Consider the following 72089-nt stretch of genomic DNA (forward strand, 5'->3'; position numbering starts at 1 on the left):
GCCTGGATGTGATGGAAAAGGCTTTCCAGTGTTGGAGAAGTAAGGACAGGCCGGTCCCCTGGGGCTCACTGACAAACCAGCCTAGCTTCTTCAGTGGGGTTCAGGTCAGTGAGAAATCCTGTCTTGAAAAGAAAAACTAAATGTAATTGTCACCTGAGAGACGGTATCCAAGGTTGTCCTCTGTCCTGCACATGGGTGCTTGCATGCACATGCATGCACACACCAACATGCATGCGCATGTGTGCATGTGTGCGCCCCCCCCACATCTATACGCACTATGCACCCATGCAAAATAGGGACATGTACATGCCATTGTGGAAAAGCAAGACTAACCACTCAAGGTATTTTTTTTTCCTTAAAAAATCGTCACACAGTCTAAACTTCAACATTCAAACAAAACTGCCAGTGGCCCAAATCTGTTGTCTTAAAAATTCTTCTGGGACAGATGTCCTCTAACCTCTCTTGGAAAGAATGAAATTAAAGTGGATCTGGCTCCAAGATGGAGACAGCAGGTCACTGTCTGTTTATTTAAAGGGACAGTCAGTTCATCTGGTATTAACTGAGCACATATGTGGGTTGTATTGACAAAGGGGATTTGGAAGGAATCCTGCTGCCTGGACTTTGTTAATCGATTTGGCCAGTGTCATCTCTAAGGCTTAATATTTTCCAATGGTTTCTTTCCCTTTACAGTTAGGATAATGTCATGGAATAGCTCCAGTCTGGCTTCTGTTTCTTGTAGTCTCTTTCATCACCCACTTTCCCCCTTGGCCATGTGAGATTTCTCAGAGCCCACAGAACATGATATCAGGTCTGTCTGGGGGACTTGTGCCTTTTCTCTTCCCACACAGCCTGATAGCAAGATGCCTGTGTGTGCCTGGCTTTCATGTCTCAGTTCAGAAAATCTATTCTGCTTGGACGATCTCTCCCTCGGAATCTATTATGACCAGAGCTACACATCTACAGGCTTACTTTCTCCTCATCTCTCAATAGTACATCTTTGAGGAGCTCGGTTTACTGCATTATATAAAATAGAACTCGATACCTAGACACTAATACAATGAAAGAGTGTAGTTGGAGGCTGTTAGTTCATTTCCTGACTGCCCTGACTCGAAATAATCAAACAAAAACTATTATTTGCAATACTGTTTGGCCAGTAACTTAAGCATATTTTCTAGCTAGCTCTTATATTCTAAACTAACCACTCTCCATTCATCTGTTCATCACCACAAAGTTGTGACCTACCTGCAAAGTTTTGGCAGACTCTAGCAGAGGTGTCTGTCTTCAGTGGTGGTTACATGGCTTCTCCTCGACTCTGCCTTCTTTCTCCCAGCATTCAGTTTAGTTTTCCCACCTAGCACTATTCTACTAAGCCACTGGCCAAAACAGTTTTATTCATTAACCAATAAAAGCAACACAGATACAGAAGGACTTCCCATGACAAAAGAGCAATTGCAGAACTCTACAAAATATGGAGGTCAGAACGCACAAACACCAGAAGTCTTACTTAATTACTTAAGCACTCTGCCTGTGCTTTAAGCTTTCAAGATCAATTTTACTGCTCTCTAACAGATCAAGAGCTCCTTGACATTAGGGGTTTTGCCTCATCTATCACTTTGTAGCACCCATGGCTCAGGAAAAAGTAATAAATTACTATATGGAAGGAAGAAAGGAAAGAAGAGAGGGAGGGGAAGGGCAGTGAGGGAAAGGCGAGAAGGAGTGGGGGAGGAGGGAAGGAGAGAAGAGGGAGGGAAGAAGAGAGAGAGTCAAAGAATTTATCAGCAGATGGACAGCAACTTTGCCTGGACAACCACAAAACTTACACCGCTGGGCTTGTAGCAGTAAGGACTCCGCGTTAGGTATTAATTCAAGGCAGCGATGCGCTGTCAAGTGTTGGAGGGAGTATGGAAAGCGGTCCTGGAGAATTCTCCACTGGGCAGTTCCTAAACTGCAGGATGCCGGAGCTGAGCAAGTGAGAGACATGCCTTCCCAGGAGCCCAGAGCGGAGATCTTTTAAATCAAGAAGCCAGATGGCATGCCTTATTAAAGGGTGCACGGCCAGGCAGGTTTGGCTTTTTTTTATTATTATTATTCTAATACTCACCTTGGCGAAAGGTGAACTACTTTTGAGTCTCCCTAAGGACCCTCTTTGCAGCCTCAGCCTGTGTTCAGTCTGCTGCTGCCTTCCTGGGATGGGAACTGAGCATTTCCCGGGCAGCCTAAGGACAGAGTATTTTTTGCCCAGGGGAAGAAAAGACGCATCTCAGAGATGCTGTACGCGTCCCATTTCCATCAGAAGTGTGGCTGTAGGAGCCGGCACCTAAACTGCCCCATTTACCCGCTGAACATCTGCTGTTTTCCCACAATGCCACTATTCTACCAGGATGCTTCTGAAAACGCCCCCAGAATGGCTCCCTTTTGCCCATTCAGCAGACTGCGTGAGGCAGAGAAAGGAGAGAAGAATTCTGAGTGTCATCACTATGAGAAACACTGTAGCGGTCCGTTTCCCAGTGCGTCTCCAGTCGGCTTAGGTCTAGTCAGAGATGAACAGAAAACCCTGGGCCCCCGCCAGCCTCAGCTCATCTAACTTCCACCCTTCCCCACAAGCTCTCCGAGTCTTACCTGCCCCTCCAAACTGGAAATTTACTAACAGCCAAGCTTGCTTAACCACGCAAAGATGTGGCAAGGTCCTGCATCTGACCCCAGGAGCTTTAAAATAAAACAAATTAAGAAGTAGAGGGAAAGATAGTATCTAGATGGAGGTGGTAGGACTGAACCCCCCTGGTTACTCAGTCAGTGAGGAAAAGGAACAAAGGGGCTTGTGGCTGGGTCAGAGAAACCGCTCCCTGAGCTCATGCAGCATGCCAGCATACGGCAAAGTTTTACAATAAGCTGCCTCATTTTCACTCAGAGGCTCAGGTCAGGCTCGGGGCTCTTATTATGAAGCGGGGAGAGAGGGGGAATCCCACATTTCTCACAACCACAGAGTAACTCGAGAAGAACTGGTGATGGCCTTCGTGGGTCTGTTCCTACAGAAGCCTTGAGATCTTGGAGGGAAGAGGCAAACAGACCTACAGTTACAGTTATAATCCATGGTGCCCATCCTGAGCCTCACAGACGTCCCTAAATGACGGGAGAGACGGTTGTGCTGGGGTTTTTGTTGGTTTGACTTATTCTGATTCCACTGGGGTGACCCTCCAGGTGTTGTTTCTAGAGTGGCCCCATATCTTCAGGGAACCGCTGAAAATGAAAGCCAGTGGCCACTTCTGATGTCTCCTGAGCCAGCAAACTGAAAGGTGATCAGGAAAGCTGCATTCTGTCAAGCCCTGGGCTATGTGATTAGGATTCAAGGTCATGGCGGGGTGCCAGAGTTTACCTTCTGTTCCTCCTCCTGCTATTCCTCATGGTCATCTCTGATGCCACTGGTTCCAAAGTCTCCAGTGTTACCAATTACTGGGGACAGAACGGGAGACCCAGCTCAGGCAGCGGAGGTACAGATGCATTTCGGTCCTCTGGTCACAGCAGCCACTGTGTGCTGGCCACTTAGATGGGACTTTCAGGATTTTGTTCGGAAATCAGATATCCCTGATGCAAAAGTAGCTAACGCATATTTCTTTGTGGGGGTTCCATGGGAAACTGAGCTTAGGATGGGGCAGACAATAGGGAAGGAAGATGGAAAATAGACAGGAAGTAGGCGTGGTGACACTGAGCACAGGGTAAACCTTGGTGATGTCAGCTCTCCTGTGGCCTTTTCCAAAGCAGGAACCCGAGGGTCGCATTATTATCTGAGCCTGGATGGAAAAGGATCTGTCGGCTCAACTCCTCAGCCTACACTGAGTGTAAAAAGCCAGGTCTCCTCTCCGGAGTCTTCAAAGAGAGTGGAGAAAGGACTCCCCAGGAGAACAACCCAGAGTTGTTGTCTGGCTATGATTAAAAACTGTGCATAAGATATGTGGGCTGAGAGAAGCCAGGCCATGACCAGGAAGAAAGGGAACACATGGTAAGGGCTGAAAAGATAAGTTTACAGCCCAGGTTGGACATACATGGATGTAGGTGGAGAGAAGAAGGTAGCCAGTAAGAAGTGGCCCCCTTGGTGATGGCTGACCTACCCTCGGCACCAGGGAGTGTGTTCTAAGTACTCTCCACACCTTGGCTGGATTTGACCTTCACGAAAACCCTTAAGAGTCAACTGTGATGAAATGGTGAGAAGTGAACAGAGACCCAAGCCTGCCCAGGAGCCACTCAAAGGCGCTTCTGCAATTAGGTTGAAAGGCATTTATTATTTCAGACAGGGTTTTACTGTGCAGTCCTGCCTGGCCTGGAACTCACTGTGTGAACAAGGCTAGCCTCAAACTCCCAGAGCTCCCTTAGCCTCTGCCTCCTGAGTTCAGGGATTAAAGACATGGGCCACCACGGCAAGCTCAAGCTAAGATTCTTTCCTGGCCATAGAATGTTCTTCAAGCAGGCGCTCCCAATGCAACTCCATGCAGCTTAGGAACCATGGAGGAAAGGGCCAACTGAGCACAGTGTACCGATGGACATTGTGAGCCAGGCTCAGACAGAGATATAGATGGCTCTGCAAAGTAGATAAGGAGTGGTATGGGCCAAGAAACCCATTTCCTATATGGAAACAGGCTCTGCCTCAAGAGTGGAGGTGAGAACAAGAGAAAGGAACCAAGAACAAGTTTACTCATAAAGGGTTCCCTTGGGTCTACATGACAGTCACATTCTCCGTTTGACACAGAAGGGTCTCCAGACTATATGAGACAGCCAACCACTGGAGAAGACCAGAAATACTCACACGGACACTTTCCCTGCTACTTCAGAAGTCTGTGAAAATTCTAATTTGCTCTCTGCGTTCACAGACTGGGAGAGGGCAAGGAACCTGGATTCAGCTTCTCTCAAACACTGGGAAGGTCTAAGATGCAGACTGCCTCTCTAGGAGGAACAGCTACTGGGAATACTTTGGGGACATTCCCCTTTCCCAGTCTACAAATTTATCTAATCCAGGAGCTGATCTGTAGCCGTCATATTAAAAAGAAAATGTTCCCAGTTGGAACTGTTTCTAGACACTTAATAGGACAGATAAGAACACTGTGAGTCCAAACAGAATCCAAAGCTGAAATATAAACACAGATTTATATGGATGAATACAAAACAAGGTCACTAGGAGCCACCATGGGCTTCAGTGGCGTCTGTCTTTCTGACACCTGAGTCCAACAGACTCAACCTTTTCTTTCTTCTGGATGCTGCCCAGAGCCTTAGCATGCTCTTCCTGATTCTTCAGCTTCTCTCCTCCCCTCCAAAGCTCCCGGCATGTGTCTGACCTCTGTGTTGACCCAAACACCATGGCTTTTCTTTTCTCCCCTCCTGCATTTTCTTCCTCTTGGCAGTTTCTAAGATTTACAGCTTGCCTGCCGTTAGATGTTTTTCTTTTAAATTCTAATAAAATTGTACTCATAACTGTATAAAAATAATCACTTCCACAAATATAGCCGATAACATTGAAGTACATGTGTACCTAGATATAACTATATAAGTGGAAAAATCACACAAATATTAAAAAGTAGTTGCCACCTGAATGTGGCATATGGATGAATTTTATTATATATATGCATTAAGTAATGTGTTAATACATATTAATTTTAATGTCTTGCACATTGCTTATAGCTATTTCCATTTTGTTTTTAAAGCCATGAGACATTTAAAATGTGTGGCTCCTCTACAGACACAGTGCACCCAGATTTTACCTCTCAGACAGTGCCTGCCTGACCTTCATCTGAGCGGTGGATGTATTCATCCTACGTCGCTGAAATAAAAGTGAACATTGCTCATGAAACTGAACAGTCTTGTGTGGTTTTTCCGCTTTTCCATATATCTCATCTCACCCTCCAACCTCGAAACACTTCCATTTTCAGGTCAGACAGCTCCATTCATTAGTCAAGTATCTTTGCCAATTACTAAGGGTTTGTTGATAGAGCCAATCATAACCTAGAATATTTGTTATGCCCTAATCAGTTAAGTGAAATTGCAAGACGCCATGATAACAAAAGCAAATGAAGAAAGACCACGCTGGGAAACATGTAATCAGCAGGCTCTGTTATCTAAACTTTCATGAAAGACAAACAATCAAATGTTGAGAGATAAAAGGTGTAGCTTTTAATTAAAGAGTAGTTTTCCTCCAGGACCTGTGTCGCCTCTGGCAAACATTTGTTGACACGTGTCCCAAACCACCGTTCTTTCTTAGCGCAGTGAGTTGATACATTATCCCATTTTCCAAATACTTGAAATAGTGAATTAAATTAGGAATACAACAACAATAATTTTAACTTACAATAATTCTCTGAGAACAAAAAAGAATCCATCTCCCGGGATTTATTGAATATTTAACTACTCAGGTTTTGAGACATTTCTTTACTTCTAGGCTCAGCCCCTCATAGGAGCCCTTGAACATCAAGGACAGATATTCTGTAGTGCTTTTAACTATTTGATTTTAGGAACTGGAGAAGAAATGCCAGATACGGTTTTCAATAGTGTTTTATAAATAAGAAAATCAGAATAAGATAGAAAAAAGATCTCTATAAACCACCCCCGCCTTCTCCATGTGACGCTTTGTCTCCAACCCAACCAGGGAGCAGACATTGCATCTACCAACACAGACACCCCAGCTACCCATCCCTTCTCTGTTCCCTCACAGTGACAAACCATTTGTGCCCCTCATCTGGCTTCATTTCTGCCAATGCTGGCAGATCTCCAGCGAGTCCCCCATGGGTCAGGCATTAGTATTCTGCTTGCATATGGTAGGCTCTGTCTGTGTCAACCTTTATCACGTCCTCCTGCTCTCCTCCTTCCCCAAACCCTGCACTATTGTCATTCAGCCGTGCAACCAGAGAACCCAGCAGGCAACCCTACAATCTGCTGGGAGGCCAAGAGTCCAGGGTACCACTTCAAAGAATGTGAGGTCAGAAGAACAAGCTCCGATGCAGACTGTCTCTCATTAGCAGAGTGACCTTGGTGTGATGGCTGTGTTCTCTGATTTTATTTCTTTCTCGGTCATAAGGAGAGCAAAGATGCGACACTTCAGGGAACATCGTGGGGACCTGTGAGTGAGAGGGCATGAAACCTTAGTCCAGGGTCCGGCGCGCAGTGAACACTCTGGAACCGGAAGATTTCCCTACTTCCCATTCACATGTCCAGGGCGAGAGTTATCAGACACTTGCTTACCTGATATAATCTACTGTCATCATTGCACCAATATAAAAAACTCTCTCATTGGTCTTAAGACTTTACACACACACACACACACACACACACACACACACACACACACTTCTTTCATTTGTATTAGGATGTTAGACACATGCCTATAACACACACATATACATATAAAATTTTTCTAATCTGTCTTAGGACCTTAGACACATGTATACACAGACACGGACACACACATACACCCCCCACCACACACACACATACATACAGATTTCTTTAGTTGTCCAAGATCTTCTTCTTAGGAGACTCCTGAATAAATACAAACATACTAACCAGAAAGAACAGCACATTAAGCCATTTTCACTCATTAACAGCCATTAGTTTATCAAATTAGCTATCCCAGGGAACAACCAGAACCAGATTCCTGGTGCAGTTCAACAAACGCAAGCTATATACCTCAGGTCAGGGAATGGTGTTAGCTCTGAAGAGAGAGCAAAACTGAGCGAGTTGACCCCATCTTACAAGAGTGGAAAATGGACACTGTGACAGATGGACTAGAAGCTTGCAGAGACATGGCATAGACAGATGTGCACACCAAAAAAAAACTGTACAGTGTTGTCCACACATGCTTTCATAATTCAAAACTCTTTCTACCTTCAGCTCACTTACTTCTTGAGTAAGCTAACGTCTGAGTCTCAGTTTCCCTGCTAACCACGTGTCAGTAGACAGGTCATACTGGGGGGACATAGCTCACTAATTCTAAAATGCATCTTTAGAATAGGCGCGATGACTCAGTGGGTGAGGACGCTTATTGTCAAGCCCAAGAACCTGAGTTCGAACCTTAGCACCCACATAATAGGAGAGAACTAACTCTTGAGGGTTGTCTGGGCCTATTTGCTCTTGAGAATTCATACACACACATGCATATACAAACACAAGTAAGCAAATAAATAGATGATGGACAGACAGACAGATAGGTGCACACACACTTGGTCTGAAACAGGCATCTGTCGTACAATTCGTGTTTCCGAAGTCACTTGGTGCTGTGCATTACCTGGCAGTCATGCTCACAGAATATTTCTTTGGTGACTGTGAGAGGCAGCATTCTAAGAGTGACTTTCCAGGGGCACTCTCTTCTACAGTTCCTTTCTCTAGAGTAGCTGGAACAGCCACTCTTGTGAAAATGGATCTGTTACACAGTGCAAAGAAAGGAAGAGGTCCGCACGGCCTGAAATAAACGCGGGACATTTAAAAGCATGCTGTGTTCTCTAGATGTGGAGTAGGAGTCAGGAGGATTGAAGCAGATCGCAGGCTCCCAATGAGCCCAAGCCCTGGCAGAAGTATCCTTAAGAGGCAGGGATCTGATGGTTTAGACCACATGCTGGGGACTGATCCTGTCTGGACCTCTGTCTTGAACCTGAGGCAGGCTTCCCTCACTCTTAGGTCCTCTTACTCGCTATCCCTCACATCTCACTTCCTAGGCAGAGGTTAAGGGGAAAGGAAGTGACCCTTCCTAGTGAATCGACTTTTCCTTCGAGAGGGAAGACCCCAGTCTGGAACGTCCGCTCCTTGTCCTGTATCCCTTCTCCTACATGTTCACCTTAGATACAAGAGAATCAGAAGGTCTGCCCTTGGAGAGTGAGGGTGTTAGACAGACAATGGTGAGCTCTGTCTCAGGGACAGGAGGGCAGCGATCAGACCATCCAATCTCAGTCTTTTTGTTTTCTTTGTTTGTTTTTGTCTTTTGAGACACAGTTTTACTATGTAGCCTAGCTCCCCTTGGGTCATAATCCTCCTGCCTCAGCTCCTCCCCACAGGGACACAATGCCACACCCATCTTCATCCTTCCTGCTGGTCTTGCAGCATACTTTTGATGGATGTCTTTGAAATGGCCATTCTTAATGTTTACTTTAGAGCCAAGCATTCCATGGGGACTCTCCAAGAGTCCTTGGAACTTTTAAGCTGCAGTTGTTCACTGGGGACGTAGGACTTTTTCTTCTTATTTTTTTAATGACAAAAACCCATGATGATTTATCCCTCTTTGGCTATTTTCTTTCTATGGGTACCCAAAGTTCTCAGAAATAATCAAATACAAATAGCTCTTGAGATTCTCTAGTACCTCCCTTCGAAAGCCCTCAGGCAGCTCTTCTGAAGAATACTGAGAAATAAAGAGATGCCAGTTGTGTCCCCTGGGTCACAACGCCACCCAGTCTCTGCAGAGAAGCCTTTGGAATCTCTGTCAGCTTTTGCAAGTTATCCAAATGACTCTAATGACTATCTGTGGAGGGAAAGTCTTAGAGAATTATTTTCTTGTCCTTTTCAGTAAACAAAGAGACAACTCCATGTGCTTGGAAGAAAGAATATTATATTCTGTTACATTTTGTGCTCCTCTCTCAAAGGAAGGGTACGCTTCCCACCGAAACATCAGTGGGAAACTTTCAAAGAACATGCATTTCATTTAATTTTGTAAATCAAGAAAAATCACTAAGCGTTTCCAAGTTGAGGTGGGATGCCTGCTATGCTCCTTTGTTCTTTGCACCTGCTGGAATATTGCTCTAAAAAAATGACTGGGGTTTGGCTTGTTTCTGTGTTTAGTTCAAGAGAACAGAGGAGAGATCAGGTGGATGGATGAGAAAGGCTTTGCAGAAAGATGCACGGCGTGGGGCAGCATAATGAGGACTGTAAGAGACAGAGCAGGCAGGGGCTCACAACTGCAGACTGAATGTGTGTGTGTGGTGTGAGTGTGTGTGTGTGCATGTAAGAGACAGAGCAGGCAGGGGCTCACAACTGCAGACTGAATGTGTGTGTGTGGTGTGAGTGTGTGTGTGTGTGTGTGCATGTAAGAGACAGAGCAGGCAGGGGCTCACAACTGCAGACTGAATGTGTGTGTGTGTGGTGTGAGTGTGTGTGTGTGCATGTAAGAGACAGAGCAGGCAGGGGCTCACAACTGCAGACTGAATGTGTGCGTGTGGTGTGTGCGTGTGTGTGTGTGTAAGAGACAGCAGACACAGGCTCACAATTGCAGAGTGAATATGTGTGTAAGTGTGTGTGTGTGTGTGTGTGTGTAAGGGAGAGCAGCCACAGGCTCACAACTGCAGATAGAATGTGTGTGTATATGTGTGTGCATATACATTTGGGGGGATGTATACCATGCAGAGATAAGGATGGAACACTCATAAGCACAAATCAACAGTATCCTCACACTGCTATGGAAAGGAGTAATAGAATAAAAATTTCAACAACAAAAATCGTTTAGACTTGCCTTAAAAAAATTAGAGAGCGTATGGGGCTGGCACTAGGCTTACTATGTGAAGGCACGGGGGCCTGAATTTGATCCTTGACACCCACATCAGAGAAGGAGGTAATTGACCCTTGAGCTCTGTCCTCAGAGTGTACAATATGTGTGCAGTGGCACATTTACCTGCATTTGCTCATGTGCACACATGCGTACACACACACACACAATAATAATAATAATAATAATAATAATAATAATAATAATAATAAACTGCTGGAGGGAAAAACAGAAAAAATATAATTATCCATATTTATCCATTTACCAGAGACATCAAGGGATTTCTAGCCAAGGTCTGTCCCACAAATCTGGTGACTTAATCCTGTGTTTAGGGTGCTATGGCGGCAGCTGTTCATCTACACACCCTCACAGCTCACGACACCCCAGGGAGGGGCAGCAGGGGCAGGAGCCTGATGGTCACAGGGATGTCGTATAAAAGTGCTTATGTGTATCTCAGACGGTATTCACTGTCTATTTACACCAAAAAATATACGGTTCAATTTTTATCTGACATTAAGGTTTACCTAAATACTTTGTATTTTGGTTGGTTCAACCTTCTAACTCCAAACCAGAATATTGCCAAAGCAGAAATGGAAGGTTCTGGGTCCTAGCCAGCTACAAGCCAGGATCCCGCAGGAGAAAATGGGTCACCCTATAAAAAGGAAGTACAGCTCCAAAGGAGTCGACCCTCTGATGCCATGGAAGGTGAGGAGGATTTTACAGAATGTTTCATTCTGGCTGGAAAGATGGCTCAGTTAGCAAGCGCCTCCTGCACAAGCATGAGGACCTGAGTCTAGATCCCTGGCACTTATGTAAATGCCGTGTGAGTGACGCGCATTTGTAATTCCAGCCCTGGGGAGGTGGAGACAGGTTTCTCGCTGGAGTTTAGTGGCAGAATGGATGATCCCTGGTTCACCAAGAGGCCTTGTCTCAAAAAATAAAGTGAAGGTGGCTGAGGAGGACATCCTCCACAGACGGGATACACATGTGTGCACACAGTACACAGACACACATGTGAGCACACTCATGCACGTGCACATCCACATTCACATGAACGTGTGCATGCATGCACACATACACACTCACACACACACAATGTCTAGTGTATATGTAACCAGAAGCAGCTATCACAAAGTGTGTTGATCTAGTGCTCAGTTACCAAGTAGGAAGATCATACATGGAGAAACTCAGGGTTTGTCCTTTTGTAAATGTCAGGCATATGTTAACATAAGAAAGCAGACACGTATCATCAGCAAGGTCCCAGGGTTGCAGGCAACAAACCATCACTGCCCAAATTAGTAGAAAAAGAACCGGCTGAAAGGTCCCTGGGAAACTCAGTGAGCCGTCAGGATGGTTGCTGAAATCCAGATGCAGTCCATAGACAGCATCCCAGAGCTAAAACCATGTCTATTACTTATTTTGATATTACTCTGACAAAATATGTGAGAGAAATAACTTGAGGGGGAAGCGTCATTTAGGCTGACAGTTTGGGTGTGGGGGACAGAGTCTGCAACCACAGACAAGGGGTGGCCGTAGGAAGAAGAGGTCACGGCCACCTTGTGTCCTCGGTCAGAAAACAGAGAGGATGAACTCAAGTGGTCAGCTCACTTTTCCCCTTTTTTTTCTTTTTTATCCACTTCAGGACTCCTACCCCTGGGGACGGTGCTGCCAAAGTTCATGTCAGGCCTTCCCGGCCCGGTTAAACCTCGCTAGAAACAACCTTAATGAAACACATAGAAGTGTGTCTCCTGGGTGATTCCAAACCCAGTCAGATTGACTATGAAGGGCAATCCCGAGGAAATCCCCTCTAGTCTACCCCGCACCCAAACCTATTCCTTTAAAAACACAGTCATGTGTCCATTTCCCATGTCTGCCTATGATCAGTGAGGCCAGAGGAGACCTGTCCAACAAATGGCGACAGCTGGGTGATGGCCCCCATGGGGCCATCCCCACTGGAAAACACTTCACAGTCATAAACCGCTCATCTGTTCCAGCTGCTGGTGATGCCAACACTGCCATCACCTCCCGTCACCAGGAAGCTTCCCAAAGGGTCCTCTCCATTTGAGTCTCCAGGCTTCTGTCTGGATCAGCTGTGGGGGGAGGGGCCAAGCTCTGCCACCCAGCATGAAAGAGATGAGAGAGAAGCCAAATGTGGGCAATTAAAGATTTCAAAGGAGAGGGTTAAACGTTGTAATTAAACAAGAGAAAAGCATTCTCTTCCCAAGAACCAAAACATACCTAAAGATTAGCAGTTTTCTCTCTGGCCAACTATTTGGTGAAATATTTTCATTTTTACCCTTTTTTATGCAATTTCTAAATTGTCTACAATGAATACTTATTATAATTAGGTAGCTGAGGTGTTTTTTAAAATAGGTATAAAAAAGACTTCAAATAATGATAATTATTCCCACTCATTTGGTGTCTTATATCCTTTTTCTGGTAATGAAACATTGTTCATGCTTTTATTTTTCATCGGGATGCTGAAACATTTTTCCGGCTCATAAATCCATTCAAATGTGCCCATGCAAATTCCCCCTAGAAGAGGCTCGCAAAGCCGAGCTCCAGGTATTAGGAAATATTACTCTTTTCCTTCAGACAAGTGCCCTGAGAGGAAATGACTGAAAGCACTTCCGTACAGCCACGGCCCTTGGAGGCTGGCACACGTAGGTAGCCTCTGCTACAGCCTCCCCAGTCTGCGCACCTGAGTGAACAGCCATCAGCATAAAATGTGGCGTGCGGGCCGCATAAATCAACTGAGCGAGAGCAGACCCGGGAGACACTGTACTCGTTCTGCTGTAGTATACTCTGTACCTCCACCCACACCTTGTTATGGGTTTTTTTATACAGCCACAGGTACTTATTCCTTGTGTCAGGCAATATCTTATCCTATCTTTAAGGAGGCAGTAGCATTATCTAAGCCACAAAGGAGGCCCTTTGCAGCTCATTATAAAAGATACTCCTTGGCAAGAGGAAGAAAAGCCAAGTCCCTTGGTACTCTGTGCCCTTCAATGACAGTGGACGGAGATTCCAGGGTGTGTAGAGAAGCTGCTCCGGGGCTGGGAAGGTGGAGAGTGAGGGCTGAGGGTGAGGCTAGTTTCATTGATCCTGACTAGTCTCTCTTAATGCTCTGCCCTTGCCATGTCTGCTTTCATTTGCAGACAGACACACAGAAACAACCCCAATGCACATATTCCTTATCAGTAACCAGCAGGGGTCATTCATGAATTCAGCCTATCTGACCTTGTTTAGAAAGCCCTACATCACAATAGTGCCTCGAACCAGTGGCCACTCCCACCAGCTAGCTGCTTTGAAGATGTGTCCCCTGTCTGCTCCTAGTCCACTGTCTGCCACATTCTGACAGACAGGGACCTGCTTAAAATGCAAGTTGTGGGTGCAGACCCTGGAGCCAGAACACCCTTCACGCTGACCATGGAGTAGCTTGTACTCTTCAATTTACAAAATGGGAACAGAGGGAAGAAGTCATCTCAAATAGCTGTCACTAGGAACTCACTTTCAAGGGCATAGTGTGGTTAACATACAAGCAATATGGACACACACATGCATAGCCATTGATGGGGGCTTCTACAAGCCATGTCATGTATTTTTAAAGAGATGTTTTCATGAGATGCATTTTTATTCTTTACATTTCATCCAAGTTCGGTGAAATTCCTCCTACAACATTCAGTTTCTAAAGTCTTGGTCAATCATAATTAACTCTTGAGAAACCCTTTGCACACAAATTCCAGCATCTCTTCAGATAACAGAACCAGCTGGTTCTTTCTTCCAAGAAGTTGGGACCATTGTTTTGTTGTCAGAGCACAGAGGTGATTGTGGGCTCACAGATGTCAGAAGAGCAGAGAGGTGAGTGCTTCCAACTCGGTGCTGCATGAGACATCTATGAAATGATCTCGGAAGGCAGACTCAGAGCTTCTGTCTCTTCAGACAAGCAAGTATAACCAGAGATTATTGCTTTCTTGGTGTCTCCTTGAGGTGTGTTTTGATTGAATGGACATAGGAGTCTTGATCCAAACTGTATTACCAGAAAGGTGGGGGAAAGTGTCCCAATGTAGTGATCCTGGGATGGAACCTCACTATGCTTTGTCTTGAGACCCCTTTCCGATCTGTCTTTTGTGCAAGGGAACCCTGGGCCAGACCTCTCTAATGGGTGTGCACACCCAGCTACCTGGGAAGCCTATGTAAAATTCAGGTTCCTGGCCGGGCGGTGGTGGCGCACGCCTTTAATCCCAGCACTCGGGAGGCAGAGGCAGGCGGATCTCTGTGAGTTCGAGACCAGCCTGGTCTACAAGAGCTAGTTCCAGGATAGGCTCCAAAACCACAGAGAAACCCTGTCTCGAAAAACCAAAAAAAAAAAAAAAAAAAAAATTCAGGTTCCTGAGCCTCACTGTGACAGATACGTTCAGGACACATTGGGTTATCCCTGTGCATGATTCAGGTCATAGGTGACAACTAGAAAACACTGGCTTAGGGTCACTCCAGTCCTAGAGGACACTCAGAGCATAACTCAGCCGAATCTCACACATCTGTCAAACCAAAGAGAATGATGAGCCCTTGCTGAACTCAGCGGGACCTACATTAAACCAGACAGGTACCCACATAACCACTGGAGCCAGCGAATGTGGGTGGTTCAGCAAAGAGCTAAATAATACATTTGCTGACACATAATTGCCTTGTCCAATAAAAGCCCAGACGCCAAGTCTTTGATTGCTAACTTGAATGTTCTGGTAGTTAATGTATCAACACTCAGACAATGGAAAAACAGCAATATCCCCTCACACAAACAAATAATACAACTTCTTTATTTCTTTCCAACTAGGAAGACCAAGAACAGAGACATTTACTAATATCAGACAAAGGGTCCAACATAAAACAAATTCTTCAAATGACATAAAAACTAAATATGACATGGTCTCCTGGATGAGGGCCAAGCCTGGGGGAAGACGACGATGGAGAAGCCAGAGGAATCGGAATGAGCAGGGAAGTTGAGTGAACCATGAAATGTCCACATTTGTGCTTTGGTTTCACCAATGAGCCATGGTGGTGGGCCATCACATGGTGGAGACTAGGGGACACGCAGATGGGAATTCTCTATGTATCACCTTTGAAAATTTGCTGTTCCTCTAAAACTAGCACAAAATCAAATTCCTGTCCCCAAAGCTCAGCTGGCATTTGTGGCACAAGGGAGCTACCAAGTCAGTGTGGGTCAGATGGGCTGCATTTGGGCCTTTGCACCTTGACTACTGGCTGGCACAGTGGCTGTGGGCTCTGTGACTATGACAGGTTCCTCTGTCCCCTCCCTTGCCAAGGAAGCGATAAGAGTAACTGCTTCATAAGACTGTGGTGAAGTGGCAAAGTGTACTAAGAGCTGAAACCTGCATGGTCCCTAGACAAGAGCTGTGATGGGCAGCAAGCCACCTCAGGTGCCTCCTCGGCCCACTGGGAGTGAAGTAACGTAAAGTCACATGTGGGCAATGATGATTATAGGAGTCATGGTTCTGTTGCTGGCAAGAGACACCGTGGTCAAGGTCTTACATACAGTTTCAGAGGTTTAGTCCATTACCACCATGGTGGGACATGTGGTACCTGAGAGCAACACCCTGATACATGGGCTGTGAGAACAACCCTGGGCCTGGTGAGGGCTTTCAAAACCTCAGTACCACCCTGAGTGACACGTCACTCCAACAAGGCCACACCTCTGAATCCTTCTAATCCTTGCAAATAGTGCCACTCCTCAGTGATGACGCATTCCAATCTATGCACCTATGGGGCCATTCTTCAAACCACCACAGTTATAAGGAAGTAAATCGGGAAGCACTCTGAAGTCGCTGTCTGTGGGGGACTTTAAATAGAATACTGCCTGGGCTTATAAATACCACTTATGCCTTTACTGTTAGTGTCATTGTCATTAGTAAAACTGGTGGCCTCAAAGTTACAAGGATTTTGCATTGACCATCAGCTGCTCCTCCAACAGTTTGATAAGCTTATTGGAGAATGAGATGAGCCCACAATTATAATCTGGCTCTTTTCCTTCTCATAGGAAGTTGGCAGCCTCCCTGGTTCAAGGTTCTGATTTTCACAGACTAAAACACAATAGGAAGGATAAGAGTGGCCATTGATTTGTAAAGCAGCCGTGGGTGGCTGCCTCCAGGCCCCGCAGATCTCCATTCTTAGTCTATGTTCTTCTGCAAGTAGGCTTTTTCATTCTGTCTTTTCCCGGTGATAAAATAAACCTGCTAGGAACTCTAAAAGATAGATTTCCAATGGTCTGCATCCAGAAGGAAGGATAGCTTCCTCCTTGAGAAGTAAGAACTTGGGTCCAGCACCCATCTCGAAGCCCAAGCAAGGGACTGTCTGTCCCAGATTCACCTTAGTGGTCAGGGGAAGGGGACTCATGTCTGGCATGATTCAATCCACCTGCCCATGCCATGGACCAGAGGTACCATTCAAATAAAATTCACTAAGAACGGAAAGTGTTGCCCCTTTAAAAATACATGTGAATATGGCCTCCACACAAAGGTAATGGATGCTATGACTAGAAACCAGCATATGTTCACTGTAATCATGTGGGTTTTTAAACTGATGATCGCAGTTGGCTGAGCAGATGTAGAAGCTTTGGGAAGAGGGAAGTCAGACATCCTGTGTGCCTTTCTCTCCAACTTGGCTGAGGTATCCAGCTGTCTGAGGAGTCAGCCATACACAGGGATGGACCTCTGTGTCCCCCAGTCAACACACAAGTTTGTCTCCATCAACATGTAGATTTTAGGTACTCATCTTACGCCAGGCATTGCACAAGATTCCTTTTATAAATTCTTTACACTTTGTAAAAACAAACAATAGAATCCACGGTGAATTCTAACAATTTCTTCCTTATTTGTCATGTGTGAGCACAAGGGCATGCATCCAAAGTCCACAACTGGTCAGAGGAAACCTGTGGGAATTGGTTCTCTTCTTCCATGGTTGAACACATGGCATTGAACACAGGCCGTTATGCTTGGTGCAAAGCATGCTTCTATCAGCTGAGCTATCTCACCCACCCAAATTCTGATATTTTTTTAAAAGAAGCCATATTGTCTTCATAAGGCACTGAAAACAATGAGAGATGAGGATAAAGCCCTAAACGAGACATTTATATGATCTCCATTAACACTCAGGGAACATTGTGGAAGAGGAGAAAGGCCAAACAATATGAAGATGGGCTTCAAAACACCGTATTGTGGGCAAAACACAGCTGTTGAAATCATGAACTCACAGCAGCCGTGGATGTTTCCAGTGGGTCTGCACAAGAATGTGCCCTTGAACAACGAGGCATGGGCGTATGCCGGGCACAGGGGCCCCATCCTTCAACGCTGAATTATTTTCTTACTGATCAAATCAGGGGAAGGGGCAATCACAGCCTCTGGTTGTGCCCACTCCCCCCACACCCTCAAGACTCCAACGGATTGTTTTAGTTCAATGGTGACACTGAGAGCCCTGGATAAACTAGCTGGACAGAAAAACAGAGCCAACAGCCAGGCATCTGGGAAAAGGATGGGTAGGGAAGGTGGGGGAGTTCATAGGGATGGGAGGGGGATAGGAGGGGGGAGAAAGAGCAAGCAGAATGTGTCAGTCATTTCGATGAATAACCCCTGAAATTATTCAGAGCCAGTTTCAGCAATAAGATTACAAAGCCTTCCATTTTGGTCTCTTTCATGGTGTTGAATCAGCCTGAGTGGGATAGCTTAAGTTGTTGGAATAAACTGACCCAACCTCTCTGAGGCTTAGAATTGCTTCATGGATAGTGTGGGCTGACATCCGCTCAGACTCATACAATGGGCATCTCCAGACCTGAGGGAAAGACAGCTCTTGAGGCCTTCTGCTTACTAATTCAGTTCTTACTCGAGAAGGGACAGGTGTCACTCATCAGCAGCCTGGCAGGGAGAGTGAAGCCATGTTCCCTCAAGATGGATCAGTAGGATGTACTTGACACATGAGACTAAGTACCATGATTATCATGCCAGTCAGTTTCCAGGTAACATTCAACAGTTGATAAATTGGATGTCCTTACAAGTGGGGCATTCATTGGAAGAGAATAGATCGATCTGCTATCAGCTCATAGACAGGATCTAGAAAATTATTCTTATATCATATTTAAGCTTAACATATCTTTGGGGAATGCCTCATTTAAACAGTATTCATGAACCCCCTCCCCTCTTTTTCTGATAACAGCTATGCCCTGAATGCGAATTTTCAGGTTATCAGTCTCACTAACACAGGATATATTCACCTATTAACAGAGCAGACCAGTCACTGCTGTGAGAGAACCACACTCTGGGCTGTTCCCCTAAATTCCTTTTTGAACTCTGGTCCTGCCGATTGAACCCAGGACCGGGCCAGCACTCTTTGACGGAGCCACACCCCAGCCACCCAGGAGCACTTCTGTTGTTTCAGTAGTTGAGGTATTTCCTTGGCCCTTAATCTGAGGCCAGCTCTTTTTGCAGCTTTTTGTACTTTCTTTGCCAGACTTCTGGTCCTTTTGAGGCTGGGTTGGCACCTGCTGACTCTCCCGTGCTGGGCAGACATTGTTAGTTCCATCGGCCTCCTGAAAAGCATCCTTCCTGGGGCTCCAGGGAGTTGTCCCCTCCCATCACTTCCGTGTGAATTACGACAACCCCCTGCCTGAGACCATCTCTGAACCTGCAGGCATATAACTCTTACCCCACAGGTCCTGACTCTGGTCACTTTCCCAGGTGAAGGGAGAAGGAATTGATTTTGATACAGGACAGGAGAGGTGGAGGGTGGAGGGAGTTAAGGACTGGTTCCTCACTGTGTGTGTGAGGATCCTGACTTTCTGTCACGATATTAGAGCATTATATATCATTCTAGAAACATTTATCTTTATGGCCTCAAACTCTCTCACATGTCAAAGAAGCCAATATCTCTCCAGAATGAAAATATAAAAGATGATTATGGATGTGTATTTTTCTTAAACATCAGGGGTGTAGAACTTCACAAAGATTGTAACTGTGCTGTGAATTTTTAATCAAACCCCTTTAAATCCTGCCAAATCAAACACGAGATCCCCAAACTGGGAAATTATTTTGTCAGATATAATTGTTTCCCTAAGACACCAACACTTGATACAACTGTCTGTAATGACTCAGACTCTTTGCCTCCAAAGAGCATTCAGGGACTGGAGTCCAGGCCTTTCTGACACGAAAAACGTGCATCAGAATGTGCTTTGAGCCCTATACACGAAGCTACTGAAAGAAAGGTCGTTAGGCTCCAATTTCTATTTCTGTTTTTTTACATTCTCGCCTGTGAAACTAATTCTACCTAATCCATCTCCTGTTCAAAAGATAAATACTTCGTGGTTTTCGATGTAGCCAGAAGAGAAGGCGATTTCAATTAATCTCACTAAATATCACCGTGAGTGTGCAATGATTTATTTTCTTCGTCCCACAGGGAGGATTTTTTTTACACGCCTCTATAAGCTGCTATTTGATATTGTGGCTAGCCCCCATTGACAGGTAACGCTTACAAGAAATGAAAACAACAATAGCCAGGCTGGTGGCTATTTTCCGTGCAATCTCGGGTTTGCCCGGCCGACTTGGAAACCAGGCTTTCTTTGACTCACACTTGAAAAGATGGCATTTAGAGATCTTAAATTAGTGTCTGTTGTCTCTTTGATGCCCAAGGCTGGGCAAACATAAGCACCCTTGATTTGGACATGTATTTTAGGTGAGTGGAGAGCAACGCACGCATCACGGCGAGCCTGAACGCCCAGAATGCGTCTGTGCTCAACCATGCACGCATTCAGTGGTATCAGTAAAGTAAATAGCATCAATTTCTTCCTCTTTAAAACATGCCCGCGACATCAACCTTCATAACATCCAACTCATGCAGCAGGGAAAATAAACAGTGCGCTATTGAAGCTAGTGTCTCCTCTCCGCCAAGACAAGGAACAAATTGAACAGAGCGCAGAGGTCAGGGAGCTTTTCCGGGTTTTTAAATTCCCCCCAAGCACCGTGCAGATGGTGAGCCCTGGCTAATTACTATCTGTCTCCAGAACCCCAGAGCTTGCCACCGCTGTGACTCCACACCAGGGGTTCCGATTCCAAGCTCATCAGCCAGGGCAGACATAGGGACCTGCGCATAAGTAATTCAGGCCACCGAGTCGTGCGGGTGAATTCATGAGATGAATTTGTGTGAGCATCAGGAGGAAATATGAACACACAGATGGATAATTTATGAGTGGGAGTTTAGCAGCTGTTTGCAGAGCCCTCTGAGGCCGATACCCATCAGGGGATAAAGTCTACGGACTGAGTTCTTGTGCTATGCTCATCTCCCGTCTGAAGGACTGAATCATTCCAGCCTTCTGAGCCTTTCCCTCCGCGGTGGCCAAACTGGGGAGTGATCATCTCCAATAATAACCTGCAGAGGAACTGTCTGTGTTTCTCTAGCACACCCCCATTCTCAAGGAAAGAGGACCTACCTCCATTCCACGATCCCGGGGAAACTAGTTCCCTTCCACAGCCAACTTCTCATATGGACTGCCTGCCCAACAGCAACAACAACCAAAAGAAAGAAAGAAGGAGAGAGAGAGAGAGAGAGAGAGAGAGAGAGAGAGAGAGAGAGAGATTGCTTTATCTCCAGCTATAGAGGTGTCATGTTCAAAGTGAGCCAAGGGAACTCCCCCCCCCCCCATGATTTCCAACATACAAGGAAAGGGTAGGGGTGGAGTCTAATGAGGATCTTTTGGTCGTGGTCCATTCCTGTCTCCCTTAAAGGATACAACAGCAAGAAACAATTGCCAGAAACCAATTTATCCTTTAGCAAACAGAACAGTTGCTGAGTCTGGTGTTGCAATATTGTTGTCCCAATCATTTCACAGGCTGAGAGGCAGGAGGGTTGCATGCTCAGGACAAAATGAATTGAGCCTCAGAGTAAATTCAAGGCCAGTTTGTGCAACTGAGTCTGTCTCAAAAAGCCCTTCGTATATAGAGGTTTCTCTGTCATGCCCTGTACAGGAACTGCTTCTAAATAATCACTCAGAGGCTTAATATTAATTACAAACTACTTGGCCTATAGTTCGGGCTTATTACTAACTAGCTCTTACATTTAAATTAACCTATTTCTATGAATTTATGCATTGCCACATGGTCATGGTTTTTACCAGTCTATTGGTTTCTTGGGCAGCTGGCTTGCACCTCTCCTGACTCTGTCCTTCTTTCTCCCTGTATTCAGTTTGGCTTTTCAGCTTAGCTATATTATGCATTGCTACAGGCCAAAGCAGGTTTTGTAATCAACTAATGAAAGCAACATATATTAATAGAATACAGAAAGGTTTTCCCACAACAACACTTGGGGTACATTGAGGATAAAGCTCAATGGCACAGAGTGTTTCCAACATATGTGAGGCTCTAAGTTTAAACTCCAATACTACCAAAAAATAAACATTTACTAACTGAATGTGGGAAATAGATACAAGTTATTAAATAATATACAAAGCTCATTTTTTCTAGTTCTAGCGTTTATGGATTTTTGTGGTGGATAAATACATAAAACTGTATTTGTTAAAATCCACTGTGAAGCTCTCCATCTTTGGAAAGGTTGTTCTAACTCTAGAAGTTCATAGACATTGGATCTGGTTAATTTCAGCATGTGATTTTTTTTATAATAAAATTTACAAATGTTTTGAAAGGAGTTTATTGCTGTGGGTTAATCCTCTTGGTATACTGTAACAATTTGTCACTCATATTGGTTTAATAAAATGCTGATTGGCCAGTAACCAGGCAGGGATAGATGCTCAGAGTAGGAGAATTTGGGGAAGAGGAAAGACACAATCACCAGCCAGACACAGAGGAAGCAAGGTGAGGATGCCTTACTGAGAAAAGATACCAAGCCACGTGGCTAAACATAGAGGAGAATTATGGGTTAATTTAAGTTGTAAGAGCTCGTTAGTAATAAGCTTCAGCAATAGGCCAAACTGTATAATTAACATAAGCCTCTATGTGCTTATTTGGGACTGAACAGCTGTGAGACCAGGCAGAACAGAAACTTCCATCTACAGTTTATTTATCAAATTTTTGCTTCTTGGACCTCTTGGTGAGATTTAGGATCAATCACACTGAATGAGAAGGGCTTTCTAAGCCACCTATTACCATAATGCCATGCACCTGACTCAGAAGCTCACCCCTCCTTCATCTGGCCAAAGCTCAGCTTCAGACTACCAACTTCAGAATCCCAACTGAAATTCCCAATCTATCATCAAGAAATTCACTTACACCCTTCATCTATTTTTCCCTAAATGCTACCTTCTTCTGGCTCTAGCCAAAGTCAAAGGATGAATACAGTTGCCCCTGTACATGGAACCCCTGGTCCTCAGGGCTGGGTAAGATAGGTGCTCTTCCTTATGGTACTGTAAGACCATCTGTCTTCTTTCTTTCTCAAGTCATTAAAAATGCAACTGAGTGTCCTTGTCATCTCTTAGGAAAAGTCCACACCTTGCCATTCAGGGAGGACTGTGTTCTCTAGCTTTCATTTTTACTCCTCTCAACAATTTTCTTGATGACTTCAACAACCATGTGGGATTCTGTGTTCACTACTTCCCTTTCTGCCCCATGATCTGAATTTCCACATACCGCAGCTCTTTCCCATAGCCAGCCTCAGCTAGGCACTCTTAACTTTGTAAGTGGAACATGCACTTCGGCCCCATCTTCTGACCACCACTGGAGCCTGTTTTCTTCACCTCCATCTTCTGACCACTACTGGAGGTTTTCCTTTGTTAGCATCGCTGTAGTCTCCCCCATGCAGCTATTGACTGGGTCTACCCATCCATTCTGTGGCTTCCTAGCTGCCTGACCCCATCCTCACTCCCATTCTTGTCTAGTTTGGCTCCTTCCCTCCCCCATCCCCAATCACTAGCTGGGTGCACTCTGTCTCCTTTGTACTTACCTGGCAAAGTCACATTGTGTCTGGAGTAGCAACACGTGGACCCAGCAGACTTAGCACAGTGCCCTGTAGTTTTCCCACCTTTTCCATGTTGTTCTTTGCATTCTGGCTGTTTGGTCTCCAGTTTCTGAAGGCAACTTGTGTCTCCCCAGGCTCACCCCAAGATCAGTCAACCAAAAAGGTCTGAATACTTGTCTCTGAGAGCTTTACTGTGTTCTGTTGTCTATGTGTCTACCTTTAGACAAGTGACAGAATGTTTGAAGTACTGTGATTCGGTCATACTTTGTAAGTCCAATATAGTGATACATTCAACACGGCTTTGTTGGGACTTAGTCTCTTGTGGTTTTGTGTGTATGTGAGGATTGACTCTTATAGAGATAAGAGTCTGTAGTCACTCATTTGGAAGTGCTTTGGAAATACTGATGTCTTCCACATGTGTACACCAGCAGAGTTCTACTTTTCTGTATGTCTTTATTTGCTGTGTTGTGTAGTTTCCATTTTACATATTCTCAAGGCAAGTACTATTAGCTGTTACTATTGCAAATAGGATTATTTCTTCCTTCCCTTCTAGACTGTTCATGGTTGATACATAGAAATATATCAATTTTTAGGTTGACTTTGTTTCCTGAAACTTTCTGAATAATTACTTTTGAGCTAATCATGTGGAGTTTTCTTTTGTGGGGGAGTTTTTTTTTCTTTTCTTTGGTAACGACGTCATGTAAGATTGCCTTACTCACAGCCATGCTGGAGATTGCCTCTTCCATTACGATCTACAAGTCCTTTGCCACTTGTTCTTACATAATTGCTAAGATTTCAAACTAACAAATTGAATAAATGTGTCAAGCATGGACATCTTCACCTCCTTGTTGCTCTTACAGGAAAGGTTTTCAGTTTTTCAACAGAGTGTTACACCCTGTGTTTCTATGGTGTCTCATCACTCTAACCTTACAATACAGAAGAGCAACGATGAGGGTCAGGAGGTTGATGCTGAGTTCAGTTGCTGCCATTCAAACATGATCTCCACGAGATAGCTCTAATTTTCTTTTCCAAGAGTGTTTTTCTATCCGAAATGGAATGACAACGACTAATTAAATCATCAGGAAAAACATAGAAAAAAATGAAAATGATAACAGATATTCCAACTACAGGGGTTCATCATGAAAACTTCCTTTCAGGGAACTAATGCCACTCAGGGTCTATAGGTTTTGTTGATATAAGGCACTGGCATCCAAAACTCTAAATTACAAGAACAAAAGAGTTGGCAATATTGTTCCTTTAAATTGAAGGGTTTTTGTTATTTTTATAGGTAGATGTACAAAGGTGAATTCTTAGAAAAATAAGAAAAGAGAAACAAGATAAATTCAACAGAGAAGTTGATGATCAAAAGAAGGAAGTTGAGGTAAAAGTAGGAAACAGTTGATCCACTCACCCATCCTCTGTTTCTAAAAGAACATAGTGAGCCTTTCTATTCAAAGCTGAAGAAAAGGTGCATTCTATTTAGGTGGCATCAGCCATTATTTCAGTGTCTTAGTCCCTGGCAAGCATGCAGTGTTTTTATTAGGGGAGTTCATCACCCTTGCTTACTCAATAATTAGATAATCCCTGTGGCCGTCTATTGTAATCATTCCTAAAATAGATCCCTTGTTGTGTCTCCACGCATGTCAATAGCTTTCATAAACCATAAATCAGTACAATATTGCTTTCATCAGAGTTTTAAGCCATTAGTGTTAATCAATATGAAAACCAAAAGATTGATGTCCTAGGGTTTCTTCCTTCTCTGTGTGCAATGAAGACATCACAGCTCTATTTGAATTGGATCATCATCTTCTGACGTTTTTCATTAAGGCAAATTGGCAGCTATTTGTAGATTATTGTCACACTTACCATCATGATTACCATCACTACCACCACCATTATCACCACCACCACCACCACCATTATCATCAACACTACTAACACTATCATCATCACTACCACCCCCCTTACCATCATCATCACCACCACCCCCCATACCATCGTCATCACCACCACCACCCTTACTACTGTTTCTACAAACCTAACTTTTCATAGCATCATATGGGCCTTTGAGCACATCTGATTTAAGGACTGGTGGTTCTTAGGGAATTCCATGTTAAAAATGTCTCAAGAGAGATTGATTTGAATGGCTCCCAAAGACCCTCCAAGATGGTGACTGTATTTTGAGGCATAGTATTTAGCATGAATACTGTTAATACTCTTTTGAATCAATATGTTTGAATCAAATATACACAAGCATACAGACAGATGTCCTAGGCGGCTCCCCACACCCAGGGTTCTAGTCTAGGCCATGGTAGTGAGGAAGACAGTATTGTCTGCTACTGATACTAATGCTACTGGTACTAATAAGGTAACAATAGCCCTTTACACCCTCCTGGGGTGAGCATAATGGGTCTCCTAAGTATCTTTCTATTCCTTCTGCCTTCCTGACTGGTCTCTTCCCTGACCTACCTGTGTGCTATGGAGGAAGATGATATCACTCTTAGCTTTCACAATGGATGTACCAGTTTAAAAGGGATGACCTTAGGAGTGCCCGTGTGGCTCATATATTGCCAGTAGTATATGAGATACTGGGCTAGAGAGATGATGATTCAGTGGCTAAGAGCAAGTACTTCTCTAGCAATAGTTGCAAGTTGGGGTCCTAGCACCTAGGTAGCTCACAACCTCCTGGAACTCAAGCGCCCTCTATGGCCTCCAGGAGTACCTGCACTTATCTTCATTCCCCCACACAGACTTCTTTCAATGGACAGCAGGAAACTTCCTCAGACACCTTGACAACAGCATGGATAGGAGCCCAGGACAGAAGATGAATGTGAAGCCAAAATCAGACATGTGTGACTAACTCTGTGAAGCAAAAGGACACAAGATAGGCTGTGGGCGACTAACCTTCGGAAGCCACCAGGAGGAGGGACATGAGAGACAAGTGTGACTCCCTGGGAAGCTACCCACAGGCCAGAAGACAAGAGACCTGAGTGCTAAACATCTGAAGCCACCGGGAGATGAGAGGACATGCCTTTGCTGTCCCACTGTTTTGAGACAGGGTTTTTAATCATTTCAAAGTGACTTTAGCCATAATCTAAACCCATACAATTGTCGCTTTATTAAGGAGCACATTGTCCTGCTGAGTCTCTCGTGTGCTCATTTCAGTCTTCCTCTGAGAGCGCAGACCTCATGTAGTTAACAGTGACTATTAAACCCAGCTCAATCGTCATCTCCTCCTTAAAGCTTTCCTCCAGCCTTCAAAACTGGCTCCCTTTGTGAGTGTACCCTCTTCTTATAGTGTAGACAGCAAGCATAGAATAGACTGGGCTACGTGCCTCCTGCCTTTCAGTATAGCACGACATCAAGTACGTATGTTAACGTCAGATGTTGTCACCAATACTCCCTTAGGTTTTTCAGATATCCTCATAATATTCATTAATTTGGAGATTATCAATAATTTTTTTCTCAATGAATGAATGAGGAAACTACTTAGTCAAACCAGTGCGTGCAGATATCCAGAGTCTCTACATTTTTCTTCACCTGGGCCTCCTGAGGGCTTCTGTATTCATCTGCCATGATATCCTGATAATGCCTCTCTTCTGTCGTTTAAAATACAAGGTCCAGGTTGGAAAGACAGCTTAGCAGTTAAGAGAGCCTGCTGCTCTTGCAGAGCATTGGTGTTCATTTTCCAGCACCCAAAGCAGGTGGCTCACAACTGCCTGTCTAAAAATAAATATAATCTTTAAATAATTTTGGACTCCACTGGGCCTCTCTGATCTCCCCAAATGGCTAACAGAATACCTTTACTGAAACTTTCTCAAGCAACCACTAGTTGACCTAGTCCTTAATATCCCCATTAATCTTCTTGCTGTGTCATACTATGGTTCTATGGCCATTGCTAGAGTTTAGTTTTTAATATGTATTTTTAGCAAAAGATGTAAATTAGCATGATGTAGACCTCCTAACATATGCAAATAAAGAAGGCCTTAGGAGCCCGACTTTGGTCATAAATTCTTAAAGACAAACAACAAGTCCGATTACTCTCGCTGAAAAGAAATTCAAAGTAGAAAATTTTGCTAGTAATAACTATGAAAGTGTGTGTATGTGTGCGTGCGCTTGTGTAAAATTGGCATTTTAGGACATTAAATGCTTTGATGTTTATGAAATGTTAGAGCAGAGGACAATGCTACTGAATGCTGATGACTGAAATTGCATGCATTTACCCAAAATGGAGATCATAAAATTAATTTATTAAGCAGACTATGGAATGGCAGTTTCCTATCATAAACTGATACTTTGAGCATGTTCTAAAAGTTCAGCTTGGGGAAAGTTTCAGACAAATGTAACATGCTTCAAGCATAACACAGTTCTGAGCTCACATGGACTATAGCAGTTCCCATCTCGTTCTTATAGCATGTATTGACAATAAGTCATAGATACTGTGAGCTAACCACTGTGATGCACTATTCCTACTTAATATTCACAGTACATAGCAGAAGATGGGGCCTGGGTTGAGGAAATCGTTCAGTTGGTAAAGAGCTTGCTTTGTAAGCATGAGGATCTGTTTGGTTTCTAGAACCCATATTCAAAAGCTGTGTTTACCCATGTGAGACACAGGATGGTATAGGATGCTTACCCATGTGGACCACAGGATAGTGGAAGCTTACCTATGTGGACCACTGGATGGTGGGGAAAACTTACCCACATTAATCAATGGATGGTTGAAGGAGGTTTACCCATGTGGACCACTGGATGATGGAAGAGGCTTATCCATGTGGACCACAGGATGGTGGAAGAGTCTTATCCACACAGACTACTGGATGATGAAGGAGGTTTACCCATGTGGACTACTGGATAGTGGAAGAGGCTTACCCACATGGACTATTGGATGTTTGAAGGGACTTACCTATGTGCAGATAGATCTACAGGATGAGATTCTGATAGCTTCTGCCTGAGCTAAGATTTGAAGAGCAATGAGGATTAGCTGGATAGCCAGGTTGTGGCTGGGTTTGGGAGTACATCTTTCAGAGGGGAGAAATAATGTGAAAGCCTGAACTGATGTGGCTGGGAAGCTCATTCAACCTAGCTTTTCAGGGAGCTCTCTCTCTGTCTCTGTCTATCTGTCTGTCTCTCTCTCTCATCCTCTCTTCTCTTTCTCTGTCTCTCTCTGTCTCTGTCTCTATCTGTCTGTCTCTCATCCTCTCTTCTCTCTCTCTCTGTCTCTCTGTCTCTCTCTCTCTCTAAATGTATTATGAGTGTGTGTCCTCATCACCTACTGAAAAACTCTCACATCTTCCTTTCTGTGAACTTCACCATTAAACAAACCCCTGACTTCTTCCCTTCTACAGGGAAGATCCTGGAACTCTCCCTCCACAACCTCCTACAGAATCAACTCTCAGCCTCTTCTTAGTGAAGCAGACAGGGTGAACAGACTATAACATGTAATCGGAGACTGCTCTTTGTTTTTTAGCTGCAATCGATAAAGCATGAGACTCTTAATCTTGGGGTCATGGGTTCGTGCCCCACATTGGGCCCCATTTTGTAATTAGAGACTACTCGTTCATTTCCCAGCTGGCCAGACCTGAATAAGCATACAGAAAGTATACAAATTACAACACTGCTTGGTCTATTAGCTTAGGTTTCTTACTGAGTAACTCTTACATATTAAATTAACCAACTTCTATTAATCTGTGTATCACGACAAGGCTGTGGCTTACCAGATAAGGTTCCAGGGCATCTGTCTCCTTCAGCAGCTACATGGCATCTCCTTCACTCTACCTATTCTCTCTATACATCTCTGTTTGGATTTCCTGCCTGGCTTTACTCTGCTAAGCCATTGGCCCAAATAGCTTTATTCATTATCCAATAAAAGCAACACATATACAGAAGGACAATCCCACATCAAGGACCATGACCAAAGCAAAGTATGCAAGCAACCCCAGTTATGGAGAGCAGAACTATAAAAGGCATCTCTAATAAACCCATTCAAAAAATCTTTCTGCCCAAAAATCATCTTTGATTTATTCATTTTAAGTTCTGAGCAAAGATCAGAGATAAGCTGGCTCCTCAGTCTCCTTAAAAGGGAAAGCAATTAGGGATTGACTGTTAGTATATAACACAGAAGTAACACTAACTAGTTGAGCCTTCCACCTAGTCCAGATCCCTTGGTTCTAGCAGACTTGGGGGTCTCCAGGGACATGGCTGTGTGTGCTCCACCATTCCTAGAGATATGCCAGCCATCTGGATCTGTGAGAAATGTATAGACCACTAGACAGCTCAAACTCCACAGAGCTTTGCCCTGTCTCAACCTCCACACATGTATGGCATCTTCAGTACTCTCTGTCTATCTGTGTTCTTGGAATTCTCTTTGCACATCTGTCCAGACGTCACGTGGTGCAAGGAGAATGGGCAGAACCCAAGACACCTGTTGTGGCATCTGCTGCTTTTCTTACATACATGCTTCAAGAAGCTGTAATGGTTAGTATTAGCAATGAGGATGTAGACTCACCTGGGAGACGAGGTGCAGGCACACCTGGGCTAGCACATAATTTAGCCTCTAGCATGCCTGTGAGGGATTACCTTGAATAAGGTTAATTTAGGGGGCAGGGAAGACTCAAACTCTCAATGTGGGCGATGTCATTACCTGAGCATGGATCCTGGCCTGAATATAAAGGAGGAAGCTGACTGGCTGAGCACCAGCATTTATCCCTCCGAATCTATGGCTGCAGAGGGAGGCAGTGTGGCCAGCTCCATGGAGCTCATGGCTTCCCCACCATAGTGACTGTACCCTGAACTGTGAGCCACACTGAAACCTTCCTCTCTTAAGTTGCATCTGTCAGGGTATTTTATCACAGCAACGGGGTAACTAGCTTTCTCTGAAATAACGCCTCTTATTTACAGCACAGAGAAGTACCAGATACCAATACCCCTGTCCGAATGATCAGAGGACAGTTAGAATACCTGGGCTGAGAAGAGGGGGGGAAAAGGTACCCAAAACCACTCAGCCACGTATGTACTTGGAGAATTTCCTGGGGGTAGGTCCTTTATTTATGAGCATTTCAGCAGACTCAGTACCCTCCAAAAGGCTAAGAAAAGCCCTGATTATGATGTACCGGCAGAGAGTGGGGAAACCTGCTTCCGTGGGAGAAAGAAAGTGGATGTGCATGTGCCACCTCCCTTCGGATGAGTTTGATCCTAATTGCTTATTCAGGTGTGAATCCCCTCCATCTGATGCCAGGAAAGTTGCTTTCCGATGTTCCCGCAACTTTTGGGATTTTACTACCCCTGCAAAGTGGTGCTTGCCGCCTCCGGCAAAAGGCACAAGCTATTTATTGCCTGGCTCTGCAGATGCTGCTGGAGGGAGCACAGCTATCGCAGGATCATCTCTGGGTGGCACAAGCTGCCAAGCTCAGCCCCCAGCCACGGTCTGAGAGAGCACTTTGCAAAGCTGTAGTTAGTGATTTTGCACACATTCCAGACTTAATGAGACTGGGCTGAAACAGAAGCCTTGCCGCAGCCCCCTTCTGTCAATATCTAAACAGGGATGTGTGTTTTCCGGCTCGTGCCTTGTTTCACAGTAGATACAATCACAGTGTTTTATTACCGGTTACAAACCTCAACATCTCCTCCCACAACGTGCAAAAATACAGTCAGCAATTCTTTTCAGGTTGGAGATGTGCCCCCAAAACAAATAGTACCTAGTTTGTCCTAAAGGTTCATCTTGCATTCCTCAGCGACACAAACAGATGCACACACACACAGTAACTACTTCTGGTCTTTGATTTGTGCTGAGTGAATTCTAGTGCTACCTAAAAGTTTACATGCTTATACAGAGCTGTAGGTCACGTGGTGAGGGGGTAGATAGAGGAATGAAGATGAATCTGGGGTCTGGGGGTGTGAGGAATTCTAGGAAGCCTCTTTATCCTTTTCTACATGGCATTTCTTACCTTTAAAACTGAATATAATCTAAACTGGGTGTGGTGGCTCACACCTGTCGTTCTAACACTTAGAAGAAAAGAGTAGGCAGATTGCCCTGTACTGGAACTACAAGTTCCAACTGCACTAGCAAAATTCAGGCTAGTGAAGGCCACATACTGAGATTCTGTCTCATAAGGAAAGTTGGGTACCAGATCTTATATCAATGGGTGTTCTGTGTGGACAGGAAAAGTGATCTATAATAGCAGTGTTTCTTGTTTGGAAAGAGTGAATTTATTAAGTTGGTAGCAAGCAAAAAGTAAAAGAATAAATAGCAAGCCGCAGATAGAAGCAGCAGCCAAACAACACAGGGAAGTCAGGGGTGTGCAGCGCTGGAAGGTTCTCTTGGGAGAGCAGATGACTGTAACATCACCAAGTCAGGGTCACAGCATTCCACAGAAACTGGCAAAGCTGGGGCAGCCAGCTGAGTTCCTGGCCAGGAGCTCTCAGTCCATGGCTGACCTCCCCACAGCTGAATACCCGGCATCCTGTTCCCACTCTGGGCATTTCAATGGCACAGTCTAACTGATGGCATCTGCTAGAAAAGACTCACATTTCCGCTCTTCTCGAGGACGTGAAGCTTTTACCTTAGGGCTGTTTTGCTGCTTTTCTTCCCCCTTGTCATAGAGTTTGAGGTCCAGCACAGCCCCAGACAAGGGGCTTTGGAGGATATCTATGGACCAACATTCTTGGATCTGAAATCTAGGGTCAACTCACTTTCTAGACTCAGCTTCTCAGAGAGCTCAAACATCAAGCAACAATTTATCAATATATCCAAAGGAATTGAACTTGGACCTCAGGTCTATGTGTACAGCAGCAATACCCACAATAGCTAAAGTGTGGAATCAACCAAGCCATTGGCAGACAGATAAAGAAATTGTGCTACAAATGCACCACGGAATACTATTCAGGCAGAAAGAGAATGTAGTCCTGTGATGAGCAACCATCTGGATGGAAGTAAGGACTTTGTAGTTAGTGAAGTAAACCCGGCAGAGAAAGAGAAACATTGTGTGTGCTTATTAAGTTAAAATAGTTGATGTTGTAAGAGGCCAGACTAGGGCTGACGAGAAGAGAAGAGGAAGGATGGAGGGACAAAGTGAAATTGGCTAATGAGAACAAAGCCATGGATGAGAGAGCTAAGCCCTGCTGTTCTACAGCACAGTGGAATGACCACAGTTCATGAAATGTACACATTACCCAACACAAGAGCAAGAGGAATGAAAAGATTCCTCACACAGAGAAACACTAAATATCTGAAGAGAAGCAAGTCCTAACCACCCTCTCTGCTCCTTATGTACCTATGCAAGCACTGAAATATCACACAGTTCCCTGTCCATAATGCAGTCATTGTCACTTTCAGAAATACACACTTTGGGGTTGCAGAGCTGACTCTCTGGGTGAAGTTCTTGACACATAGGCAAGAGGGTATGAGTCTGCACGCCCAGAACAAATGTACGGCTGGGCATGGAGTCATGCATTTGTAATCTCTGTGCTCCTACAGAGAGATGGGGGACTCCCCTGAAGCTTGCAGGTGAGTTAGCATGATGTACACTGCAGACAACCAACAAAGAGACCCTGTCTCAAACAAGGTGGAAGGCAGGGACCAGCACTTGGGGTTGTCCTCAGAACTCCACTGTTGTGGAACAGACCTTTACACTGTGTGAAGATATGTCACTGTGATTGGTTTAATTAAAGGCAAACAGCCAATAGCTGGGCAGGAGGTAGATGTGGAACTTCTGGACAGAGAGAGCTTGGGAAGAAGAAGGCAGAGTCACCAGTCAGATGCAGAACAACCTGGATGGGCATAACAGAGATGAGGTCACAAGCAGGTGGAAGAATGTAGATTTAAAAATATGGGTTAATTTAAGTTATATGAGCTAGCTAGAAAGAAACCTAAGCTAAGACCGATCTTAATAAGTCTCATGTCATTTTTCATGAGCTAGCAGCTGGACAGAAAGGTTCGTCTACACTCCACATATACACTGTGGTATGGTAGACATGTGTGTGCATGCGCGCGCACACACACACACACACACACACGTGCACAATAGAAAGCAACAGACTTAATTACATACACTGTGTTTTCTTTGAACCTTTAGATACAGGACAAAATGTTGTACTGGGTGGAAAGGGACAGATGGGAATTATTTGGAGTAAGGAGAAGGAAAAAGAAGAGGAGATCAATAGGAGAGGCGGTTTCTGGCTGATTAGTAAGGAGCCTTCTTCTTTCTTTGTGTTCTTCCTTCAGGGAACTCTCTGTCCCTGCAGACTCAAATAAACTGTGTCCAATTGCTATAACCCAGCTTAATAAAGAGATAGGAGATTCTCTTTTTATTATTTTTGGCCAGGGTTACTCAGCTTAAACTAATTACCAGGAGGCCCAAGGTGCTCGTTCAGTCAGTTTTATATGTAACAATAACACTTTGGCTTTCAATTGGGATGAAATTTAAAGTGTCTGGGTTTGAGGGAGAGGGCTGGGTACTCATTTCCACCTGAGTTCATGCCGAAGACTAAGGACAAGAGTGACAACGGCGAGAGCGAAGTCATCCAGTGACTCCTAGGACCCTGTCCCTTGAGGTGTAAGCAGGGCTTCTCACAATCACCGCTTCCCTGTTGTGTTTCCTAACCAGGAAAGATACAGTTGCAGTGACGAACATCTCCACAAAGACTGGAGAGGTCCCACCCACAAGAAGGAGAGATGCATGGGTGGCCTCAATGCTGTGCTGTCTGATGCGCCGTTGCTTGCACTGCGCTTCTGTTCGCTTGCACTCAGCCTGCACCTGAGACACTACCGCTGATACCACACAGAACCGATATCTTCAAGGAAGAAAAACCCCCAATCCCACTGAGACCACAGAAGGAGCTCTTCAGCAGCTCTTCTGGAGTCACTTCTGAGTCACTGAGACCAAGATCAACAGAAACGACAAGACAAAACTTCCTTTGACTCTCAGTTTCAGAGAGATTTCAGTCCACCGTGACAGGAGTATGAATGGCTAATGGAGACCCCTCACTCACAGAGAACTGGGAAACAGAGTTCTTCTGGCCATAAACAAGAATCAAGCTATAGCCTTCAAACACCACCACCAGGGACCTACTTAAACCAGTGAGGCCCCACTTTCTAACGTTCCTAAGCTGCTCAAAGTACTACCAAGTGGGGAACAGCATTCAAAGTGTGAGCCTGTGTGGGATAATTCATTTTTAAACCTCAAAAGACTCAAACCTTTAACCCTTGTATGTTGTTCTTGGTCACAGGCATCTCCATTTAACGCCCTTATCTTGCTACTTTGGTTACTGCTCACAGGCCTATCCTTCAGTTCTCCACCATAAGCTTCATATAGGGTCAGGATTTAAGGCGTTTTTAATTATTGTATGTGATGAGCATTTGCCCACATGTATGTATGTTCACCACAGGAGTGCTTAGTGTCTTTAGAGACCAGAAGAGAAAGTGAGATGCCCTTGAATTGAAGTTGCAGATGGTTGCAAGCCACCATGTGGGTGCTGGGGACTGAACTCAGGTCCTCTGCAAAAGCAGCCAGTGCTCTTAACTGCTAAACCACCTTTTCAGCCCAGGGTCAAAGATTTCAAATGAGCAAGGCAAAATGCCATTCACACCATTAGCCCAAGTAACAAGAGAAAAACCAATTACAGTGTGCCCTCCCCAATGTTTTCACCTCTAAAAGATCCCCAACTTGTGTTTTTTGGATGCCTTAGTGAGTTATGAGTGACATACAAAAGCACTTGACATACGTAACATGAACAATTCCATGAGTTTGGATGTTTGCAAACATCTTCAAGGCCATTATCATCATCTGGTCAGGAGACGCCCCCAGCAGTCCCCAGTGGTTCCTGGCGTCCTTCTGCTTCTGTTTCACAGGGAAGAGCTGACGACAGGCCGATTCTGCCTTCCTGAATCCTGCCGTTCACATTATTGTGCTGTGAGCATGGGGCTGTGCAGTGGGCAGGCAGAACTTTCTCAGCATGGTTTTATCCCCACCCACAGCAGCTTCTGTTCTGCGACCTTTGAAAGAGCGCTGCCTGCATCTGCGGTTTGACGCTTCATTGGGGTTTGTCTCTGGATTGCTACCTGGGATCCTCAAATAATCGGTGAATAATTCAGTAGGCACTGGGTGTCCCCTTCTCTAGCAAAGCCTGAGAACAGCCCTATGAACACAGGCGTGGGGCAAGAGAAGAATGAGCCTGGTGCTCTCCAGGTTTTTGCTGTTTAACAGATCTGGGAATCTCTCTTGTGTCCCTCTTTTACTGGTTATGGACACTGGACTCATGCACCCTTCTTGTCTATGGTTCTCATATGCTCATGTAGATGCTAGAAACACCAAAGTGTCTTCAAGACCATGTGAAGCACGAGCCTTGCAAAGCCATGTGCTTAAGGTGACCTCTCATCTGCTTTACAATCTACTGTGTGTGGTGTGTGTACCTCTGTGTGTATGTACACATATGAATCACTTAGATGCTAGAAACATCAAAGTGCCTTCAAGATCATGTGAACCATGAGCCTTGCAGAGCTTTCACCTGCTTTAACAATCTACTATGTGTGGTGTATGTAGCTCTGTGTGAGTATGCATGTGTGTGCATACACATATGTATTCAGGGGCATGTGTATGTATGTGGACATCAGTATGGATACCAGAGGATAATAATGGATGTCTTCCTTCATCTCTGACTTTATTGTCTGAAACAGAACTTCTCCCTAAACCTAACGAGCACTGATTCAGCTAGACTTGCTGGTCAATGAGCTTCAGGGATCTGTCTGTCCCTTCTGTCCTAGCCTTGGCCTGACAGGTGAATGTCATACCAAGTTTGTGTGTGTGTGCTGGGGGTCAGGACACAAGTCCCCACACTTTTAGCATTTTCATAACCGAGGCGTCTTCCCAGCCCCAAGTTTTCATTTCCTCACACGAGCCTAACATTTTCATTAAAAATAATAATAATAATTTCTCTCACATAGCTGTCAATCAGTCTTGTCTCATTTGTAGACTTGTAACAGGCCAGTAGGAGCTACATCCTTGAGGACTGAAAACATCCTAAAACTGAGGCTGCAGATGCATCAGTGCCAGGATAAAGCGTAGTTTCAGAAAGCTTGGTTGAGAATGGCTGGGTCTCAGGGCATCCCAGGCTGTTGAAAACATGTTGAATTAGCAACACAGGTGAAGCCAGCTTCCATCTTCTTCTGCTAAAGAGCTTGCACGTAAGCTGGGCTTTATATTACATCATCCTGTTTCCAACTAGGTCTAACTTTTTATTAATGCCACTTGATCATGACCTATGGTAATTAACTTACCCTGTGGATCAGACTTAATTTTAATTAAACAACCCTATACCTCTCGCCAGAGTAAATGTTTGTTTCTTCTGCACCCCTTATCACAAGGCTCTTCTGCAGTGCTTTATAGATTTTCTGAGAAATTGTTTTATCAATTTTCCCTGCAGCCATACACTGAATCTGACTTTTTATCTCTAGCTGTTGCTTTAAATTAATTTTCTATTTTTCCCCCATTTCTTTCTATTTGGCTAGTTAATCCAGACATTAAACGTCTTCACCTTTTGATTAACATTGAGCCGCAGTTAAGGTTGGTTCCATGACTGCAAAATTGGCCTTGTTGGCTTTCATATTTGTCTTCCCTTAATGATCAAATATGTTTGGCACAGGACTTCTTTCGCTCTAAACATCAGCTCTCCATAGTCGACCTGGGACCTGAAGCTCAAGCCGTGGTCCTTTTGTGTCCTACATCACCAGGAATAAAGATTTTACTGTCAGAATGTGACTGACAAATTCGCAGGCCCTTTATTACTGGCGATGATGGACTGTAAGACGCAGAAGAAACCCAGCTCGGCTTTCATTCACAGCTTGAATTTGCAAAGCTGGCACTGAGAAAAATTATCTGGTGACTTCCTAAGCCAAGAAAAGTTGTGGGTATAAGTCAGAGGATTCGTGCAAAACTTTTCTGCTTATCTCCTTCCTTTAAATGACTTTTGGTAGCATTGCATGACACAAATGTGGTCGAGTTCCCCCACCAGAATTAAATGCAAATACAGTGCTTGTGACTTCTGAGACCAGCTATGTAAACACCAGTTAGAGGAATCTGCAGGGTAGGTGGAACTTCTTCCTCTGTGACCAGAACCTGCGCTGCTATGTTCTGGGAGTGCACTTTAAAATTGCATTAGAAGGTCGCAGGGGTGGGGGGCTCCTTGGTAAATGTGCTTACAACGCAGTGGAGAGGAAGAGGAGTTAGGACTCTCGCAGCCTCTATAACTGTCCGGTGGGTGTGGCAGCCCTTCAACCAACCCCACAATTCCAAGGGTGGAAATAGATCCCTGGAGCAAGCTGGTCAGTGAGACTAGACTTATAGGTGAGCTCTCGGTGTGGCTGAGAGCCTTTGCTTCAGTGGATAATGTGGAAAGAAATCAAGGAAGATTCCAGACACCAACATAAGGTCTCCCTAAGTACATGCACACAAATGTGCACAGACCTGCACACACCCATGCATCTATACAGGTGAGCATGTGCTCACATACAGATCACTTATATACACACATGAAAAAAAGAAAAGCAGAAAATGAAAAAACAATGTACTAAAACACATGTGCTATTATGAAGTGGACGGGAAATGCTAACGCGAGATGATTTCAACAGGGATAAAAGGCAGGGTGAGGAGAAGAGCGATTAAAAGAGACACAAGCAAAGCCAAGCATGTATGAAGATGACACAAGGAAATCTGCTATTTCATAGTTTGCTTAAAAATGTGTTCATTGCACTGCAGTGCAACCTGTATGCTCTTTACGTGAGAAGGTTCTCTATTCTGTGAATCTATGTTAAAATTCCAAAGCACATCAGATAATGGGCAGGGTCAGTCTTACCCCAAGACACTCACACTCTGTCCTTCCCGGAGCTCCACAGACTTCCTTCCACCTCTGTGGGAGACTCCAGCCCTGCGCCCACTGCTCTGCGCTTCAGCATTCTTCCCTCGCGCACACAGCCTTTAAGACTTTGTATAAGATCCACCTGATTTTCTCGTTGATTGAGCTACAATTTCCAGCACATCTTCATTATACTGTCTGAGAATCACACTTTGGCTTTCTTCGAAAATTCATTTTGAAAATGAGGAGCTTGGGAGATTGCTCCATGGGTAAGAGCATTACTGCTTGTCAGAGGACTGGGGTGTGGGTCCCAGCATCCACATCTCACAAATGCCTACAATTACAGCCCCCCAAGAAATCCAGTCTTAACTTCCAACCTCTGTGAGCACTGGTACATACATTGCACACATGCACATATGTAAAATAAACTCATTCTTTAAAACAAAGAAAATGTTACTGTAGAAGTTCCCAGATAAGAACACAAAGAAAGGAGAAAGGGGCTGGGCAGAACACTGCTGAAAACCAAGGTCAGATTCAAGGTCACTAACACACAGCTTCCAGTTTCAGCTGTGCTCCTTGCTACCTGGTAACTTCTCGGATAGACTGCTTAAAAGCCCCAAATCTCACATCTTCACATATAAAGATGAGGCCTCCCGTGTGAGGCTTGGCTGTGAAAATTCAGTGCAACACTGGAAATTGCTGCATATTTGCTTCATTGGTTTTAGTAATTACGTTCATAATATTAATTATTTCTATGTAACATTTAAGATATATTGGTGGGTTATTTAGATGTACTTAGGATGATCTTCTTACTTGTCTAGAAATTTCCAGTTGGATATCCAGCCTTGGTGTGCTGTTCCTGGGTCATGACCATGTTAATGACCATGACCATGACCATTTAACCTGTGAAATGCTAGTGGTTTACTGACACCGAATATATGAACACACAGGCACATGAATGTGCATGCATGTGTGTGTGTGTGCACATGCCCACACACATCACACACACACACAAAACAAACACCAGTGTGTGTAAAACTCTAGAGTCAGAGCAAGTTCTCTTTTGGTTTTGGGGAAAGAAAACAACTCCAAAGTGTTTTGTAAGCAAACTGGGATGGGTGGGACAGACACTGAGGACACCTGCTGTGAGGATGCTGAGACCAAGCCTGCCCCGAGTGACACTTCCTCGTGAGGCAGTAAGACCCACACGGGAAAGAAAAAGGAGCTCCCAAAGCCTAAGTCACAGTGTGGACACTGTGACCTTCTGGCCCCACGGATTGAAATCCAAGGTCCTTTGTGCAACCTTTGTAGCTGGCACCACAGAAAAACACACTGAAGGAAAATCAGGACTGGCGGTACCAAGGTGTTTCCTCAACCACCACCCTGCTCCAGAGCTGAGAGTGAAATATTACGGACAGTCTTACACACAAGCCCACAAAACATGCTACCCAACTATCACGAAGCCAATTTGCGTGAGTATGTCCTACTTAGTTTCTCTGCTGCTTCGATAAAACACTAACCAAAAACCACTTGGGGAAGAAAGGGTTTATTTCATCTTATATTTCCGGGTTAAAATCCGACACTGAAGGAAGCAGGGGTAGGAACCCAAGGCAGAAACTGCAGCAGAGGCCATGAAGAAGCATAGCATACTGACTGCCTACCATGGCTTTCTCATCTTTCTTTCTTAAACAACCAGGACCAGTTGCCCAGTGATGTCCCCACCCACCCAGGACCAGCTGCCCCACCCAGGACCAGCTGCCCAGTGATGTCCCCAACCTTACCCAAGACCCCCTGTCCAGGATCACCTGTCCAGGATTCACAGTAAGTGGGTTTTTCTACTCTAATCACCACCCAAAAAAATGCCCCACAGGCCAATCTGATGGAGGCAACTCCTCTATTGAAGCTGTGTCTTCCTTTCTGGCTGGTTTGTATCAAGCTGGCAAATGCTAACGGCACAGACTGTAAATATAGCAAGTGTTCACATGCGGGAAATGTGAAGAGAGAACGCGAAATCTTTCGTGCTCTGTGTTCCTGCTTTGGGGGCATTTTCTGCAAACAGGCGCCAGGAGTTAGCACACAGGTCCTGAAACACACATCAGAAAAAGACAAAACAGGGACGACTATTATACAACTCTAATTAGTGAATACTTACTTCTCTCTAAGGGAAGAGAAACTGCGTGAGTTTCGTTTAGTTCGTACGAATTTCCCAAATTTTCAGCAATGAGCCTGGCCCCATCCTGGCTTCTAAAGGCAACCCGCACACAGGAAGTACACATAAGCTCACACAAATACACGCATACACTTAAAATCAAAACTAAATATCTAAATCTGTTTTTAAAAGCAAGGCAGAAGAAGCTGAAGATGGAGTCGGTTATCAGGAAGGAAACTCATAAATGTGACCACCAGCAGCTGGGGGTTCCGCCCAAATACGGCACGTCTACGCGCTTCACTGCCAAGGACGGTTCACCTTCTGACTTCCTTTGGCCAGGGCCCAATACCAGGCAGAAGATCAGAATTAGGTAAAAATGAGTTTTGACACGCTGCTGCCTTGTCCATGCGGTCAGCATTCTGTAACTCTTTCCACTGAGACGTGATTATTTCTCCCTCAAAGTGACTTTGAAAAGTCACCTCTCGTCACAAAGAGGTGCAGGGCAGTGTGGAGCGGGGCCTCTGTAAGCAGCAGACACCATTGCGTGACTTCATGGCAATAGCTGATATTTATTCCCAAGTTTTGACAACTGCGATATTGGCAGCTTTTAAATTCCTCTGTCTGTTTTCTCTGTCACCCCCTTTGCACGCACATGTTAAGAATGACGACATGTAAATTTGGCATTCCCTCTAAACTGCCTGCTTGCTAACGTGAATAACTGGGTGGTTGTGCGAGATAATTATAATTAAGAGGGTCATATCCCCTCTGTAGTAGCAGGAACCATTCATAAGTACAGAATTCCGGAGGCCTCTCACCGGTTCCAACAGAAAATGTTAGGAACTTGGAAACCAGAGAAACGTGACACTCACTCACAATAGATGGATCTTTTCAATCAGTTTTTTATTGGGTGATGTATTGAGGGATGTTTATGCAAATGAAGACCCTTAGGGGTGGTGACAGTAACAAAGGATTTTCCCCCTCAGCAGTCCCCACACCTTTCTCTCACAGCCCACTCGGGAGTCCATCCCATTGACACACTTCCTTGAGCCTGACATTTTATACAGCACACAAGGTCGTGCTGACTTCCACACCCACCCCTCCACCCCTGCCCAGTGGCGTGCCTCTGGCTGACCAGGCTCAACTTCCCCTCCTTGGCAAACCTACTTAGTGTTACCGAAACCATCCCATCAGACTACAGATACCAGGATTTTCCTTTGACCTTTAAATCAAACTCAGAATTTCACAGAGTAACCAGCCTTCCAGCAAAAAGTCATCAGCTTAATAAAGTGAAATTTTTCTGCAATAAATCGGCAGTAAATTCCTTCTACCGCCAAGAAAGGTAAGCTTTACTGACCACTCAAAAGTTCCCAACAAGAGCTTGAGACGCTGGTATGAAATGAAAACCGAGCACAGTTAGATGTCCGAGCAGCAGCAATGAGAGGGAAACTAACACAGCCTGAAAGCAGAAACTGGGGGGGTGGGGGGGGGGGGGACAGGTGACAGACGTAGGAGAGACCAGGGCAAGGGTGCAGGGTCAGCTTCAGGGGCGAAGAGCTGTGACAGAGCTCTCGTCCCTGCTGGGTCTCTGCGTGTGCTGGTTACAACACAGACCAGCCCTGCTCTCCCTCCACTTTCCAAGCAAGCAGATGCTGAGCACCACGGGCTAAGCAAATTCAACCCACACGTACATCCCTTCGGTTTTTCTTTGTTGGAGACGGGGGGCTCAGGTAGCCCAGGCTAGCTTCAAACTTGCTAGGAAGCCAGAGAGGACCTTAAACTCCTGCTCCTCCTGCCTCCACCTCCCGAGTGCTGGGATCATGACTGTGCTCGGCTATGTCCGTGCCTGTTTAAGGGGTACACTGGGGCGGAGGGGCAGGGCACACTGGGGTGGAGGGACAGGGTACACGGGGGCGGAGAGACAGGGTACACAGGGGCGGAGGGACAGGGTACACGGGGCGGAGGGGCAAGGCGGGTCTTCCTGCCTTCTAGGAAAGCATTCCGCCAAATGAAATCCACGTGCAGCCTCTCCTCTTTTCTATCATCAGGTAAAACTCCAGTGAGTCTGCTAATAGAGGACAACTGTGCCTTCAGGAGACACATACCCCTGCTCAGGAAGGAGCTTGCCACCGTCAGGGTGAGAACGGCCAACAGAAATACATACACTGGGACAACCCTTGCTCTCACACAACTTGCTGAGTTCTGAGATCTCTCTATCCTTGCCATGTGTGCTCTGTAGCCTGCCGACATCCTTTTTATTTTTAATTTTTGAACTAGTTATCCACGCATATATAAAATTAGGAAGATTCATGTTTTGTTTTGTTTTCTTGAAATAGCAGAAATTCTACTAGCTTCCTACATCGCAATTTTTATTTGAGACTATTCTGGTATTTTGCACAGACCTCCTCATTATCTCTCTGTCTTTGCCTCTGCGGAAGTCACAACTGCTAGTGGCACTCGTACTGCTGGCACACTAGCATTTGTGTTCCCTTCCTACTAACTGGTACCACAATGACCATGAACTCGGGAGCTCAGAACCAGAACCACACCAGTGTATTCATTCAGAGCCAGAATGATGGCGCTGGAAGCAGCCTCCCGAATACTGAGATTACAGATTCCAGTATGGAGATATGAAGGATACGTGGGGCTACAGACTTGAGAACCTGTTTCAAATATCTTACAGAGAGAGAGAGAGAGAGAGAGAGAGAGAGAGAGAGAGAGAGAGAGAGAGAGAGAGAGAGATTGAATTTATGGCTCAGGAGATGAGAAATACAAATTGAATGGGAGGAACTAAACTCAAGGTGTAGTCATCGGCAGCTTTGGTTTGTGGCTAATTGCTAATAGTAGCAGATATTCCAAATTTACCCCTAATACCTCTTCTTCTCTTACAAAGACTCATTAGCTCACAGTGCAAATCATATAAACTTCACATGGAACCCACCTGGATACTGGATAAATCAGTGCTCACTTGATCATCATCTTCTTCTTCTTCTTCTTCTTCTTCTTCTTCTTCTTCTTCTTCTTCTTCTTCTTCTTCTTCTTCTTCTTCTTCTTCCTCTCTCTCTCTCTCTCTCTCTCTCTCTCTCTCTTTCCTCTCTCTACCCACCTCTCTCTCTCTCTCCCATTCTACCCCCACCTTGTTTAACTTACCTACCTCTCCACTTTATCACAACAGGATACATTCCCAAGTCCCACAAATTAGAACATGAATATTTTGGGGGCCATTAATCATCTTACTACCAACTCTACCCCCAAAAACGCACAAATAACCTCGAAGCCTAGGTATGTACAAATACTTCCTTATACATTCAGGGAAACTGAGACAAGCGAGGAGGCACACACATTGTGTTAGTGGCTTTTCTAGTGTCTGACACAACATCGCTGAAGGAAGCAAGAGTCTCTTTTGGTTCCTGGTTGCAGAGGATACTATCACAGCTGGAGAGCATGGCAGAGCTCAGGGAGCCAGAGGCATGTGGTACTCCCTCATCTGGGCTACCCAGGGTCCAGAGAGCAGGAAATTCTGTTCATCACCCCACTTGCTCCACTGTTCCTTTTTATTCAAGGGACCACAGCCTGTGGGATGATGCTATCCACATCCTGCCATCTACACCCTGACACCCACATCCTGGCTGAGTCTTCCTCTTTGGAACACCCACAACATACCCAAAAATGTGTCTCCTAGGAAAGTCTAAATCCAGGCACGTTGACAGTGGAAATGAACCACACACATATCATCACCATCAAGTCAGGACACAGCAAGACCAGTGGACCACAGGGCCTTCCTGACACCAAGCCTGATTCATTCTGACTTCTCGGGTCAATCCTGTCTTAAAGCATGTCACAGCAAATACATTACTTAAACAAATGGAAGTGTTCTTCCACATCGAGGAGATGTTACAGACCAAGTTGTCTGAAGGACTCTCTAACAGACCCAAACATGGCAGACATGGCACCAGCAGGCCTTGCTCTCCCTGTTTCGCTCTCCCCGTTAAACCATTAGATCCCCTAAGTTAGATACTTCCACATTCCTAAAGCTAGCCACGAAGGTCCATTCCCTTATTTGGTCAATTACTTAAGCTAGAATCATTCCAGAGGATGATCACCTAGGTCTAGCTATCAAAATATTAAGGTTCAGCCATAAAAGTCCTCACTTGGCTAGCCCGACTAACTTGTCCAATCAGAACATACCAACTGAATCTAGCTCATTCACACAGACTCCCCCCCACACCCCCTTTTTTTTTCTTTTAAAGTCACTCCTGCAAAGCTGCTTGCTGCTGTTTCTGACCAATTCAGGTTCTCTTCGCTGCTTAATAAAAGATCTCTTAGTGTTGCAAATTGGTTTTTGGGTGTGGTCTCTATCTAATCCAGAAGGAGCGCCCCCACAGCACATGGGTCTCTTCATTGTCCTCCTCTCAGAAAAAATGTGCAGGAAGCCATCTTTCTGCCTCACCTCTCTTTCACCTTCTACCTCTACCCGTGTGCATAATTTGCCTCCAGTTGGACAACAATGATGGCCTTGGCATTGTACAAAGTGTCACACATGCATGTCACGCAGTCTTCACATCAGGAGGGTACCTTACAGACGAAACTCCAGCCCAAAGTCAGGCCCAACTTGCCCAAGTTTGGTGTCACCACCTTTAGCTCTGGGCCTTACCTTGACAAATCAGCTCCTCTCATGCCAACAATATACACTCCTATAACACTTCTGGTCAACAATCTTTCCCATACTATTATCTGAAAATATTAAAAGAAAATTAAAGAAATGTATCATAGCTCCTATTACCGTTGCTATGGTTAAATCTTATGAACAAAAGCAATTTAGGAAAGAACAGGGATTATTTTACCTTATAGGTTGCAGCCTGCCATGGAAGGAAATTGAGGCAAAAACCACAGAGGACCACTCTTACTGTGCTTCAGTCAAAGTCAGCTGCCCTTTTTTATACAGCCCAGCCCCACTTGCCCAAAGAGGGGCACCATCCATGACGAGGTGGGCCTTCCTACTTCATTAGCAATCAAGAAAATACCCCATGGGACATCCCCGTGGGTCAGTCTAGGGGAAGCAAGTCTTCAGTTAAGGGTCCCTCTTCCCAGTAGTGTTGAGTTAACCAAGATAGCCATCACAGAACTGGACTAGAATATTCTAATTACTCTCCCCCAAAAGTAAACAATGAGGTAAGTTGTCTCTTGACTTCCTTCAGAGTAAACTTGCTGAGCTGAGGTGGAGAACGCAAGCAACTCAGGTACAGTGTGAGCTCCGGAGAAAATGGGGAAGGAATATATTTTGCTTGAGACAGGGCTTTAAATTCAAAGCTTTTAAGGTTGTGAAGGGAAATGAATTAAGCACTTCAACTCTGGCTTGTTTATGGTGCTGGCTGGTGGCTGCTGAGGGGTGGCTGCTTGCTAGGCTTTTGTCAGTCAGCTGTTTGCATTTCCTTTGCTCACACACTCCATGACCTTGAGTTGGCCAGGGAGCCTGGAGCCTCCTGTCCTCGTGTTTTGGGTTATGCAGCTATCAAATGGAAATTCTTATTCGAGTCCCTGTTTCCCCTAGATAGGTAGCGAATATCTCAAAAGTCCAGATCTTGATTTGAAAACTCATTTGGGAAACAATTCTCAAATCGCATCTAGCCTCTGTCGTAGCCATCACTACTGTAATCAGAGTCAACTCCTGACACGTGCTGTGTCCCCTCCTCTCCTAACTGAGCGTGGGGAGTCTCTTCTTGTCCACCAGCAAGTCTCCGCCACGGCCACTTGTGCCATCTTAAAAACTACATTTCCTGGGCTTTTCTCGTTACGACATTCCAACAACTTTCCATCGCCATCTGGACACGAGCCAGAACACACGCCACACGTGGACCTGTCCCCGCTACCCTCTTTGGCCACACTTTCTACATGCTTTCTTCCTCCCTAGAGTTTTATACAGTTGGTCCTTAAGCACAAGGCCCAGGAAGAGATTCTAACACAGAAATCTTTGTCCTGGGCTTTCTACGTTGACCTGACCTAATATTTAACTTTCTACCATCCTCGGTAAACAGACACTTAATTAGACCCGTTTATCCAACCTCAAATCCTAAGCCATCAATCAATACATTTAAGCAAATGAAAGGATCTGAGCCTTGGCTGCGGACTCTTGGGAGAGATTGTTGGAAAGAATCAGGGGAGTTTTTGTCTAGGGTTTTCTTCCCATGTAATATCTTTGTCTGTCTTTGGATCAGGGACATCCTAGGCTCATAAAATAAGTCTGGAATTTCCTCTTCTTGGATTTTAGGAAGATTCTGTGAAAGCTTTGGTGTCAACTGTCCTTTAGAAGGTAGTATTCAGCTCTGAAGTTGTGTAGGCATCTCTTGGCTGGAAGATTTTTGATTACTGATTCAGTATCCTTATTCATTCTTGGTTTGCTCTAATTTTTCATTTCTTCATGTTTAGTCTTGATAACTTATAGGTTCCCAGGAATTCATCCATTTAATCTAGGTTGTATGATTGGTTAAGATATAGCTGCTCATAGAAGTTCCTCATAGATCTTTAAAAGTATATTCATGGGCCCGCCTGGCAAAATGAGAAAGGAAGGGAAGCTGAGTGGTTTGTGTGCTGTAGGGAGAAGCAGAACTGAAGCTGTACCATCAGGGAGCAGCGAGCTAATAAGGGTGGCCACAGTGCCACATGGGGCCATATGATGCCCAGGTCTGTGCCGCTGCCAAGGGCATCATCTGGATCCCTGGCAACTGCAGCTGGGGTCTGTGTGATGTCTGCAGACCGTGTTACCACCAGGGGACATAGAAGAGCTAGCTCCGGTGGCCTGGGCAGCAGAAAACTACACTAGCCCCTCCTGGGAGAACTGGTTTCAGTGTCCAGGGAAAGAGAGAACTGACTCCAAGGCCCTTGATAGCCTTGGGAAACTGCCCTCCCCCTCGAGGGCCACCACAATGAGAGAGCTGGCCCCACCCCTCACCACCTTGTGGAAGAGCTGGCCCCAATGGCCTGCCAGAGACAGCTGGCTCTGACCCTTTCCTGAAGTGGAGGCCAGGACCGACAAGCCCAGCTACCACTCAGGCCCATATGCAGAGCCATTGCCACAGAATCTCCATGACGCAGAGCAATAGCAGAATATCTGAGAGGAATTTCAGGGAGGGGCCAGTATTGATGGTGTTCCAGAAGCCAGAGGCCATGAACCAGGCTAATAACTCATTGCAGTGAACATCTGCAGGTAAAGCTGCGTGAACAGGAGGATACAGTGCGTGTCACACCACAGGTCCCAAGGCCACTATGACAAATGAACGTGATGGGGAGGTGGGAAAGACGGAGGAATAAAGAGTTTGTTGTTGTTGTTTTCCTTCTTTTCAATTATTTTTCATTTTTATTTTTGGGGAACCTACAAGGCTAGAAGGCAGACATGGAAAAATTGGGAAATGAGTAGATTTGGGTGCATGGTGTTTGAAATTCCCAAAGAATCAATTATGAAAACAACATCAAAAAACTTATTTATTTGTTTGTTTATTATGGGCAACTTGTAGGGGTAAGAGGACTCTGGCGGAGCTCAGTATTGTCCTCCCTCCGTATGGGTTCTGAGGATCCAGTTCAAGCAAACACCCTTCCCCCTGAGCCATCTTACCAGCCATGCTTTTATTATTATTATTATTTCTGTGGAATAAGTTCAATGTCTTCTCATTTCTGATTTTATTTTCTTGAGTCCACTCTCCTGCTCCATAGTTCCCAAAGAAGGAGCTGGAAAGGGTCTGGTTTCTTTTTATACTCTGTTTAAACTCCCCCATTTGAGTTGTGTCCCCTCTAGTTGTTTCTCTCCTGCCAACCATGGTTTTGTTTCTTGGTTTTCATTGAGGAACATGGTTAACTTGTATCTCATCTGAAAATATGTTCCTTTTATTTTGAGGCTCTGTTCCTTTTTCTCTCTTTTTTTATATTTTTATGTGAACCTGTGTTCACATAGGTATATGTATGTGCATCACGTGTGCACAGGTGCTGTGGACGTAGAAGAAGTCAGAGTCTCCGGAAATAGAGTTACAGGCAGCTGTGAACTGCAAACACACATGCTAGACGCAAACCCCAGGGCCTCTGCGAGAGCAGCGAGTGCTCTTCAACATAGAACCATCTCTCCTGCACACGTTTAGTCTGCATGTCTCACTTTTTTCAGCGCTGAGTTCACAGTTCAAGTTTGTGCTGGTGCTGCTGTGAGTCTCGGGTTTTCCTCTGTTGTAAGGAGATACACAAGACGCAATTTTCTCCGACTTGTTTATATCCGAGCACGCTATCAGTGCTTGACCATTGGCTACAAAATAAACCCCTCCAAGATATCAAAACACAAGATCAAAGACAAAACCTGCTGAAGAACTACAGAATGGGAATAAAATTCGGGGGAAAATCACAGTTGCAACAGTCCTGGAAGAGTGCCGTGCTCAGAAAGGAACTTTAACCAAGGAGGTAAACGCTCATTCACTAAACACTAGACAGAAACTGGGAAGTGGACTGAAGAGGATACAATGACTGGGAAGGTATTTTGTTTTCATAAACGTAATGCCCTAAAAATGCCCGGAAAATGTTTTACACTCTCCATATAATCACTGCCCAAGTCCTATTATCACTTTTGTAAAAACAGAAAAATACATCAATTTGCTATAAAACAACAAAAGGCCTAGAAACATATTTTATAATGCGTTTTTATGATATGATTTTATAATATTTTAGGATCTGAACTAAAATAACTAATCAAAGTGGTATTTGTGTAAGTGCACGTGCATGTGTGTGTGTGTATGTGTGTCTGTGTGTGTGCATAGAGGTCCGTACCTGTAATTCTAGCACTTGGGAGGATAAGACAGGAGAATCATGTGTTCATGACCAGTCTTGGGTGTATAGACCTTATCTTAAAAAATAGACAAAAATTCCTAGTTACATAGTTAATAGAAAAAAGAGAGATCTCATAAATTAAGTTCCTCACATATATGTATCCATCAGATCTTCAACCACATGTCAAAAAAAAAAAACCACAATGAGGCACACAAAGGTTCTGGGATCTTCAGCAATTTTTTGAAAAAATATTGCTATCAAAAATCATGGAGAACAATAGATCAAAGGTTGAGATTGCATCTTTGTCTCATAACACACAAAAATGAGTTCAAACAGTATTCTTTAGAAACTTTTAGAAACATAGATGCTATTTGTCAGGGGCCAGAGATGAAGAGGGGAGACATAGAGCAGCTGCTCAGGAAACATGAAAATGTGGTTGCTCAAAAGGCATCTCCCTGCACAGCTCCAGGCCTGTGATCAGCAGTTTTGTACTATGCACATAAACTGTTTTATGTGCAAATCTCATCCAAAATATCCTTACCATAGTTAAAAGTTTATTCGCCTATTCATTCATTAATCCTTCCATCTTGTCAACAGGTTTCCCCCAGAGTCTGTTCTCCAGACATTTGTCTATGGTTCCAGGTGAATCTCTCATGAAGTGAAAGCCGATAATGGCCAATCTCCCTGTAAGAACAGAGCCAAGAAGACCCTGAGCACACGGGCTTCTCTCAGGGACATTGTCATCAGGCTGAATTCCTTAATAAGGTCACCTGCCAGCAAACTTGACCTATATATTTTGGCTCTACATGGGTTAAGTTCACAAACGGGGCATGCGTGCAAGTGTGTGCCTTTCTTATGAGATGAATGTAGAATAGACAGACGGGCTTGATGCAGATCAAAATGCAGTCGCCACACATCTCAGCACACACATTTACAAATGCACTAACGCTGTGATTATAATTCTTACCATTATTAGCAAGGCTGATGAAAGAGCTCTGCTTAAAAGAGAGCAGAGTGTGTGGGCAAATCAGTCACATGCAAGCCTGACTTATACCCCGGATGTTCATGGAGACTGCAGGAATTTCAAGTCCAAAGGACTCAACACCACCCTCTTCCAGAAAGTTGGCTCCAATATGTTTGAATAATATTTGTAAACATGCCAACTGATATTTAATATTAAAATTATATTTATCAAGACAGGAAAATTAGAAAGTGCATAAGAATATTAACTTCCAAAAGACTGCTCTGATACAATGTGAATATCTCAGCTGATTCTCTTTTCTTTATAAATTCACATACTTGGAACTTGGGCCAAAACACAAAGTGTTGTGCCCTTTGAAATAATAAATTATATCATATTTTAATAGCGTCATAATTTTTGTGTTTTGTGGCATTTTTATTTAATTCTTTGAGAATTTCATACAATGTGTTTTGATCGTGTGCATTGCCTCCTCTCCCACCTTATTTTCTGTTTTTTAAACACACACACACACACACACCCATCAAGTCCAGTTTGTAATGCCCATATATTCCTGCACTTATGGCCTTCCTCAGTTTGTAATGCCCATATATTCCTGCACTTATGGCCTTCCTCTGGCATCTGATTTACTTAACAGGAGCTGCACTCTTAAAGAAAGGTGACTCTCCATGTCCCAGCAGCTTACAGTTGTCAATGGCTCCTTGACTTGGAATGGGACTTTGTGTCCTCCTCCCCCTCCACGACAGCATTTTGTCTGGCTTGAGCTTGCGCAAATCTTGTGAATGCTGTCTCAATGGCTATGAACTCCTGTGGGTCATCCCTGCTGTAATCGAAAGACACTGTTTCTGTGTAGCCATCCACCGCCTCTGACTTCCACACTCCTCAAGTCTCCACTTCCACAATGACCTCTGATCCTCAGAGGGAGGGGGTGTAATAGAGATGGGCCATGTAGGGCTTAGGATTCTTCAGTAGTTTGGCCACCTTGTCCAGTCATGGGTCTCTGTGTTACAAAAGCTTCTCTGATTAGGGCTGAAAGATGCATTTGTCTGTGGGTATACCAATACGTCATTAGGAATTGACCATTTAGCTTAGCAAAGATAGCAGGTGACCTGTCTAGCAGGTTGTTTGCTCACTAAAGGTGTATGAGTATATTGCCAGTAGGTGCATATGTACAGCATGTGTGTACAATGCCAACAAAGGCCAGAAAATGGCCTCAGATACCCCTGGAACCGGAGCTATGGATGGTTTTGAGCCATCATGTGGGTGTTGGAGATTGAACCTGAATCTTCTGCAAGAGCAGCGAGTGCTCTTAACCACTGAGCCATCTCTCCAGCCCCACTTGGGATTCATTATGTGCACAACCTCAAAAGCCTGATGAAACGTTATGTACCCATGCTGTAACATTTCCCTAGGATGGATGGGTGTAAATGAAAAACGGTGCCATCAAGAGCAGCAGGATTTGTGTTTCCTCATTGTTATTGCCCTTTTCATTTTAACCAGAAGATGTGGAGTGTGGGTGCAAATATACCAACTTGGCCACCCAGAGGGTGAGCGTGCCCGTTGTTACACTCTCTTCTTTCTGTGCCTTCCGGGCCCTTCTGTCTCTGCGGGCTAGACCGCTGACCGCCACACTTCACTCATGCTTTCTTTCGCCAGAACAATAAACAGTAACATGGAAATCTTCTTGGTCCCCTTTCTGCCTTCCTTCCTTTCTTCATCCTTGGACCCTGGAAGGTTTTGGATGTATTTTTCTACCTTGGTGGTTAGAGGACAACCACAGGTGTCATTTCTACACAAATAAGAACTCACAAAATAGACTAGGCTGGCTTCCCAGGGTCTTGTCTCTGCCTCAGCAGCACCAGGATCACAAGGTCAGCTCTGGGTTTACAAGGCCAGCATCAGGATAACAAGACACTGAATCACACAGGTCCAGTGTCAGGATCACAGGTCCAGTGTCGGGATCACAGGTCCAGCGTCAGGACCACAAGTGTTCACCTCTGTGCTCAGCTGTTTAATGAGCTGTCTCCCCAATTGTGTTTCTTCAGTGTCTAGAGAAACAAGTTATACTTGAAAGGGAATAGCCAATAAGTGAACCCCACTGTGGCCCAGACTGAGTTGGCTCTTACATCATGTAATATGTCTCATGGGCAGGTCTGTTTGTCTGACGTCTCCTCCACTGACCTGCCTACTTATTCTTGGTGGAAGACCACATTGCGAAAACATTTAGAACTTTATGTACCCTTAAGTCACTGATATCAAAGTCTCATTTAACTCCCTTGGATTTCTCTGAAGCTTTAACCAAACTTGTGTGTCATTTATTCTTTGTAATGAATATTAGATTTCACATCTAGCTACTGGGGAAGTGGGAATTCCCCTGAGATTTTGCTTGCAATTGTTTTAAAGCTACACATTAACTTAGGAAGCCTTCTTATCTTTTGACTACTAACATCTACCATTTGGAAATACACCTTCCCTGACATCGTTTAACATTCCTGGAGTTAAGAAAGTTTCACGTTATCTCTATTTTTAAAGATACATTGCTCTTAGTTTTGGTAGAGAGATTTTATCAATGATGCAAGCATAATAAATGTACTATAAGTCCCTGTATTACTGGGATGTGAAAGATAGCCATTCATGTGCAGCCTCTTTACACATCATCATTTTTTTTTTTGCCAACTGCTTCTATTTCTTTTAATGAGTTTTCAAATGATTCTCTTCAGTATTCCAGCTAGACAAACTTACCAGCTGCTAACCACACTTCACATGACTCCATGGGGCTGAGTCGAGATACCCAGAAACAGACAGCGTAAAGAATACAACAGTCCTTACAGAGGTGGGTGACAGAGGGCTGGGGGATGATGGTTCAGCGGGTAGAGCACTCGCTGCACAAGTCTGAGGACCTGAGTTCAGATCGCAACACCCACATAAAAAGTTGGTTACCTGCCAGTCACCGTGGCAGTAGACAGGTGAAGACTGGCAGATCCTTGGCACTCAACTGGTCACTCGGCCTAGCGAGTTGGGTCCTTCTCCTTCGGCAGCTACATGGCATCGGTCTGACTCTGCCTGCTCTCTCTCCATATCTCTGTTCAGATTTCCTGCCTGCCTGGCTCTATTCTGCCCTGCCATAGGCTGAAATAGCTTCTTTATTCATTATTCAATAAAAGCATCACATATACAGAAGGATATCCCACCACACACACACACACACACACACACACACACACACACACCTGACAGCACACATACACTGTGCAGGCAGAAAATAGCAGGTTCATAGACCATAGAATCATGTACCACAGTTATCAGGCAAAAATCCGAGCATTCTAGAATTCATACTAGAATTCACTCTAGAATTCATACTAGAACACATTCTAGAATTCATACTAGAATTCATTCTAGAATCCATACTTGCGAAAGAGCTAAAATCTGGTCACTTTAAAAGCTGATGGTGAGATGCCAAAAGAATTCCCTACACAGAAGAATGTGTCAATATCTGTGGAAACGCATAGAATTCCTTCACCTAGGAAACTAGGGAGCTAGGTCAAGGTTCATCACTAAAAATATAAAAAAGGATATTTTTTTAATTTTAGTGTTGTAATTCATCTATTTATTTTACATCCCAATTAAAGCCTCCCCTCTTAGGGTTCATGAGAAGTCCCACAAAAAAAACACCAGTCATATATGCAATCGAGTATTTATTTTGAGAGCAAAACTACCTGCATGCAGGGGTAGCAAAATGATGACCTACCCAAGAGAAGCTTACAGGCTCCTTTTAAGAAAGATTAGGGTAATTCCAGGAAGGAGAGGTGTGTCTAGGGGCTGATTGGTTAGTTCTAGCAACCTCTTTATATAGAATTCTAAAATCTTGATAGAGTTTTAAAGCCTTGAAATTAAAATATTTTCTTCTTGGTCTAAGTATTGGTCTCGTTAAATTTCAACATGAGATCATTTTTTAGCTTAGTGAAGTTTCTCTTACATATGTGTATAGATACATACAATAAAAACCCATCCTATAAACACCATATCTGATATTGGGTTCACTATGCCAGCATTCTCTTATTCTCTAATTCTTATTGCATAAATTTCCTGGAAATGAACTCATGTCACACTTTTTCTTCCATTCTTCATTTTAATTTTCCTATCTTTGTCTTGGGATCATGATGGAATTCCTGATTTGGCTCCATTGTCCCAGTTCCCTTCTGTTAACAGCTTTATATCCTGGGTTTAAAACGAGGACTCAAGCTTCCAAGTGGAGAAATAGACACAAACTAGCAAAGCCTTGAATAAGGACCTAGAAATCTTACCCGTTGTTTGCACTGAGAGTGAGAAACAGGTTTGTTGCAGCCTCAGGGACTTTACCTTCCTGGACAGTGTTTGGACAGCCTCCAGTGGCTGTGGTCTCACACTCTGCGTTTCTATGTTGGATTTCAGTCTTTCTTCCCCTCTTTCCAACTCTCCTTAGTTATAGTCACCGGTTTTTCCCAAGGGATGTCTTCACTAATAATTCCACTTTCTGATGCTATTGACAGAGGAAACACAGCGGGGGCCCTCTTATTTATCAGCACCCTCTTTGGTTTGGCGATGGGAGACCCTTTTGCATTGTATTTCTGTTGCTATTATGTTCAGAGACAGCAAAAGGTGAAATCATGAAATTTGCAGGAAAATGGATTAATCTCAAAAGCATTGTATGAAGCAAGGTCACTCAGACCCAGAACGACAGAAACCACTTATTCTCTGTTATTTGTGGATTCTGATTATAATGTTTATATTATGCATATAAATGATGGTGTTATATAATGGGCTATGAACTAGAGGAAACAGAGAGGAGGTTAAAGGTCTTAAGGAGTTGGGGTGTGCAATAGGACACATGAGACTTGCAAGCAGAAAGGAGGTACACAGGCTGAGTAGAAGGGGTCAGGAAGATAAGGGGGATCAGGGAGAAGAGGGAGATACACAATCAGCTGGAAAAGCCACTTTGCTTAAAAATGATAATGAAACCCAATGCTATGAATGCCCAATCACTTTTTAAAATCCCAGTGCTAGTGTTTGACACAGAAATTTTCAGCTTCTTGTAAGTACACATTTGCTAACGAAAGTGTGCACTTTAGTGAAAAACCTTTGCCAGCTCATAAGTTTGTTATCCTCGTTCATTTATTTAATCAGCAGTTAGGCAACCCACTCATGACTACTACACACCAGGCTGACTCTCCCAAGGGAGGGTCATCCTAACTCTGGAATATGCTATTCAAGGAAATCTTGGTAATGTGAGCATTTTTTTTAATTCAGGCATTCCCCATTTTTCCAATGAGTTATTTCTTAAAGAACATGTCTTTTGATTCTTCAGGACCGTCCAATAGTTAAAACTGCAGTAGGACCTGGAGCGACAGCTCAGTGCTAAGTGAACTCATTTGTTTCCCAGAACCCATGGGTGCTTATTGCTACCTGTAACTCCAGCTCCAGGGAACAAGTCCCTGTCTGGCCTCTTCAGACACATGACACGCACATACACACACAGACATGCACATGTACACCCACACAGAGACACACACAGAGACACACAGACACACATATACACACAGAGACAGACACATGTACACCCACACAGAGGCACATACACAGACACATAGACAGACACACACATACATACACATAATAAAATGATTTAATCTAGTCTCAGCTGTACTCTTCCTGATTAAAAAATTCAAAGTATTTAACACATGCTGGGTCTCTTCCAGAGTTCCATACTTGTTCATATTTTATCTCTTTGTGTGTGTGTGTGTGTGCGTGTGTGTGTGAGAGAGAGAGAGAGAGAGAGAGAGAGAGAGAGAGAGAGAGAGAGAGAGAGATGGGGGTCTTGTGGGTCCTATCTGTGTGTGAACACTTATGTGGATGTACACAGAGGCCAGAGGTTGACATCAGGTTGTCTCCCTCAATGTTTCTCCACCTGATCTTTTGAAAAAGGTCTCTTATTGAATCTAGAACTTATTGATTAGACAGGATTGGCCAGCAAGTGAGAGATCCTTCTGTCCCTGTTGTCCTTTGTCCAACTTTTACATGTGTCCTAGGGGTCTGAACTCAGATTCTTGTGCCTAGCAATCAATCATTTTCTCCCTGAGCCATCTCCCTTGTCCCATATTGTTGATACTATTTTCATTTTCAGTTAATTCCAGAAAATTCTAGAACTTTGACAGCAGATGAGAGATGACCTGATAGGACTTTATATTTCAAGAATGAGAAGTCCCTCTTTATGTAATCAGCAAAGAGTCTCAGATGGGACATGAGGCAACATTCCCCGCATCTGTCTTTACCCAAGAACCACCAAAACCACACAGGGTTTCAAAGCAGAAAAGAAGGTTTCAGAGTGAAATTCAGGTCCTTGAGATAGACATTCTCAGGTAACAAACTTGCTAAAAATCTCTTACTGCCATAGTCTACGCAAAAGATGGGGAAATGGAGACAAGGGGCCCCGAGTAAGGGAGTTGTTTTGTGATCTAATTATTCAATATCTCTACAGTGGCACTGTTAAAAATCTGAAATTTAAAGCCTTTTATGAGTAAAAAATTTGGTAATATCTAAGTAAAAACACTAAGTATTTTATAATGAAGTAATTGTATAGCCATGCGGGTATTTAATTGCCAAGAATTTGTGCTGTATTTATGATATATTGGGCACTCTTCTGGGTTCTACTGACAAAGCCATAACAAGAGTTTGGGCATGATTTTAGTTTATGAGTCGAAAAAGTGAGTGAGATGGGTGGGTGTATGCACGGATGGATAGAAGATACACAGATGATAGATGATAGATAGATAGATAGATAGATAGATAGATAGATAGATAGATAGGATAGAGATGATAGATAGATAGATAGATAGATAGATAGATAGATAGATAGATAGATAGATACATACATACATACAAAGGTGATTGATTGAAAGGATGGGCACATAAATAAATAGGTGATTAAGTGGATATATGGATAATGTTGATGAAGAGATCACATACACACCAAGGGTAAAAAGAGGGAAGAAAGAAGAGAGAGAATAGAGGTTTATATTTGATCCCCATTTGGCACTTTTGGAGAAGTGGTACAGCCCTGCTGAAATAACTATGTCACTGCAGTAGGTTTTGAGAGTTAATAGCTTGCTTCCACTTCCAGTTCACTCTCTGATTCATATCTGTGGCTGAAGATGTGATCTCTCAGCTTCCTGCTCCTGCCATCATACCTCCCCCCCACTTGTTGCCAATCTCCCTGCCATTATGCATGGACTAGGAATCATAGAATACTCTAGAATCATAAGTGAAAAGATTTAGGACTTATGACTAGTTTCTTCTTACATTGCTTTTGGTTTAGGTGTTTTATAACAGCAATAGAATAGCCAATATAAAGCGATAGATAATAATAAACAGATAGCTATATTGATAGATGATAGTTAATAAGTAGAAGTATGAATGGACAGATGGATGACAGACAGACAGATGGACAGATAAATGCTAGGTAGATGATAGGACAATAGATACATGTATGAATATATGGATACCATAGATGGTGACAGAGAGAGATGTAATTAACCACCCACAAGTATACAGAACGCTCCAGGATTGAATCTATATACATTTTACCCCTCCTTAAATGTAACCAGCTATGAACAGCTCATTAGCACATTAATATGCTAGCAATTGTCACAAGTTGGATAAAGCATACATGTGCTACAGTTTGAATTTGTTACATCAAAGTTTGTATACTAGAAACATAGTCCCTAAATACCTGTTAATGGTATTTGGAAGTGGGTCCCTTGGTAGCTAATTAGGATTTGATGAGGTGCTAAGGATGGCCCCATGGTGACATTAGTAGTCTCATAAAGAGAAGAAGGGAGTTTCTGGCCCAGCACGCAGTGCTGACTGGCATGTAGATGGCCAGAAGTTCCTCCCTAGAAGATGAGCAGATGCCAACACCATGCTCTTAGACCTCCCAGCCCCTAGGACCAAGAGCTAAATTCTGTTCTTCATAACATATCGACTCTGTAGTATCAGGCTGCATCTGTAGAATCTGGCCTTTGTGAGGCTGGGCCCAAATCTACCTGTGCTAGCATGAGCACCTTCGTGTGTCTGGGCCCATACATACCTGCACTTATATGAGCACCATTGTACTGAAGAGAGCAAAACAGACTGCTCACATCAACTCAGCCCTGGGGTCATCCAATGCTTGATTGTCATCTTTTTATAAAGTCCTAAATTCAAAATAGATATGATGAAGGGGATGAGCTAAAGTCCAAATCCAAATGATCATTTAAGTGTGAGTACCTTAGAAATAAAGGAAATGTTATATTTGGCTGTGAATACAGCAACACAGGAAGCTACAGCAACCATGTCAACAAACAAAACTGCCTCCTTTAGAATGTTCCAGAATTTCTCCATGTTGGTCACCTGACTGCCTTTCCAGAAGGGATTGTTTTAAGCTCTTGCTATCAAAGAAGCAAAGCGGTAGGTTATCTCAAAGCCCTAGAGAATTTTTGATTGAGGAAGCAAAGTCATGGGAGGCCCGCCTTTGTGTTTCTGGGGTCACTTGCTTGTTTTCACATCTCCAGGGAGGAAAAACAGGGGCATCAGAAAAGAGATTTGTGAGAATAAGCAGAGAAAAAGGGAGATAACAGAGGTCATGAGTGCTTTAGTCTAGTCGGGAAGTTGCTTTCAAGTCCTGGTTGTCTTTAGTCATGAGACTTGGCGATTCTGTTGCTGTCAAGATAGACACCAACAAATGCCAAGAAGGTGTCTGGAATGAAACCCCTTGAGGTCTTCACTGGTAGAAGGGAGGAGGACATTTTAACTCTGGGCTTTATCAGTAATTAGGAATGTAAATCCTACCTCTGAGAACTTTGTTTATTTTTGATTGTTTATTTGTTTATAGGGACAAAGTTTCCCTGTAGCCAAGGCCGGTCTAAAATTCACTACATAGCTAAGGATAACCCTGACCTCCTTCCCCTCCTACGTAGTAGATTACAGGCATAAGCCAACAGGTCCAATTCATGTGAAACTAGTGGTAAGACTTAGGGTTCCATGCATGTCAGGCAACCATTCTACCAACTGAACTCTATCTCCACTTCCTGGTACGTGGATGCCAGCCTTAAAATGGTTTTGAGAATGAAAGGACTCCCATGCAAACATCAGGAGGAGGATTTACTTCCTAACTAAGGCACATATACACACTCACTAATAACAACCCCCCTTCCTCACACCTATGAACTTGAATTGTATTAAAGTTTCGCCAATGGGAGTGTGTGACCTACTTTGAAATTCAATTATAATGACATATCTGCCCTTTATTTCCTCATAAGGTCTGCAGATTTGGGGCTCAGTTCATGCAAAAGGCAATAAACATGTCCTTCCATCACAAAGCCCAGGCGAAAATACACACAAAGCATTTTTAGATATTATTATAAAAATATCCAGGTGAAAGGGAAATTACTTCATGACAACATTTGGACAGATCTTGACAACTGAAAGTGCTCCAGGTGTAATTGTACCCATAAAGTTTTCCTTGTAAACCAGTGAAAGTCTCAAATGTTTAGTTGCTCATGAGAGAGGTCACATGGTTGCTTGGGGGGTTTTTCTTGGTTTCTTTTTTTTCCTTCTCCCTCCTGTTATTTTCCAATAGAGAGAGAGAGGGAGTGGGCAAAAGATTTTTTTCATCTAATACATTCCTAAAATAAGAGGTTAATATGGTCCCAGAATAAAAATACATAATTTAATTCCGGTCCTGTGTTTCAGTAGGAAACAAGTTGGCATTTTCTCCTGTGAGCTAATGAAACAATTGGGGGTTATCATGGGATGAAAAATGGACAAATTAGCAGCTTCATCCGGAGCCGGCGAAGCTGTTCTCCTCTGTTCGTGATGACTTGGCAATTCTTTATTCTGGAAACTGGTTTTGAATACTCAGAGGGGGAACCGTGGAGAACTATGGGTAACTCTATTAAGGATGGCATTATTTATTTATTTGTTTATTTATTTATTTTATCTACATAGGTATAAGAAACAGGTGTCAAAGGCATAGAAAATATTGTTCTTGCTCAGGATCACTGCTGTCTTTCTTAGCATCACAAGGTTATTTCTAGAAAATTCTTTGCAACGGAAAAGTTAAAAGTTTAAAAATTATACAACCCTGAGACGAAGCATAAAATTTGGATTCCCAGGAACACGCCAGTCAATTTAATGGGTAGTGACTCATCTCCAGAGCTAGATATTTGAGTGTTTAAAAAAATGAATTTTTGAGCCACCATAAGTAAATTGTTAGATCCAATATAAGATTGACAACCTGTCATTAAATGCAGCATGTGGATAGCATAACACGGTGTCTGAAGTCACGGGCATTGGTGTCACGTAAGCCAGAATCAAGACTTCATCTCCCCATTTATTGGCTTTATTGCCTTGTATTAGCTGTTCCACCAAAGGTAACTGACTCAGAGCTGTTGAACAGGCATCAGGAAAGTGGCTCAGTGGATGAATCAGCTTTCACAGGCATGAGGCCCTTCGATTGAAACCCAGCACCCACATAAAAAGCCAGCACAATAGAGTTGTTTCTTCCATGCTGGGGTACTCACTAGTCAGCTTAGCCAAAAAACAAGCCCAAGTTCAGTGAGAGGCATTATCTCAAGAGAATAAGGCAGAAGGTAGTAGAGATTGCCAGCCTCCTTCACTGGCTTCTAGAGACACCCCTATGTATACACATATATGTGTGCACACACATATACACCACATGCGCACACACAACTTTTAATTTTAAAAAGTAAACTATTATCTAAGTAAAATAAGATAATGCACGTCTTAGTCACTGTCCTTTAGTTGTGAAGAGACACCACGGCCAAGGCAACTATAAAGGAAAAACATTTAAATGGGAGCATGCTTAGCTTCAGGGGTGAGTCCACGGTCATCATGGCAGGGAGCTTGGTGGCAGGTGGAAGAGTACAGCACTGGAGCAGCATCTGAGCACTCACATTTTAAAACAGCAACCATAACACACACACACACACACGGAAAGGGAGAGAGAGAGAGAGAGAGAGAGAGAGAGAGAGAGAGAGAGAGAGGAGAGAAAAGAGCTGGGAATGGCGTGGGCTTTTGAAACCTCAAGGCACCCCCTCCCACCGACACATCTCTTCCAGCAAAGCCACGCCTTCTAATCCTTTCTAAACAGTTCCACTATAACTCGGGACCAAGCATTCAAATATATGAGTGTTTGGCAGCCAATCTCATTCAATGCATTTAAAATGCTCATCAAAAATGCTTATTAAAACATTTAATTAGACAAACAGGTAAGCACATGTTTAATAGATACTTGTTTTTTTTTAAATCATGACAATGTTTTACTTGGCAGGATAGCCATGACATTTCTATGATAAAAACAATATAATTTGGAGATGCACAGAGAAACCACAGTCTCATTTATCTGAGTCCCTACATTCATCTCTACTATATAGACACACAGGAGTCGGCTAGAAGAAGATTCCCCCACCATGAAATTTCCAGCATTCATGGCTCTTTGCATTGTATTTTTCTCTGTGAGTCATCTTAGAAAAGCCATAAAGGTGAATGCAGAATCAATAATCAGTAGACAAGCTTTGACATTTAGCCAAGCAGTAAGCTAAGGACTTCCTGGGACAGAAATTAGGTAGAAAGGGTAGGACAGAGATCCATAGAGATGTGCAGAAATCTCTCCCCATGATAAAAGCTTCAAAGGCATGCTCCTCTACTCATTCGGACCTAGGAGAAAAGCTCCTCCTTGTTCCCAGGCTGCCATACCGCTATGTTCTCATGAATGCCCATGAGACACGCCTTGTCATAGAAACAAGCTTATTACCCATGTCCAATGGCTCCCTGGAGTGCCTCTGCTACCTAACAACTTCAGCATGCCTTATAAACACAATGAGAAAGTAGCTTGCTCTCCTTGGATTCCTACCAAATGCACCCTGCTTCTGACCAATGTATTCATGATGTGGAGGGCAAACAGCCAGGGTACCACTTCAACTACTCTTTGGTGTGCAGCAGAGTTACCATTGCAATCTAGAATGAGACATCTCCAGACCTCTTGCTGCTTTTGAGTCTACTTAGAGGCTTTTTGGGCATAGGTGGTTTGGGGGAGATGGCTGACCACAAAGTGTTTTGTGTTCTATCACAGCCAGCTGGGGGTTTACACCTTTGCCTCCATACCCATGATCCTCCTGAAGCTGAGCTGATGGCCATCAGCAGGATAAGGTCTGTTCCAGTAGACTCAAACATGTTAGTTTCCAAGCCCCAAGAATACACCAGGGGAAACATGTGTGCATGTGTGTGCTTGGTTAGAGTACCCAGGGGAAAATTCACACAACCCAGAAGCAGGAATAACAAGGCCAATAAGTTTCTCAGGGGTGGGAGCAGTGTTAGCAGTGACTGTAACCTGAGGTTTTGAAATTAAACGTCTGTTTTTTTTTAAATATAGACACATACATGCATCTTATGGATATTTCTCCATACAAGTGTATCATGAACTATCCCCCCAACTTTCTTCCTTACTCATTCATCATTACTTCAGAAAGTCTTGCTTCTATTTCCAAGTCCTGAATACACACACAACTGTCTATCTATATAAAGTTTAGGATCCGCCAATGAGAGGAAACATGTGAATTCACTTTCTGAGTCTTACTATGCTTAATCCAACTTCCAGCTGCATCTATATCACTGCAAATGGCACAGTTTTGTTCTTTATGTCTGAATAAAACTCCATCCTATATATTCACCATGATTTCTTACTTCATACTCTTAGTGATCGAGACCTAGGTTGAGTTATAACTTGTCTATCGTGTAGAGCATTGTAAACATGTAAACATACAGGTAGTTTTCTCTATGCTGATTTTAGAGTCTTTTGTGTATGCCAAAAGTGGTATAGCTAGGTCATAGTCTACTTTAGACTTTTGAGAAATCCCCATGCTGGTTTCCATCGTGTCCACACTAATAACGCTCCCAGCAGCCATGTTTAAGGTGCCCTCTCTTCCGCATACTTCCATCTTCTGTTATTTGTTTTAATGGTAGCCGTTCTGTTGGAAGTGAATTGGAAGCTCAATGGCGTTTTAACTTTTTACTTCCTTGATGGATAAGAATCATTAAATGTGTTTTCATATGTGTATTGGCCATTTGCCTTTCATCTTAAAAAACTTTCCATTTCATCTGTCCATTTATTGACTGAATCGTTTGTTGTTTTGGGTTGCCCTTTGAACTCTTTGTATGCGGTAGATATTAGCCCTCTGCCCAGTGTACAGCTAGTGTGCCTTCCATCCATTCTCCAGGATGTCTTTTCACTGGATTGGACCCTTCACTCTACTGAAGACTTAATTTTATGCAATCCAGTTTTTCAATTTTTAGTTGTGTTTCCTGAGCTACCAGGTTTGTTCTCAGTAGGTATCACCCATGCCTCTATCCTGCAGTTTTTTCTATATTTTCTTCTACAAGTCTCAGACTTCTGGGTCTTACAGTGAGATCTTTTATGCATTTTGAGTTTACTTTTGTAAAAAAAAAAAAAAGATGGGGATATAGTTTCACTCTTGTATACATATATATGCAGTTTTACCATCTCCTCTGGCTGAAGAGGCTGTGTTTTCTTCCAAAGGTGTTCTTCTTCACATCTGTGCCAAGCATAGAGTGGCTGTAGTTGTGTGGGTTTGTTCCTAGGTTCCCAGTTATCTCCCATCGAGCTACACAAGTCTGAGTATGTGCTATGTGTGCTGCTTTTGTTTCTCTGTCTCTAACGTGTCTTGAACCCAGGCACTTTGACGCCGCCAACACGGTGGTGTTTGTTCCCGATTGCATTAGCTCTGCAGGATGTTTTATAATTCCATGTGAAATTTAGGATTCTTTTCCCAATTTCTGTGAAGAATTTTGTTGGGTTTCTGATAGTGCTGACTCCTTAGATCACAGCTGGCACCATCACCATCTTCCCAGTATTAACTCTGTCGATCCACAAGCAAGGGAGACCGCTCCATCTTCTGCAATCTTCGTCAGCTTCTTCAGTATTTTGTATTTCTCATTGCAGAGGACTTTCACCCCCTTGGTTAGGTTTGTGTCACGTTTTTCTTTGAAGTTATCATGAATGGAACACTACCTGATCTCTTCCTCAACATATTTGTTATAGGTATATAGGAATTCCATTAATTTTTATATGTTGATTTTATGTCCTTCTTCTAAGGGTTTTCTGGTAAAGTCTATAGGGTTAGCCTTTATGACATTGATCACTATATACAACCAACGAGTGTCAATAAAAACTTACACATAAAAAACAACTCTCCAAGAGAGAACAATGTAACTGAAGTGTCAAGATGCACACCTTAAATATGCACAACGCTGCCACTTTCAAAAACAAAAGTAAAGTGATATAAGATGAATTTTAATTAAAATGATTAAGTACCAAGCCAGGGTTTAGCTTCAAAGGCTAATAATAAATTGCTCTTTTAAAATTTATCTTCACTCCTAGGCGTGGGAATCATCCCGCAGATGGAGAGTCTAATGAGACAAGCACCGGCTGGTGTGTGCGGAGCCTCAAGTCAAGCTGTGCTCAGCAGGTCTGCGCAGCGACTCTTGCAGGTAGATTATGCCTGCTCTCCTCCCCGTTGTTGTCTGTATTAAGCAAAAAGGCAGCATCTGTGGTGAGCAATGGCAGCTGAAGTGCTGGACCACATCAGCATTTCTGGATGCTCAGAATAGAAACCATGTGAAACGGTCCATTGTGCTGTGTACTTAGGGTGGGGAATGGCACACCTGTGAATCATTTATTATTTCTCTCTCTCTTTCTCCTTCCGTGTGTGTGTGTGTGTGTGTGTGTGTGTGTGTGTGTGTGTGCCCATGCCTCAGGGCACACATGTGGAGGTCAGAGGACAACCTTGGCTCTCAGTCCTCACGTTCTGCCATGCTTGGAGCAGAGTCGCTCATTTGCTCCTGCACAAACCAGACGACCTGAGCCATGAGCTTCAGGGGTTCTCCTGTATCTGTCTCCTATCTTACCATACATGTACTCATATTATAGACACGTGTTACTATACATACCCTGATATTACAGACACATACATGCACTGAGATTATAGATACATGCTGCCACATATACTGAGATTACAGACACAGGTTGAAACACATGCCCTGAGATTACAGACATATGCTGCCAGGCATGCCCTGAGATTACAGATACATGCTGCCAGGCATGCCCTGAGATTACAGATACATGCTGCCATACATGCACTGAGATTATAGATACATGCTGCCACACGTGTCCAAATAAGTCATGCCACATCACCAAGGAGACTTGGAGTTATGATAGAGGTAACATCTGTAGGCTCATAGCTTGGAAGGCAAGGACAGGATGGTCCCTGGGGCTTGCTGGCCAGTCAGTCTAGTCAAATCGGTGAGCTCCAGGTTTAGTGAGAGACCTGTCTCAAAAAATAAGATGGAGAGCTATAGAGGAAGACATACGAGTGAACACATATACAGACACACATGCATCAACATATACAGAGATACATGCACAGATACAGACAAATAAAAATCTTGGAAAACCAAAGCAAATGATTCTCCACAGGAGAACCCACAAACAATGCAGATGTGCCCACACCTTGATGTCAACCAATGGCAGACATTCTGAATCTGGCCTCTGGGACTGTAAGATGATCAATTGGGACTGTGCTGACTTCCAGCAATAGTCAAAGGCAGGCAGCGTGGTGGTCAGCTATGACTGTCACTGAAGAAGGAGTGACATCTGGGTAAAGATCTAACAGGAAGAAAGAGAAAGTCATGGGAGGTCTTGGTGGGGGCACTGGAGGAAAGGATATGGCAAGCACAAAAACGATGCCCTTTCAGCCAGACTTGCTGGCCAGGCAGTCCCAACACCCTCCTGTCTTTGCCACCTTCGTCACCCACTCTTGGGGTATAGTTGTGTTCTGCCCAGTCCACTTCTTTCCAGGGTGCTGTAAATCTGTATTCCGATCCTGATGTTTGTGCAGCAAGCCCTTTCCTTGCCGAGCACAGCCTTCCAGCCCACCCCACTCCTACCTTTCTTTATCCCCTGGCATTGAGGTCAGAGGTTACAGTCCACACGCTCCCGCCAGGTTCTAACTCTTCTGCACCCAGAGTAACAAGGCCAACCCACTGTAGACGGAAACCTCCAAATGGAAGACCAAAGCAAACCTTGTTTCTTCCTAAACTGATCACTTCAGGTATTCTATTACTGCAACAGAGAAATGGGCTAAGATGAGGAATTACTAAGGGGCACCACTCAGCTGCTGCTGTGGTTGGATTGTCTAGGACTAAAGTACAATAACGAGTCCAGTTAGTAGGCACTCTGTCCATCAGGGAGCGATGATGTCGTAGAGATGACAGCAGAGGCAACGGCTCCCCAGGCACTTGGGGTACACGACATTCTAGTTGTGAGGTTGAAGGAGATTGTAGCAACGGGGGATAGAAAGCCCAGTGGAATAGTGGAGAAATTACCGCAATAATTTGGGCAATAAATCTAAAGTGCTTGAACCTCAGAGCCGGGAGGTTAGTTGCTGGCGTCTATTTCTGAGATACAGCTGGAGGAATTTTCTGGTGTCTGGGAAGAATGCAAGTTCCATGGGACAAGATACCACAGCAGTTGCCTCTCCTTGCTCTCTCTCTCTCTCTCTCTCTCTCTCTCTCTCTCTCTCTCTCTCCAGTCACAAGCTGCAAGCAGCTTAAATCTTCACTCTGAGAGTTCTGCCTGCATTATCCATTTCAACAATTTACTAGATTATTCAGAACACCGAGAGAGAAGGCTGAGATAATTACAATCAAGTTGGGCTCGCTTTCAAATAACACCTACACAACGACATTCAGCCTGCTTCTTCTGCGTTTTATCAGGACTATGCAAGAAGGAAGTTTCAAGAGGTTGAGAAAATGGAGAGCTTGGGAACTCTAACACAGTGATTCCAGCGGGTTCACAGTATCCAGTCCCAGCTCAGGTTCCTGGGTACGCAAGAGGTTGAGGGGTGCTCTGAGCCCCTCTCAATGCTCAATACTCTTTTCAGAAGTTGTTGCTCATACTGCTGCTCAGACATTCACGGTCGGGCTTGTGTTCAGTTAGAGTACCTCTGTGTGGTCCAAATTATCCTAGTCAGTAAACAATTAATAAAAACAAGAAAATCAATCATCTCTTAAGAAGTGCAATTTGCTTGAAAAATAATCTTGAGGGGGTGGAGGGAAGAATGAAGGATATGAGCAGAGAACAAGAAAGCAAATTTGGGAAGTGTGAGGGTGGTTTGTTTGGGATCAGGCAATTTCCATGGCATCCTGCCCAGTGCTGTGAAGATGGTGAATTTGGGTCCCCCTCTGCTCATCCCCCACTAGAACAACAGGCAACACTGATTTTCCAGACCAGCGTTCTCTTCCTCATATTGAATGACAGTCTCTGACGTTCCTGCAGGAGCCACGTCATACCAATTTGCCAGTTAGGATAAATTTTGTTCCTTGCCTACTACTGGTGTGTACATGTGGCAGTCATCCAATCAGAGCCACATTCAGTCCCTCTGACTGCCTCAGAGCTGAGTGTGTGACTTCACCCAGAGGAACCTATGGCTTTGGGAGCTCTAGACTCTGAGAGGTAGGCACACCTAGAGATGCTGACCCTTGTCTCCCTTAGCAAAAGCCTGAGGGCTAACTGGAGCTGTCCAGGGAGCTGGACCTCGTGCTGGACCAGCAGCCCGAGCCGTGCTCTCTCAACTGCTCTCACACCACAAAGAGAAAACTGCAGTCAAGATCTAAATAATTAGACTCTGAAGGGTGGCTCAGGGGTTAAGAGTACTGGTTGCTTTTCTGGAAGAACAAGATTCTGTTTCCAGGACCCACATGGTGGCTCACAACTGTCTATAACTCCAGTCCCAAGGGATCTAACACCTTCATCTGGCTTCTGTCGGCTTCATCTGGCACCTGCACTCACGCGGCACATACAAAGACCCTATACAAATAAATAAATAATAATTTAAATATTTGTAATATTTGAGTTATGTATATGTGTGCATGCTTGTGTTTAGGTATGTTCATGTGAGTGCAGCTGCCAATGCAGGCATCAGGTCCCTTGGGGGCTGCAGTTACATGCAGCTCTATGCTGCCTGGTGAGGGTGCTGGGTTCTCTGCAAGAGCAGTAAGTGCTCTTCACTACTGCAGTCCTAACATTTAAAATAATAATAATAATAATAACTAAATGGACATTTTGGAGTTGTATTTCTCTAGCTCACTGATGCAGAACAAGCCGTTCGGTTTTAGCAATTACATAAAAGCTAATTTATGATCAAGGCTGTTGAAGGAAATAATGAATAAAAGTCTGCGAGAGTAGTTTGAAATGTGTAATGTGATGTTAAGAAAAATAAGAGTAAAGCGCAGCTGTTATTGTTGGCTCCTGTCCCTGTCCACCATCTAATGAAGGCAAGCAGGGAAATCACTGAATGGTTGGAACCAGGGAGGCCGAGGGCATAAATCATTGAGAGCTGCTGACTGTATGTGATTACTCCATTACTGCACCTTTACGGTGAGCTGTTCGGCACCTGTACGCTAAGGGGCATGCATGTCTTCCACCAACACCTTTTGCCTGTGTATTATCATCACCCATAGAAACCTGCATAGTGCGAGTACACGTGTGTTTATCTCTCTTCCATTAAACTTGAATAGGGCAGGATCATTATGAACTGTCATCCATTACAGGAGCGTGTGAGTCCCTCAGCATTTGCATATGAATAACTGAAAGAGATTTATGATTCTATCTTAGAACATTAAAAGGTTTTGTTGCATAAATTAAACTAATCTGTCCGGGCCCCTCTGGCTCTCTCTGCTGCCTGTCTGTCAGATGGGCTGGGGTTGTCTCTGCACTCCACTGGGACTGGAGTAAGCAGGCACAGATATTAGCAAGCAGAGGCATTTCAGGGCGTTTTTGAAGTTCTGCGTTTTTCAAGTGGTTGCTGCTGACTCTGAACAGGCACGGCTCCCAAGACAGCAGCAGGCTCAGCCTCCCCAGGTCCTGTGTAATTTGGCATCTTAGAAGCAATAGTCCAACCAAGGATCTCCAACTGTGCAGCTGTGAGCTTAAACAGAGTGCAAGCAACAACAACAAAAACCTCTTAACGCATCTCTGAGAGGGGCTCTGTGAAGCGTGCTGCAGCTCAAGATAGCTAGGATGAAATAATATACAGATAGCTAAGGTTAATCACTGCAAAAGTCCGCCGTCTCCACCTTCGAAAGCACACAGCGTATTATAAACTTCAGATCCCAAGATCGAGTCCTTGAAACAGCTCTGCCTGAGTATCCATGCTTGTCCTGCACCGTTCATTCTTATCCTCTGATGATGCTCGTTCAACAATGGCTGACCTCTAGGCTACCAGAGGCTCCCTATGTCCCATCCCTGCCCAGTACCTAGTGAAGGCAAGCAGGGATGTAAGGACCATGCTCCCCTTGCCACTGCCACTCTTCAAGCTCACGCTTTTGTTGACCTGAACTCAGTGATGGCACCACCTGGAGCTCTTGACCCCGACCGCTCCTGAGCCCAATCTCAGCCACAAGACCCTTCGTGTTTGTTTATCTGGATGCTACTGTGAGCTAACGTTTTTTATTAAAATTAATAAATGAATAAAAGAATATGGCCAACTACCATGACAAAATGGATCTTAGTAAGTTCACTACTCATCTTTCTTTGCAGCAAGAAACGCGAAAGGGCTACACAGTTGGAGACAACTGTGATCATTTTCGTGCTCACACACCTTTCAGATGAAGTGGTTTCATCTGAAACAAATGGCAAGTGTTGTTTGATATCAGGAAAGTCATGAGCAAACAGATTGTAAGAGTTTGTCAAGGACTGAAAGTGCTCAAATATTTAACCCTAGGTTGAGTCCCAGCCATGCCATGTTTAAAGTCGGACGCTTTGATCACACCGCTTACCGGCTCTAAGACTCTGACGTTCCTAACAGTGCTGTGTGGAAACAATGACACCACAGCTCAAAATCTCTGTGTTTCAGAACCTTCTGTTATCTTCTTTTATTGAACTGCTCCCCCCCCCCCCCCCCCCCCCCCGCAGATCAGGATCGCCCCGACTAATTCCAGATGCCTGCTCTTCACCAGGTGTAGGCGGAGCAATGTGTGGTCACAGGCAAGCTACTCAGTTACATCCCAGTCCTTATGCTTGTGTGGAGAGCGAACATCCTTGTCCCAGTGTTATCTCCCAGAATACTTTCTGGGGATCCGCGCCTCAACCAACAGGGTCTTAATAAAAACCACAGTCATCTGGAGGATGTCTCCTAACCTACGAAACACCACCTAGCCACACTGTACAATGGACACACTGAGGAATGAAGATTTGCATGAATATACAACATATATTTCCATATATTTATATTAATATAAGGCATGCAGCATAGATAACGTGAAATTCCTGGAATATAGTAAATGATTAATGAACATACATTATACAAGGACACTTGATTCAGTAAGCCTACAGAATGTACAAACTTATAGACCATCCCAAGTTAATAACTCAAGCTAAATATATCTCTAATATCTGTAATTATTGGCCTAAACTAGAGCGAACACATTTATATAAGTAAATGTAAATAGTGTTCAAAAACTCAGACGCAGTGACATAAAATCTGGATATTTAGTGGATTCATAAGAACACAGCTGAAACACTCCCCGTGACGTTGTGAGGAAGGCAGGCTGTGAGGCGAAGACACTCGCGGTCAGGTGTGTCACTTATCACAGATCTCAGGATAACAAGCCTGCCAGAGATGAAGCATTGCAACGACTGGGACCGTCCTCACTGTGTACAATAGATCTCTACTGTGACTCCGCTTAGATCCACACCCTATGAAGAAATCTGTAGGCACCAGTCAGGCGGTTCATCTGACAGGGTGCAGCCTCGGGTGGAGTTTGCTAAGAGTGGAAACGGGCAAGCTGTGCTCTTGTACAAATCAAAAATGAAATCACGTGCGAAGTACAGTGCAGATTCCTTATCCCATATGAAAACATGTGCGGGGCAGGAATCATTTCACTCAGATCTAGGTAGGAAAGGAACACAGACCCTACAAATCCTTGTGTGTGAGAGGCCCACTTCCGGTCAGAAATGTTAACTTACCCTGCCCAACAATGATAGATAACTACAACAGTCTGAGTGGCAGGTAACTATGGGGTCTACCCCATTCATCATTCAAAGAGAATGCCTTGTCTCAAACAAGTGACAGATGTCTGCTATCCGTGAGACTGTCCCAGGAATGCAAACAAGGGACAGATGTTGGTTATCCATGAGACTGTCCCAGGAATGCAAATGATGCCATTGAAAACAGATGCAATTTGATCTCATTCGTTAAATCACTGTGTTTTCTTGTTTTCAAAGTGTGTGGTTCAGACATATCTGATTTTGCAAACACCACTGTAATAACTGTTGCAGGATGATCAATAGATGTTAAAATCAGTGAGCAACAGAACCGGATACCCAGAGAAAAGAGACGGGGGTATCGGGTAGCACTGGGAGTATATAGGGAATAATAGCTAATGGTTCGGGTTACTTCTTTGAGTCATGAAAATGTTATGCACTCAGAGAGTGACCATAACCACACAAAACAGTGAATATAATTTTAATATCATTGACTTGTACACATTAGGGAGTGGGTTTTATGGTTTATGGATTATATTCCAATAAAAAGTCTTAATAAAACTGAAAGAACAGAGAGCAATGAGGAGCAAGACATTTACATCATCTCAAAACCTCTGGCAAAAAGTACTCGTGACTCTCAAAGAATAATGAGGAGTTGCCGCACAGAAAGCCATGAGACAGCATTGTCACCACC

This window comes from Alexandromys fortis, unplaced genomic scaffold (assembly GCF_014885135.2).
Source record: "Alexandromys fortis isolate MF-2015 unplaced genomic scaffold, M_Fortis_MF-2015_v1.1 scaffold_81, whole genome shotgun sequence".
NCBI lineage: Eukaryota > Metazoa > Chordata > Mammalia > Rodentia > Cricetidae > Alexandromys > Alexandromys fortis.